A 72,089-nucleotide genomic window follows, 5' to 3' on the forward strand; every position below is an offset into this window, starting at 1 on the left:
CCACCTCATCAGATTCAAGTAGAACAAGTGCCGTAGACCCCATAGCATCTTCTGGAAGTGTTCTTTGAGTTATCTGATCTGGTTTGGTATGAACCCTAAAAAAACCAATCATTGAATTTGGAAGATGAATGTGCTCATAGCATCTTCTGGAAGTGTTCTTTGATTTATCTGATCTGGTTTGGTATGAACCACAAAAACAAATCATTGGATTTGAAAGATGAATGTGCTCATAGTAGAAATAAGAAGACCCAATAGCATCTTCTGGAAGTGTTCTTTGAGTTATCTGATCTGGTTTGGTAGGAACCACAGAACCAATCATTGGAATTAAAAGATGAACTGCATGATCGTCTTCATTAAGAAGCTTCTTTTCAAGCTTCTTCTACTTATTTTTTTTTCCAAAAAAATCATAGCCCAAGTTTCGCCTTTTCTTGTAATTGGGATCATTGCATAATGGCTTCCTATCTTATACTGGAAGAAGTGCGTCAGCAGCCTTAGCCATTTGAGCAGCACATATAAAATCTGTCAACTCTGCAATTGATGAATCAGGATTATATCTCTATGACTATTGAAGACATAGCATCTGAGAATCCCATTTCTTTTCAAGTATAACAGTTTACTCTCCTCATCAAAATTAGAATTCATGATTTTCTCGGTATTAAAAGAACTATCGATATCTGCGAAATCATCTTGAAAGATCACTTCATAATCAGATGAGTTGTTATCAGAATCAACATGTTGCATGAGTGCGAGCTTTTCAAGAGTCTATACTATTGAGTTTTATTCTCAAGAGATTTTTTGACAATTATATCTACATCTACATTTGTCAAAGATGATAGATTCTCTGATTTGAAGAAGAAAGATTTATTGGGTTTCTACAACTGAAGAAATATTCAGTTCACCAATATGAAATCAAATAACTTAACAATCATGCATCATATTTAGGCATTTGCAAAAATAGGTGCATTTTCATTCATTCTCATTCATGTTGAATTTTGACAGGAATTTCAAAGATTTTAGCAAAGATTCAAATCCATCATTTGATGGATCAGTATTTCCAGGTAGAGTTCATAATGAGAAGAACTCGTCATCTGAAGAAGGAAGAAGAAGTTCATAATGAGAAGAATTTGTTCAACCTTTTGTTTGAATTCATTATTTGATGGATTAACATTGCCAGGTAGAGTTCATAATGAGAAGAACTCGTCATCTAAAGAGAAGAAGAAATTCATAATGAGAAGAATTTGTTCAACTTTTTGCTTGAATTCATCACTTGATGGATCAGCTTTTCCAGAGAAAGTTCATAATGAGAAGAACTCATCTGAAGAATGAAGAAGAAGTTCATAATGAGAAGAATTTGTTTAACCTTTTGCTTGAATTCATCATTTGATGGATCAACTTTTCTAGAGAAAGTTCATAATGAGAAGAACTCATCTGAAGAAGGAAGAAGAAGTTCATAATGAGAAGAATTTGTTTAACCTTTTGTTTGAATTCATCATTTGATGAATTAAAATTTCCAGGTAGAGTTCATAATGAGAAGAACTCATCATCTGAAGAAGGAAGAGGAAATTCATAATGAGAAGAATTTGGTCAACCTTTTGCTCAAATCCATCACTTGATGGATCAGCTTTTCCAGAGAAAGTTCATAATGAGAAGAACTCATCTGAAGAAGAAAGAAGGAATTCATAATGAGAAGAATTTGTTCAAATTTTTGCTCAATTTCATCATTCGATGGATCAATATTGTTAGAAAGAGTTCATAATAAGAAGAACTCATCTAAAGAGGAGAAGAGCTTATTCAACCTTTTGAATGACTTTATCACAGAAGGAAATAGGTCAACATCATCCCCAGTGGAAAGTTCATAATAAGAAGAACTCATCTGAAGAAAGAAAAGAATTTATTCAATATTTCCATATTAATCAAGTGAAGCCAAATTGATAAAAAAAATTATTATCTTTTCGTCTTTGCCCTATTCTTGTTAACACAAGAATGAGCAAAGAGGGGCAGCTGAAGATACTAATTTTTTTATTACTATAATTATTATTATTATAATTATTATTATAATTATTATATATATTATTATATATATTATTATTATTATTAAAAAATAATTACAAATAATATTATAGGCCCAACAGACTGGCCCAAACAAAAAAAAAACCCTAAAACCCATTTAGGGTTTGTATCTCAGCCAGTCGCCGCCTTGCTTCTCAGCCGTTGGATCTAACTTAGATCCAATGGTCTAGATGGTTCCAGCAGGAAACCCTAGGGTTATGATACCCTAGGGTTATGATACCCTAGGGACTACGCCAGCTGCCGCCGCTCCACGTCGCTCCAGCCGCTGCCACGCCCCAACCGAAGGCTCCAGAAGTTCCAACGCCAGTCGTCCACGTTATGGCCCTAGGCTGAGTCACCACTGGGAGTCCGGTGACTCACCAGACTCCACTCTTTTACCCGGTCCGATGGTCACACCGGTGATGGCTATAAAGCCATCACCCAATCTGCAAAGCAAAAAACACCAACAGGCCACAGAGAGACAAACCGAGAGCAAAGATACAAAAACGGAGAGCAACAACACAACAACCAGCAAAAAATAAATAAAAAAAAGAAAGGAGAAAAGCTTACCGAGGAAGCCACGACCACCGGACCTCTTCAAACGTCACCAAAACCTTCGAAAATAGAAGGTACTTTCTTAGATTTGCTCCGATCGGGAGCTGTTTAAGAAAAAAGAGCATCGGAACCGTCATTAGGACGGTCCGATCTACATGGTGGGGTAAAAATAATTTTTTCCGGCCACCGGATACGGTGACCGGCGGTGAGAATCACGGCGGCAGACGGCTGCCGCCCGGTGACCGGCTTCCCTCCGATGAGGAAAGCTAGAGAGAGCCGAGAGAGCTTCTTCTTCTCTCGTTTGTGAGAGAGAAGAAAAGAAAGAATGAGCTACTGGCCATTCGGGCCAGCTATGAAGGGGCTTAAATAGCCCTCCCCAAACGACGCCGTTTTGGGGAGGGATCTGTTTGTAATTAACTAAAGGTTAAACCCTTTCCGCAGCCATCCTAACTTGTAAACTTTACATTTTAGTCACTAAATCAATTTATAATCCTTTTAATTCGGTTCTTTAATTTTAATTTTATTTATTTTAGTCATTTGTATTAAAATAATATTTAGGGTAAATAACAGATTTACCCGTTAATTTTAATAATTAATATTTTAATCTGAATAGTATGTTTAATTTATTTTAATCTAATATCCGAATTTTATAATTTTATTTTAGTCATTAAATTAATAAATAAGAAATAGCATGTTTAATCCCTATAATTTGATTAATTATAAATTAGGTTTTTAATTTAATTTTTTATAATTTAGTCACTAATTTTAAAATTTTCATTTATTTTACTGCTTTTAAATATATAGTTCTAATTGTATTTTATTGTTTTAATTTTACTTGTTTATATATTTAAATATTTTTTTATTATTATCTATAGTCATATAATATATATATATATAATAATAATATGTTTTTTTACATAAATTATTTTTTAATTTATTTATTTATTTATTTTTCAATATCGAAGAAAAGGGCAGTCTTAATACAACTGGATGTCCTATTCTGGTATTTTAAAATTAAATATTATAAAAAAATTATAATTTTATTATTATATTAAAATTTATTAATATAGAAGAAAAAGAGATGTCTTAAGGCACCTGAAGTCCTTTTCTGATATTTCTAATAAATAAATATTTTATTTATAAATATATATATAAATTATTTTTTCTTTTTTTCTCATAATTATAATTTTGAAATAATAGGATTATAAATTAAATATATTTTGAATTTTTAAATTTCTAATAATAGAGACAATTTATAATTAAAAAGTACCAATTTTGGGTGTTGTAGGGTGCTAATCTTCCCTAAACGTAACCGACCACAATCCTTTTTATTATTAAAAGGAAAGAATTTTTGTTATAAATGCAGATCAGTTCATCTTTTAACTGATGTTTTCTTAAAACTCTGTTAAATATAATTTTTTAGGTATTCGACCTACCTGACCCAAAAGGCCGATGGCGACTCCCAAATTATTTTCAAAATCATTTATTCACATCAATTTTCCCGTCAAGTAAAATTCGTGCCCGGACGAAAACCGGTTACGACAATAATATTTAAAAAAACAATTAATTAATGTGATTAGTCTATCTTAATTTTTATATATTTGTCTTATAATTTTGTTATATGTTCTTTTTATTTAATAATATTAATAATTAAAAATAATTAATTAAATTTAAAGGTAAAATATTATTTATTAAAAATGAACTTCAAAATATCAAAATTATAACTAACAAACAAAATTAATTTCTTCTTTTATCTGTAGTTAAAGACAGACATATGATTTTATTTTAAAGAACGGACTTATACAATTATATAAAAAATGAATTTAAAAAAAGAAAAAAGTTTTAATAAAAATATATAAAATAAATATAATTTTAATTTTTTAATAGGATAATAATTTCCATCATCTTTGTTTATAATCATAATAGGTAAGAGTCCATTAATATCTAAAGGGAAAAGCAATCAATGTATGTGTAAACACTTTTAAGACAGACAGGTAGGCGGGGGAGGCCAGATCAGCATAACCTCACAACCAAACAACCCATTTCACACCTTCCTAAGAAGTCAAGTAAGAATCGTAACCTCCCAAATTTTGTTTATTTATTTATGTTTTATTTACAAAAGCTGCAATTGCACGGTAACCTTAATAACTGATCTCTGCCCAATTCTCCTGCTTCTTCCTCTCTCTCAAAGGTGGTTCTTTTCTGGGATTAGAGAAAACCAAGAGTCGAAATTGAAAACCCCCCAAAACCCCTTTCTTTTCACATTAGGATGGTTGAGACTCGACGGAGCTCTTCCTCTTCCAAACGCTCGCCCTCTTCCAAACGTTCGCTTTCGTCTCCCCCGCCTACTTCTTGTAAAAGATCCAAGGTCCTCTCTCATTCTTTTTAATTATTTAGTTTCTTCTTATTCTTTCTGGTTTTTAGTTTGCATGTTTTTCGTGGTTTTCTCTCTCTCTCTCTCTCTCTCTCTCTCTCTTGATTTGAATCCGAGACTGTTTCTTTAGGCTTCTGAGTCGGCGTCATTTTCCACCGATGGAGCGGCGGTTTCCGGCACGCTTAACGAGTCCTTAGGTCCGCCCAAGGAATCCGGGTTGGAATCACGGGTCACGGAGCTCCGTTCTTCTGATCTCCGGGTATCTGATGCGGCTGCCGTTGCTGATGGGAAGAATGGTGCTTTGGTAAGAAGCCAGTAAAGCCTGTTAAATTAGGTTCTACAGTCCCTGGGGAAAGCTTCTTTCTCAGCACTCTCAAGTATGTATTTTGAACGACATTCTTTTTTCAAGTGACGAACTGGTTTTTGGTTCTTAATCCCTGTGATTCGCTTCTTTCTTAATCCTTGTTCTTTTAGCCAGTAAGTGCATTTAAAAGATGTTATTAATTTACACGAAGGAAGTTAATCAAAAGTGAAATAAACATGATATAAATCACATACAACATGAGATTTAACTAGTTCTATCTTGCCTAACTCCATAGATGAGAGAAACAATAATTCATTTTAAATATAGTGATGACAAAGAATACAAATATATGAAAATATTTATCTCATAATCCGGTATATGTCTCTCCAACCTGAATTACTTGGGAAATAATTTTGCAAGATAAGGGAAATTGGGATGTCTTAACCGCAATGCCATAACATAATGTCAGAAACTTTGAAGTAATAAAGGAAGTTGTAACAAACTGAGAAGTACAACTTGAGTGAACTTGTCTTTTAGGAGGAGGTTTCCCTTTGAGTAGGTAGAGTCTACCACAAAGCTCAACACTGCCAATCACCTTCCTGAAGTCAGGTGCTTAAAATTCACCAAGATTGAAATTAAATTTAGGGTAACAATTGAAATCTTTGAAAAGCTTGCTAATAGATAGAAGATTGCATGCTAAGGAACGTAAAAGACTAATGAAATATTAGGATTCTGTATCAGTTGAATGGTGCTAATCGCTTCAACTTTTGGAAAAGACCCATTTGCTGTCTTAACATTTGATGGAATTTTTTAGTTATCGAAAATCCTGAAATAAACTGAATATTTCATGTGAACTGATGCTCCAGAGTCTACTATCCATGCCGTAGATATTTTGTTATCTGTAGTATGTGCAAAAGAGATATGTGACGAATTGGGTACGTATTTCGTGATGAATGCTAGTTTGACTTGGAACTGATTTTCGAGGAAGATGGTGAGTCTGCCATAGCATTCTAGGGCTGGAACCTATGAAGCACGGGGACGGCCAAGGAGCCCGTTTCAAGTACCCGATACGTTTCCGGAACGGGGACGGCTGGGGTACGTACAGGGGATGTGCCACGGTGGAAGGTTACGACTGACCGAATTAAGGGGACAGTAAAATACCTGGGGATGTTTCGGGGACTATCGCGGTGTTGCGAACGGCGGCGACGCGGCGAGGAGTGAATGAACGACAGCTAGGTTTTGTGAAAAGAAAGAAAAGGAAGAAGGAACAGGCCATGCGTTGGGGTGGGGAAGAAGAAGGGATAATAGGATTTAAAGAATTTTTAGTCTACTTGTCAGTTGATCCTTGAGCATTCTAGGGCTTTCGAATATGGCAATAAGTTTTGCAGTATTTTCAAATTGGCCACCTAAATTAATTTAGGGATTTATGAAAAAAAATTCTCAAATGTTAGGATTTTTAATTAGATTTAAATTAGGGTGTTATACCAATTTTCTATGAAATATTGGCTTTATTTATGATTATTTACATCTATTTATAATTTAATTTTTTTATATGTCGTACCCTTGTTGTCCCCGTACCCTGCAATTTTAGAAATTGTCGTTTCCCGTCCTAATCCCCGTCCCCGTATCTGTTTCGGTGCAACATAGGCTGGAACAAACACTTACCTGATGCCATGTAGAAATGGGGAAGGTTTTTGGAACAGAGAAGAAATTGAATTCTCTGCATTTTCTCTGGTTCTCCCTATTAAAATGATATATAAGGTAGGCCTTATGTAAACAAATTTACAAGGAAGATATAATAGGAATATAATTCTAACTTAGTGTCCTACTAGGAGTTAACTTAATCTAATTAATATCCTATCTAATCTCTAAATTAGATAAGATGCAGAGTACAAAATAAATAGAAAATAAAACTCTAACAATTAAGTTGAACTAAAAGCTCTAACAACTAAGTTATGCTGCTACAATTTACAAGCACAATGTTATCTTCACCGGTCTTTTGTATTTCACTGAGAAATTAAACTCATTTAGATAGGAACTCCACTTAGCATGACGATCCTTGCCTCGTTCCTTTGAGCTCAAAAATTCCAACACTTCATGATCTGAGACTGAGTAAACCACAAATTCTCGATAAGCCAAGTAATGGTCAAACATCCCTTACCAAATCATAAAACTCTGGATTATAAGTTGAATAGAGTTGTTTAGCTTTTGATAGGTTCTCACTAGAAAATTCAACGGTTTTTCCTTCTTGTCTGAGAACTGCCCCAAATGCTACATGAGATGCATCATAGTCAATGAAAAATAACTTCTCAATGCCTGAAAGTGCAAGACAGGTACTTTGATCACTAAAATGTTAACCGCTTCGAAGTTCGAAGGCCCGAAAGGATTGATTTTGACCATTTGAAACTGTTCCTCTTTAAACATTCAGTTGTAGGACTCAAAACAGTGCTGATGTTCTTGATAAACCTACTATAAAATGAAGCCAACCCATGAAAGCTTCAAACATCTTTGAAATTCTGCAGTGGAGGGGAGGCCATTCTCTAGTGGAACAAACCTTCTGCAAATCGGGTTTGATTCCATCAGCAAAGGCAATAAAACCAAAAAAAGACACTTCTTGACACAAAAACTGTATTTCTTCAAATTCACAGAAAGCTCCCCTTTTATACACATCTCCAAAACTGGTCACAAGTGAGATAGGCTCAAAATGAATAGGAACGATGGAACACAAGAAAACTTAGGGTTATAGAAAACCGTTAGTTCTTCTTTATTAATTCAAAGAGAATTATAAGATAGATGTGGCTGTAGATCTATTACAACATATTTATAATAGACTTTCTTGCAAACAAAGTTACTAGACTTTCTTGCAAGCAAAGTTACTAGACTTTCTTGCAAGCAAAGTTACTAGACTTTCTTGCAAATAGAGTTTTTGTTCTTAACCTTAGACTTAACCCTCAAGAAAACTAATAATCTTATCTTTCCAAAACATATCAAATACTTGAACCAAATATTATAGAATAAAACTGACGTAATAAATAAAATAATATAAAATTAAGCTCCAGCGTCAATTTCCAAAAGTGAATCATTTCAGCTTAACTATTTAATCCATTTGCTCGGTTGTCAAAGGAAGGTAGTCTGTTGTCAAATTTTTTCAAGGAAGGATATGCCGCCAAATCACAAACTAATTAACCTCTTCATATTGGTTTTAATGCTTTGTGGTTGTTCTAATGCTAAACTGATGCGCTTCCACTTCTTGTTAATGTTCATTTTATCCCAGAATCCTCACCTAGTCATGTGTGGCACGCTATTCACTGTTGGACAAAGCCGTCAATGCAACTTATGTCTTAAGGATCAAAATATTGGCTCTGTTTTGTGCAAAGTGAAGCATATAGAGGTATGGATCTCCAAATACTTATTTTAAAACCTTTTCCTTGTTTTTTGTGTTTGTGAGTGTGCTGATTTTCTTTTCTCCAATGTAGAGAGATGGTACTTCCATTGCCTTGCTAGAAATTAGTGGAGGAAAAGGCTCGGTCCAGGTTAATGGTAGGACCTACCGTAAAAATACTAGTTTGATTCTAAATGCAGGCGATGAGTTGATTTTCACCAGTACCGGAAATCATGCTTATGTATCCTTTTCCTTTAACACGGCTTAATACATTGTTACAAATATGTTATTTCTCTCCTTCCCAAATGAAAGTCTATGTCATACCCCTTTCATGCATATTTCAGAAACATTGATGCTATATGATATGTCTTCTGTCCAATAACTGCTTTAATTCCTTAACGGCAACTTAGATTTTTCAGCAGCTTAGCAGTGATAACTTAGCAACCCCTGATGTTCCTTCTTCTCTAAACATTTTAGAAGCCCAGACTGCTCCTTTAAAAAGGATTATCGAGACTCAGCCACGGGAACCAGCAGCTGTTGCTGGGGCAGCAACAATATTGGCTTCTTTGTCAACTAAAGAGAATTCTGAGATGTCCACTCCACCTTCTGGTTGTGAGGTGTCAGATGATCGTGTTCCAGAAGTTGACATGAAGGACGGTGCTAGTAACACTGATCCAGTAGCTGCTTCTTCAAGGGAGAAAACTGTTGTTCCTGTTGCTACCAATGAAAGCCCTAATCTTGATAGACTTGGATTAGATGATACCATGGATGCTGACAATTCAAAGGTCCCTGGGGTTGGTTACCCTTTAAGGCCATTATTGCATATCCTCGCTGGTACCTCTTCACCAGACTTTGATTTTAGTGGCAGTATTGCCAAAATTCTTGATGAGCAAAGGGAAATTAGGGAGATGTTTAAGGAATTTGAACCTCCTGCGGTTTCGATATCAGCCAAGCGGCAAGCATTTAAAGATAATTTACAAGAAAGCATTCTCAATCCTAACGATATAGACATCTTTTTTGACAATTTTCCATATTATTTGAGGTAATCTGGTGCTGCTCTTAAGTTTGACTTGCATTTTTGTCTCATCTGGGGAATATGTTTTGATCATTCCTTGTTTGTCTTGTGAAACCGAATTTGAATTATTGATTTTACTTACTTTGCTTATCTTCTTTTCCCCTAATTTGCTAGTCCATATATTATTTATGTTCTGAAAGTTGATCAGTCAATATAGCATGTGGCGAGAATTCTGTTTGTTGCTGTCCAGTATTATCTTTGTGTTGTACCTACTTAACTGCCTATTTTACCGAATCTGAAGCATTGGTGAAGTTTGATTAATTTTATTTGAAAATTTCCGTTGTGACAGTGGTACAACAAAGAATGTGTTGATAGCCTCAACCTATGTGCATTTGAAGTGTGGTAAATTTGCGAAGTACACCTCAAGTCTTCCTACCATGAGTCCTCGCATATTGTTATGTGGTCCTGCAGGTGTGGTTGCTGTTTTCTGTTAATTTTCCATTTAAACAAAGTTGCTCTATCTAATTCCTGATGAGGGCATTTTGATATGTATAGGTTCAGAAATATATCAGGAGACTTTGGTTAAGGCACTTGCAAAACATTTTGGTGCTAGATTGCTAATTGTGGATTCCCTTCTGTTGCCTGGAGTATGCTTCTTTCACTCAACTTGTTTTGTTTTTCATTTTTGTTTTTGCTTTGCCAATTGCATGTTAAGGACCAGTTGAAATTGCAGTCTGTACTTTCTACTTAATTTTATGTATTTCACTCGTTTTGAAATTTTTGTGCATATGATTATTCTTAAATCTTCCATGGAAGGGATTTTGTTTGTTGATTGTTCTTGCATTAGGATGCATGTAAAACACTAAAGTTCCTTCTCAATTTGAATGCAAGTTGTGTCAAACAATTTTTGAAGTTCCTTAAGTTTTGATTATTTCTCAAGCTAGATATTCTGATTGATTTCTTGTTGCAAAATTTTCTTCATTTTTTACTTTCTCAGTTTCTAAATGACTGAATATTTTCGTGGCATCTTATCTTCTACTTTTCCTTCCCAATATAATCAGGGATCAACGTCAAAAGATGTTGATGCTGTGCAAGAGACTTCAAGAGATGAAAATGTAACTGTATATGCCAGAAGATCTGCGCAGGTTGCTGCTATGCAGCAGAAGAAACCAACTTCTAGTGTTGAGGCTGATATAACTGGTGGCTCTTCACTGAGCTCCCAAGCTTTGCCAAAGCAGGAGGTATCTACTGCAACATCTAAAAATTATACATTTAAGAAAGGTATGACATTTGTTTGGGATAATACTAGAGAGTTGGCTGTTAATTTGTTGATGGAACATCACCTGCTTCTAACTGAAATTATTAATTTGAAATTTTCAGGTGACAGGGTTAAGTTTGTAGGTGATGCATCACCATCTGGACCTTTTTCTCTACAACCAGCTTTAAGGTATATTTTTACTTTATCTTTTATATTCGACAGCTTTGTTAACCATGGTCAGTTTTCTCTTTAATAGCAAGTACAAATGTAATTTCTCAAGGGATATATTTTATCAATGCATTCATTATGATTTGCAAAAGGTTGAGTAGTTCTTTTGTGTAGGGGACCAACAATTGGGTTTCGGGGAAAAGTAGTCTTTGCTTTCGAAGAAAACGGTTCCTCAAAAATCGGGGTCAGATTTGACAGATCTATTCCAGAGGGCAATGATCTTGGTGGGCTTTGTGAAGAAGATCATGGTTTCTTCTGTGCCGGTGATCTCTTTTACCCCATTTTGCATTAGTTTAAGTATCTTTTATGACTCATTGTGGACTTGTATCTGTCTTACCATTGTTTTTTTCACTCTATAGGTAGCTCACTTCGCTTGGATAGTTCTGGAGGTGATGATGTTGACAAGATGGCTGTTAATGAACTTTTTGAGGTACATGCCATTGATTAATCAATGCAGAGCATTGGTTTACTGTGCTCATATTTTTAAGCATTTATCTTTGAATTGTCTTTCTTCAATAGGTTGCATTGAATGAAAGCAAAAACGGTCCATTGATATTGCTTGTGAAAGACATAGAGAAGTCTGTCGCTGGAAATACAGATGTGTATACTTCCTTGAAGAGTAAGGTTGAGAATTTTCCTGCTAATGTTGTAGTAATTGGTTCACTTGCCCATATGGATAATCGTAAGGAAAAAGTAAGCAACTTGCTATTTTTTTCATTTAGCTGTTTTTCGTTTGATGCTATATGAATATGAAGCATATCTTTCGAGTGTTCAATTTTGACAGTTTTTTGTTTTTGCAGTCTCATCCTGGTGGCCTTTTGTTCACAAAATTTGGAGTCAACCAGACAGCGTTACTTGATTTTGCATTTCCTGTATGTCAAGAACCAACTTATTTTCTCTTTTGGCTTATATTTCTTCTCCTTGAAAGATATTGAAGCATTTTGGCAGACTGCTCGTGCTTTTTTCTACCACTGTCTTTATTTAATTGTATACCTGTCTTAGGTATCTCTAACTCTACTCGTATTGACCTCCAGAAGTAGCATGTTTGATTATATGCTAACTTTTCAAGGTTTATATATACTTTGAATTTTGAATTCTCTGAATTTCTCTGGAATTGTGAAATGATTACAATCTAAAAACATATAGATATTTCTTGGCTTGTATTCCACATGCTGCAATGCACACCTAGTTATTATAGTGGATGGTTTTTTTTTGGTTCTATTACCCAAGTGACTCGGCTTCTGGAGAGTATCCTATGTGTTGAACCAACTTCCTTAGAGCATTGTAATCTTGCATTTGGCTACTTTCTAATTACAACATGGCTAATATGAGTATCATCCCTTATGCAGGATAATTTTGGTAGACTTCATGAGAGGAACAAAGAAACATCTAAGACCATGAAACAAGTTACTCGACTTTTTCCTAACAAAGTGACAATCCAGTTGCCTCAGGTATGTTTTGTCAGTTTCTTCTTCAGTTATCTTGTCATGACTATCGAAATATTTATATTAATATTCCTGAATCGTGTCAGGATGAAGCTTCACTTCTAGACTGGAAGCTGCAACTGGAGCGTGACATTGAGACTCTTAAAGCTCAGTCAAACATCGTTAGCATTCGAGCAGTGAGTATTGTTATAAAATTTGTTTTTTCCATTCACTTTTATTTTGCCTGTCAGGAGGAGCTTCTGTCATTGCCTGAAAGTGGCTTATGTTCTTCGCCTTTTGTAAAACCTTCTTGTAAGTGTAGATTATTAGCCTAGTGTGATGCAAAACTACAAGAAAGTTGAAGAATATAAAAATACACGTCATGATTCCCCCAACCTATTCTCCCTCTCCCAAACAGACAGAAGTTCCCTTGTGTCCTACTGTCGTTGTTATATTTTGAAGTTGATAAACAGTTTATTTGAAATTCTGAGGTTCAAGTCTGTTTTTGGAGATTCTTATAACCGTTCTCTGCTATCAGGTTCTCCATCAAAATGGTTTGGATTGCCCTGATCTTGAAACACTCTGCATTAAGGATCAAACACTTACAAATGAGAGTAAGTATTGTTGAGCTCCTAACTATTACTGTGTACCAAGTGTATGTTCATGTTTCTTATTTTATATGGAAGATTTTCAGATTTTTTTGAATTTTAATTGATCATTTCTTTTGAAGGTTTTAAATATGTAAAAACTTTTCCCTCTAAAACCAAAAGAACATGATTGTACCTTTAAAAGAAGTTGGAAGCAAAATATTGTAATCCCTTTTACTCCAATATAACTAATCTTTTTACCTTTCTAATACTGTAGATGTTGAGAGAGTTGTAGGCTGGGCCTTAAGTCACCACTTAATGCATTCTTCTGAAGTATTGTTGAAAGATGCTAAACTCGTTGTATCAACTGAAAGGTTATATGCTCTCTTCCTTTCTTGCAGTGTACATTTGTGAAATGTCAAAAGAGAAGCTAGGATTTTACAAATTAGCATTTCATTCTTGTGCTGACTTCTTCTTCATTTTTTTTGTGAATTTTCTATTTCAGCATCAGATATGGTCTGGACATTTTGCAAGGCATTCAAAGTGAAAGCAAAAGCTTGAAGAAATCACTGAAGGTAGGTTGTCTTCCTTCCATTGGGTTCTATGTGTAGTCGTTACTCTGATACAGTTATCCCTTATGTTTATCTGGTTAGAAAGTTTATACTGTATATTACATTTATTCTTCTGAATTGCAGGATGTGGTCACTGAGAATGAATTTGAAAAGAAACTTCTTGCTGATGTTATTCCACCAAGTGATATTGGGGTTAGTTTTGATGATATTGGAGCCCTTGAGAATGTCAAAGACACCTTGAAGGAATTGGTGATGCTTCCACTTCAAAGGCCTGAATTGTTTTGCAAGGGACAGTTGACAAAGGTACTTTCAGTATGTTGTTTTGCTTTATCATATGTTACATGGAATTCTTTTTTTCTAAGAAACTCCTGTTGTTTTATTATTTTGTAGCCCTGTAAAGGAATATTGCTTTTTGGGCCTCCTGGTACTGGAAAAACGATGCTTGCCAAGGCTGTTGCAACCGAAGCTGGCGCAAACTTTATTAACATATCAATGTCCAGCATTACTTCAAAGGTATTTTAAGCAAATAGGAACTTTGGCATGCACCTTATCTGTTGGATAGTTTCTGTTTGATACATGCATGACATATTTGCATGTTTTGCAGTGGTTTGGTGAAGGAGAGAAGTACGTTAAAGCCGTTTTCTCTCTGGCCAGTAAAATTGCACCAAGTGTTATCTTTGTTGATGAGGTTTGTTAAACTTGTGTAGGGTTTTTTAATATCATATTTTATCTGTTTTCTGTTCTCTGAAGGTTAGTTGTTATTTTATTGTATGTCTTGTATTTTTTTCCGTCTTCTTCCTGTTTATTTAATAGGATATGTAGTTTTATTGATTTGATTGGTTATTTTAGGTTGATAGCATGTTAGGAAGACGGGAAAATCCTGGTGAACATGAGGCTATGCGTAAAATGAAGAATGAATTTATGGTAAACTGGGATGGCCTTCGCACCAAGGATAAAGAACGGGTATTGGTTCTTGCAGCCACAAACCGGCCATATGACCTTGATGAGGCAGTCATCCGGAGGCTTCCTCGAAGGTAACTTGCATGTGTTGTGTTGAATTGCTGCATTCTGACCTTATGATAAGTACCATTGACCCAGTTGAATGATGTGCAGATTGATGGTTAATTTGCCAGATGCTCCAAACAGAGAAAAGATTTTAAGAGTTATATTAGCCAAGGAGCAATTGTCAGCCGATGTTGATTTGGAGGCTATTGCAAATATTACTGATGGATACTCCGGAAGTGACTTGAAGGTTGATCCTTCCACCTTTTCACTTGATTGTCTTTGAAAATGTAAAAGCGTGTTATGAACCATAGAATGAATAAAGTAGGGTCAATTGCAAATCACATGCTAATAATACATTGAACAAGCTAGCTCATTTTCTATTGCAGCTAAATAATGATTCTTAATGAGTTTTCATCTGTATTAGGTTGTTAATAGTTCACATTTTTAACTATTTTTGAACTCTTCTTTCCCTTTAATTTAACTCTTCATAGTTATTAGCAAGGCTTCTCCAATCCTGTCAACCGTGTTATCTTATGAATTTTATTCAGTGCCAAATTGAAGCTTTTAAATGGGTTTAGTGACCTTTAAAAAAATGAGTTTATTGGCTTTTCCTGTTTACCTATTTTTGTTTCCCTAATATAATTTTTGTATTGCAGAACCTTTGTGTGATTGCTGCACATTGTCCCATACGAGAAATTTTGGAAAAGGAAAAGAAGGTTAGTCTCTGATACTTTTCGTTTCTTACTGGTTCTACAAAATGTTTGTGGGTATCAGCATGTCGACTATGATGGTTTTACAAATGGTGCTAATAACTGATGGATCTGTCATTTACATGCTTAACAAGCACATTACATATCCTGATGCTATTTTATTAATGGTGTCTATTATTAGATACATATTTTGATTCCTGTTCTATGTGATTGTACGGAATTTTTGCTTGACTAACTTGTTCCCATAGGCCGAGAAGATAAAAAATATGCCTGGTTGGGTTTTGGAACGATAATTGTACCCTTTCTATGATCCATTGCATACTTTCTTACATGAAAGTGTACTATTTGAATGAATACAGACTGATATATCATGCAAATTTCAGGAGAGAGCTTTAGCTGTGACTGAGAATAGACCTGTGCCTTCCTTGTATAGCAGTGCTGACATTCGTTCCCTGAAAATGGATGATTTTAAACGTGCACATGATCAGGTACTATACTTGGTCACAAATCATTATAGCTGATATTTGTCAAATCCAATGATTGAGAATGCAAAATTTGTGCATGTGTAAAGGAATATTATATTATATTTGATTGGTTTGAATGGTCAGGTTTGTGCAAGTGTGTCATCGGAGTCTACAAATATGAATGAGCTTGTTCAATGGAACGAGTTATATGGAGAAGGTGGATCAAGAAAGAAAACACAACTAAGCTACTTCATGTAGAAGAGGCATCTTTATTTATAGCTTTTCCATTCATTATTGGCTAAAAGGGTGGCCAAGTTGAGATATAAGACCTGTTTAAGGAAATCCCATGTGCAGGTCCCAGCTTTCTTGTAACATATAATAGTACTATATAATATAGGTTTTTGAAAATTACCAGTCTTTATGTTGGCAATTTTACAGTATTTATGAAGCAGGTTAAGTTTATTAAAAGCATCTCCCATTCCCCTTGTTCCTATTATAGTTGGTACCGTATGCTCTCCCTACCTGCACAAATCAAGCAATGAAGCAATTCTTTGTAATTTTATAAATGCTATGACAGTTCTTGGAAATGAAATAAATGAAAATACATCCTCATCCTGATCCCCCAAAATTCCTTGGTATCTGTGTTTTTGCTCTGAGGTGGGTTTTCGTGTTGAGGTTTGCTAGAAGTTATAATTTGTGTTTATTTGCTAAAATAGCAATGTTTACTAATTGATGACATTGATGATGTGGTATGTGTCATGTTACCTAAGTTGATGATGTGTCATGTCACTTAAAATAAAGATGTGTTGTATACCATGTCATCCAAAATGAAGATGTGACGTGTGTCATGTCACCTACAATGATAGTGTGATGTGTGTCATTTCACCCACAATGATGATGTGGAGTGTGCCATGCCATTTAAAATGAAGATGTGGCGTGTATCATGTCACTTAAGGAGACAATGTGTAACGTGACACATCACTAAAATGATGTATCTAGGGATGTAAAAAGTTGAGTCGACCTGTAAAATTGATTGAAATTGACTCGAGTTCGAATTGGTGTTTCCATAACCTGAGTTGGACCTGAAAATTGTGGATATGAATTTGACATACACCTAATATGAGAATAACTTGAACTCGAATTGAATTGATAATATGATAATTGAACCTTACCAACGTTCAACTGAAATGAACTCGAGATTAACCTAGTAAATAACTGGTATTACTTTACTTGTTATTAACCTGATCTGTTATGAACCTGACTTGTAATTGACTCAACCCGTAGATAATCCGATTTGTTAATAAACTGATATGATATTTATGTAACTTGATATTTAAATGACTTATAAGTTACAATTGGTGAAGTTGTGAGATTTTGAATTTATAATAAACTATGATAACTAAAATGATTACATTTTAAAAGATAAAACAAATTGTTTGTTATGATAATTAAATTAATAAATTTACTTTCTATATTAATTATAATCCTTATGTTATAAATATTAATAATAATAAATTATTTAGTGAAATTAAAATAATTTATTTGTGAACATGATTTTATTAGATTATATAAAATTAATTTAAATATTTATAAGTTTAATTTATTTTTATGTAATAATTAATTAATAATTTAAATATAATTTAAATTTAAAATATATATAAAATATTATTTATTTGAGATTGAAAATTTAAAATCTTAAAAGAAAGATTATTTTTTTAGGAAAAATTAATTTTTTGTAAATTTAAAAGTGACATTTGGTAGGATTGATTAGGCACGCACTCCAACAATCAATGATTTTTATTTTTTTATTTGGTTTTTGATTTTTTTTCACTTCAATCATGGTTTAATTGTAAATCTCTTAGGTGGCGTTTGGTTAGATGGAATCCCTTGAAATTGATTGGAATTGGAATCAAATTCCACCACTTTCCCATGTTTGGTTCAAGTTTTTCAAGGGAATTGGAATCCCTGATGGAATTCAATTCCATCAAATGAGGGAAAGTGAATTTCATCCAAAAATGGATGGAATTCAATTCCCTTGTTGGAGGGAATTGAAATTTGATCATACTACCATCATCAATCCTTTGGTAACTTATTCATATATTGAATAAAAATATTTTTTTATTATTTCGGGTTGGGTCGGGTTTCTAATTCATATATTCGGGTCGGGTTCGGGTTTAGGGTGAAAAAAACTGGACCAACCCGAAAATATATATAATTCAGGTCGGGTCGGATTAAGTCACTGTTTTTATTAAATAAAAATATTTTTTATTATTTTGGGTCGGGTCGAGTTGGATTTCTAATTCATATATTCGGGTCGGGTCGGATGAAACTTTATTTTGTTCGGGTCGGGTCGGGTTTTTTAAGTGTGATATTCGGTTCGAGTCGGGTCAGGTTTTTTTAAGTGTGATATTCGGATTGGGTCGGGTCGGGTTCAGGTTTAGTGTGAAAAAAACCGGACCGACCCGAAAATATATATAATTCGGGTTGGGTCGGGTCGGATTAAGTCACTGTTTTTATTAAATAAAAATATTTTTTTATTTCGGGTCGGGTCGGATTTCTAATTCATATATTCGGGTCGGGTCGGATGAAACTTTATTTTGTTCAGGTCGGGTGGGTTTTTTTAAGTGTGATATTCGGGTCAGGTCGGGTCAAGTTCGGGTTTAGGGTGAAAAAAACCGGACTGACCCGAAAAAATATATAATTTTACCTTATATATTTAGGAATAATTATAATAATACCCCTCTATATAGTTTTTTTTTCAATTAAGTCAATGTTTTTATTGAATAAAAATATTTTTTTATTATTTTGAGTCGTGTCGGGTCGAGTTTCTAATTCATATATTGAATAAAAATAGTTTTTGGTATATTTTTTGGTAACTAATTAACATACTCCGATTGGAATGTATCGAAATATTGCTCTATCTTTTGGTAACTTATTAACATATTTTGATTGCGATGATTTTAACTTATAATATTTATTAGCATGATTTTTATAATTTATTGAAATGAATAATCAATCAATAAAATGAAAATTTAATATTTTTTAATTTTTTATAATATATTACTACATGTAAGTTATAAAATAAACTAAAATAAAGCAAAAAAACAAGAAGGGCAATTCTGTCATTTTACATTACTGAAATCAAATTCATCTGACATATCTGCGAACTAAACAGAATATGGAATTGGATTCCAATTTCATTTACTGCCAACCAAACAAAATATGGAATTAAATTCCAATTCCTACAGATTCCAATTCCTTAACATATTCCAATTCCCTCATAAACATTCCATCGAACCAAACGCCACCTTATTGAATTTTCAATTTAATGAACTTTAGTTATGTATACATTATAATTCTAGTTATTAAATGTGAATGTTAATTTTAGAATCTTTTATTTTAGTTACTTGTGTTTAATGATATATTTTAGTTACTTGTGTTTAATGATATATATATATATATATATATATATATATATATATATATAGAGTTTTCTCTCATTAGTGTGCCGCTCATCTCTTTTCTTTTTCATCTTCGTTGATCGACAGAGACAATAATTTTAATGTTGGTTGTTGACCGTCAGTAATCTTTATTATATTTTTCTTTTCTATAGCATATCTTTATTTTTTTATTTTCAATAAGTTTGTCTGTGTTGCACGTTTTCATCTGCCTTTATGACACGTTATCTTATGCTTTTGGTAAGTTTTTCGGTTCTTTGACCATTTTTATTTATCTTTTTTTTCTTTTAAGAGTTGATTTGACATCGCCACGACTGATCAAGATCTCACTTATTTGATATCTTGTGGTCTTCCCTTCTTTGAACTCTCATATTGGATTTAGATACCCAATTTGCGTTCGTGGATAGCTTTTCATGTTGCTCGAGTCTGATTTGCAGTTTGACGGTGGTCTTTCAATAACTTGATCATTTTTTGGTTCGTTTGTCGATGTGATCAGATCTATTCATTTATATCTTTTTTCGATTTTTTTTTGTTAGATTTAATCTTCCCTTGTAAAGTCCTTATGTGATCTTAAGTTACTAATTTTGTTTCAATGATAATAGGAAATTTTCCTAATTATGTGTTTAATTTACAATTGTAATTATAAATCTTTATTGTAATTTAGAATATTCTTATTTTGAATAAAATTAGTTGCTTCTATCAATATATGCATATATAAAGTATAAAGTATATAAAGTATAAAGTATATATATATATATTAAACTTATATTCATACTTATGTACTAAGGATGGCAAACGGGTGGGGTAGGTGCAGGTACCCCTTCCCACATCCACATACCCACATAATACCCACTACCCACGATGGGTAAAATTTTTAAATACACACCTGCCCACATGGATACATTCTCAAATTTACCCCATCCCCACTATCTAACTGGATATCCACCACTCATCTCATATTCGTCTGTACCCACCGTACCCGTCAATTTGAGATAGTAGAAACAACGATCTTCAATTCTAGAAATGTTTATATCCTAACATTAGGTTAAATTCAAGTCATATAATATAAAAGCTTAAGGTTTACATAATAGTCTCTAAAATTATATCTAAATTCATAATTGTCAAAAATTTATATGGTGAGTAGTTAGTGGCTGGGTGGAAGGGGGAGGCGGGAAGATGCGGGATAGATAAGGTCTTAAACCCATCACTTACTCACTACCCACGGTGAATATGACTTTTTACATCTACACCGGCCCACTACCCACTAAACTTATACCCATCTCCACCCTAATTGGAGTGGGTATGGTGCGAAACCCATGAAATTGTACCTGTCTACTATCTCTATTATGTACATATATCATATATATCTACATACATCAATGATTAATGATAAGTGTATATGTATGTATGTATGTATGTATGTATGTATGTATGTATGTATGTACGTATGTATGTATATACGTATGTATGTATGTACGTATGTATATATATACGTATGTATGTATGTATGTATGTATGTACGTATTTATGTATGTATGTATGTACGCATATATGTATGTACGTATGTATGTATGTACGTATGTATGTATGTATGTATGTATGTACGTATGTATGTATGTACGTATGTATGTATGTACGTATGTATGTATGTACGTAGGTAGGTATGTACGTAGGTAGATATGTACGTAGGTAGGTATGTACGTAGGTACGTATGTACGTAGGTACGTATATACATATGTACGTATGTACGTATGTATGTATGTACATATATACGTATGTACGTATGTACGTACGTATGTATATATGTATGTATATATGTATGTATGTACTTATATTAATAAAATGGACTTGTACTTATATATATACTGTTGAAAACATTTTGATGTTTTGATATAACAAATTAAGTTAAATGAATTTTAAGATTTTACAAATGATTTTCTAAGTATATTCGATTTAATTAACTCGAATATCAAAATATTACTCCAAGTCTTTCAAAGTTCAATTTCAATCCTTACTAATGTGTAAAGTTGTGTTTTATACTTCAAATATTTTTGAAACAATTTTTACAAAGTATTTCAAACAAAAAACGAGCCAAAAAATAAAATTTGTGAAGGGATGCACCGATGCACTCAGGTTTTATGAAAAACATCGAATGCATTTTACGCATTGATACACATACCATTCATCGATGCACTCAGGCTTGTTTGAAACATCGAATGCATTTTATGTATCGATGCACTCTTAGTGCACCGATGTACTAAGGGTCCAACGGTCGAAATATTTGAATTGTACACATAGTGTACCGATGCACTAGCCTTATGCATCGATGCACCAGACGCTTCCAACTATTTTATTAATTATTTTCACGCTTAAACGACTCTATTGACTCCACTAATCATCCCCAACGTTTAGAATCAATTGAAGGAGTATTTAAGCTAGCTTAGAAGCCATTGATCAACAACAAGAATCAATAATTAAGAGAGAATCAAAGAGAAAGCATCAAACCTCAAGTTTGAACATTTTCAAGCCTATTTCATTCAATATTCATTTTTGCTTTCAAGAACACTTATTGTGCTCAATTGTATTATTCTTGAGTGTTCTTTCTTTGTTCCAGAATTGTGCAAACATATTGCCTTGTGAGGATTTTCTTGCAAGATTGCAAAATTTGTATTGTTCTCTTTGAGAGAGAGTGTTCTCAAGAATTTGAGGTATAATTCTTGAGGGATTTGTAAGGTTACTCTTTGTCCTAAAAAGAAAGAAAAAATAGTGAATTTGTGGAAAATACTTAGTGTGGATAGCTAAGGTAGTGGACGTAGACTTTGGTTTAGAAAGTCGAACCACTCTAAATCGATGCGCAATTACTTTCAGTTTTCTGCAAAAGCTTCCACCGAAATTTTTAATTGTCAATTCACCCCCTCTTGACCATATTCGTCAATCGATTAACTCAACAATTAGTATCAGAGCCTAACTCATTTGAAGGTTTAATCACCTCTTGAGTCGATTCGGGAAGAGTTACATCGATAATTAAGTCATCAATGGCTTCTACTTCAAACTCTGACTTCAGTCTCGATTCATTGCTCGTCAATAAGCCTCCTTTCTTCAATGGAACTAATTATGCTTATTGGAAGAATAAGATGATGTATTTCATTCAAGTAAGTGACATGGGAGCATGGAATATTATAGAAGACGGATACATCAAACCCTCCACTCACCCAAGATTATGAAGTAAAGGAGAGACAAGAATGTTCCAGCTCAACTCAAAAGCTATCCATATCATCTTTTGTGCTCTTGGACCAGATGAATACGGGAGAGTTTCATCTTGCACAACCGCCAATGATATATTGGACAAACTACAAGTCACTCATGAAGGCACAAACGAGGTAAAAGAATCTAAATTTGTCTTCTAACTCATAGCTATGAAAATTTCAGGATGAAACCGGATGAAGATGTCAAAGCTATGACGGATAGATTCTCCACGATTGTCAATAGTCTCAAATCATATGGAGAAATCATTCCAAATGACAAGCTTGTAAGGAAGTTAGTTTACTCTCTTCCAAAAGCTTGGCAATCAAAGAAGACGACGATCATTGAGGCTAAGAACTTAAAATCCTTGGCCCTCGATGAGCTTATTGGCTCTCTCCTCACACATGAAATGATGCTTAAAGACGAGGAAGACCTCGAGAAAAGAGACGAGCCAAAGAAGGAGATGGGGAAGAATAAGAACGTGGGAGTTGCTCTCAAATCAACAAAAGATGAGAGTGATTCAGATGAAGATGATGATGACAAGAAAATGGCATTGTTTGCCAAACGGTTTAGAAAAATGATGAGGCCTAGCCGAGGAAGAAAATTCAAACGAAATGACGGCTTCAAAAATGAACCAAAAGAGAAGGACCCGATCATTTGCTATGAATGCAAAAAACCGGGGCATGTCAAATATGATTGCCCACAATTGAAGAAGAAGAGTCAATCAAAGATTAAGCACAAGGCTCACGTGGCTACATGGAGCGATGAAGAAGGTTCCGATGAAGAGGAAAAAGAAGTAGCAAACTTGTGCTTGATGGCATTCGAGGAAGATTCTAAGGTAACCTCTAACTCATTTGATTTAGATGATTTATCTTATGATGAGTTATTAGAGGAATATAATGGGTTGGCTTCGGATTATGAGAAATTATTTTTAAAATATAAATGATATTTCGAAATTGAAAAATGAAAATAATCTCATATCCAAGACCAACAATGATCTTGAAAGTAAAATAAAGAAGAGTTTGAAAAGAAAATTTCTGATTTGCATAATTTACTTTCAAAGGTCAATGATGATCATCAAAAGAAAATTGATGATCTTAAAGCTTCTTTTGATACAGTTGAAACAAAACGTTTTGAAATAGGAGAAAATTCAAAATTCAACTTTGTTAGAAAAAGTTTTTAAAACTACAATCATAGAGGTCACCGAAGAACCTCTAATGGAAAATCGTTAGAAGTATATGGGTTCTTAAAGAACTCATTACTACTAAAGATAAGAATATCTTACACAAATGGATACCTAAGGGGACTAGAATTTTGGAGACTAATGAGTATGGACCCAAAAGAATTTGGGTACCAAAAATTAGAAATTAATCTATGTTTGTAGGAAAAGGATCATTGCTACAAGGCAAGGGAAACAAATTCAAATTCATGGTACATTGATAGTGGATGCTCAAGACACATGACCGGAGATAAAAGCCGATTCATAGAGCTCAACGCCAAAAATGGAGGAGATGTGACTTTTGATGATAACTCAAAATGTCACATTGAAGGTATATACACTATAGGTAATACCTCTTCCATACAAATTAAGAATGTTTTATATGTGAATGAATTAAAGCATAATCTATTGAGTATTAGTCAATTTTGCGATAAAGGATTCAATGTCATGTTTGAAACTAATGGGAAGATTGCCAAACTTTTTAATTAAAAAAGGTTTTTCAAAAGGGAAGATTGACAGTACATTGTTTTTAAAGCATAAAGGTAAAGATTTATTAGTAGTTCAAATTTATGTTGATGATATAATATTTGGTTCAACTAATGATGTTCTTTGCCAAGAATTTTCTAAGCTAATGCAAAGTGAATTCGAGATGAGCATGATGGGGGAGCTCTCATTTTCCTTGGGACTCCAAATCAAACAAAGAAAAGATGGCATCTTCATCAATCAAGCTAAGTACGTCAAAGATATGCTCAAGAAGTTTGGACTGGAAAATGGGAAACCTCATGACACTCCAATGAGCTCATCAACAAAGCTTGACATAGATGAAGGAGGTAAATGTGTGGATGTTAAATTATATATGTCAATGATTGGTTCTTTGCTTTATTTATCCGCAAGTAGACCATACATTATTTTTAGTGTTTGCTTATGTGCTAGATTTCAATCATGTCCTAAGGAATCACATTTACTAGCTGTTAAAAGGATCTTTAGATACCTTAAGGACACTCCTAGTTTAGGACTTTGGTATCCTAGAGACTCTAGCTTTAGCTTGCATGCCTTCTCTGATACGGATTATGGAGATTGCAAACTAGATAGGAAAAGCACCTCTGGTACTTGCCAATTCCTTGGAAATATATTGATTTCTTGGTTTTCAAAGAAACAAAATTGTGTTGCATTATCTACCACTGAAGCGAAATACATTTCAGCCGATAGTTGTTGTGCACAAGTTTTATGGATAAAACAACAACTTTTTGATTATGGAATTGAAGTAAGTACCATTCCTATCAAGTGGGACAATACTAGTGCTATTTTTCTCACTAAAAATCCCATCCAACACTCTAGAACTAAACATATTGAGATTAGACATTACTTCATTAGAGACCATGTCGCTAAGGAAGATGTAGTTCTAGAATTTGTTGATACAATTAGCGGATATTTTTACAAAACCTCTAGACAAAGAAAGATTTTGGACACGTAGGAGAGAATTAGGTTTAACTGACATATCTTCACTTAGTGTTTAAAATAATTTTAGCACTTTTAATTAGAAATGAAAAATGCTTAACATAATAATTTTTATTGCATTCTTTGCTATTAGTTAGGGGAAGTTTATGTTCTTTAGGTGAAAATTAATTTTATGTTCAAATGTAGTTTAAGGATTAAATTGATTGATTGAACATGATTAATTTTCAATATATGAGTTGCCAATACCACTAGAGCTAATTAATTTAGCATAATGCATCGATACACTGAATAGTGCATCAATGCATCCCTTTGAATGTGCATCGATACATCATGAAGATGCACCGATGCACTCCTTGAATGTGCATCGATGTACAAGGCCATGCATCCATGCATCTGTTGGGTTTTTGAATAAAAACCTATTTCTCCTTCTTTTTCTCAAAACCCTTCAAACACACCCCTCACCGTCGTTCGTCCCTCTCTACCCCCATACTCTCTTTTTGCTCAAAATCAACGAAAAATAGTCAAAATCTTCGAGCTTTATATCTTCAAATCCTGCTAACATCATTAAATCATACAAAACATCAGCACATTCCACTCAATCTGAATTTTTCAAGGTAATATTTCAAAAACCTCTATTTTATTGATTTTTGATCTTAGGACTAGTTTTAATTAGTTCTAGGTTGAATATTACATCGGGCATTGATTGTTTAGTGTTTAGAAACTATATTTTACAATCAATTTCGTCAAAAACACTTAATTTTTCAAAAATATTCTTGAATTTTGAAATATAAAAACTATTTTCGAAATTCATTAATTTAATTTTAAATGTTAATGTTTTTAATTAAATTATATTGTTCTTATGAAAACTATACGTATTATAATCTTCAAACATCATTTTTTCAAAACTTTGCCCATTAGGATTTGGTTTAGAGAACCTTGACTATTGCGAACTCAATTGAGTTTTGGGATTGATTATATTGCATACATGTTTTTAAATTTGTAGGTTACCCATCAAATTCCGATTCTTAAACCATGTCCAACTCGAAATGCCCTAGGTCTTCTTTGAGTCGTTCTAACTGACCTCCTAATCCTATTCCTCCTTAACCTCAAAATCCAAATCCGAATGACCAAAATATGACCATTATAAATTCCTGTTTTAATATGCCTGAACATTGTAGAGAAGAACTGTACTATAGGTACATGAATTCTTTCCAATCATACAAAATTCAAGAAGAACGTATTCCCTCTGTTCAAGCCATGATAGATATCAACTTTGAATACTTTCAAACTCTCAAATCCTGGAAGCTTGATAAACTATTTCACCTTAAACCAATTGTTTATCATCATTTAGTCTGCATTTTCTATTCTAATGCGGTATGTATTCAAAACGTGAGTCAATGTGGGACTATAGGAATCAGATCCTACCTTTTAGGACAATATATTCATATTGACTCCGAAACTATAGCTAAACAGTTTGGGATAGATGAAAATGGTTTATATAATGAGAAAGAAACTGTGGCATATCCCTATATTCCTAATGCTAGTGTTAGTACCTTACGTACACATCACGATCATCTTTTATATTTAATGATCTCTTGGTGGTTTCGACCATCCGGAGGTAGGTACTCCACTCTTCGTGTCAGGGATTTATGGTGGATGCATTGTATCCAGCATAATAGAAAAATAAATTTGCCACATATTATTTTTAGTGAACTAGTAGATACCATAAATGTTGTCCCTTCTAAACATGTCGAAACTTTAGTTTATGGATGTCTACTTAGTAATCTTTTTATCAAACTTGGCCTTAGAGTCTCTCTCGACAATCCCATCCCTCTTCAAAACCAAATCAATCTCACCTCTTTGAAGAAAACTGATTAGAAACAGGATGAGGAAACTGGTCAATGGGTCTTTCGACCCAATAACCAAACTCCGGGAGACAGTTCTTCACGTTCTGCTCCTAACTTTTCTCGTACTTCTCTTCCTCCGGCACTGGCTGCTACCGACGATCCCGGGCTTCAACAGCTCATGCAAGATATTGATGAGGAAGTACCTGACGACACTCCTCCGGCACTGGAACCAGCACGACATGAGGAACAAATGCCTCCATATTTTCGAACATTTATAGAGTCATTTGATCTGAGATTTGCTTCCATTGAGTCTCAAATAACTGAGTTTCAACGGGAGATACGTGAACGTATGGACGCTCTCACTCTTGAAGTACGAGCTCATTATCCTCCTCCTCCCGACCCTCCGATGGAATAGCTCTTTATTTGTTACCATGCTTTCTTGGTATTAAAACTTGGATTGATAAACATTTTGCTATTTTTGGATTGTTTTATTTTGGTTGTTAAATGTTTGGATTTGTTTGGATTTATGGTTTGGATGCTTGGATTTATGAATTTAATATATATATTATTTGGCTTGGATTGAATTTTTTTTAATTTTTGCATCATTTACATATTAGTTGCATTATGACCAATTATGTCATTTCACATTTGATTATGAATATTGAATTATGATACTAATGGCTAACCTTTCTCTTGATCTTTGATCTTAGCAGCTTAAGCTATATTTATTTATAATCAATTGGTTATGCTTTTCAAAACCTTGTTCCAAACGTTTTTGAGTCTTTTTGATTTAACAAAAAGGGGGAGAAGTGTTAAAGTAAGGGGGAGTAATTTTTCAAACATGATTTCAAAATCTATTTTGAATTAGAAAATCTTAAAATTACTAAAATGTTTTGTTATATCAAAAAGGGGGAGATTGTTGAAAACATTTTGATGTTTCGGTATAACAAATTAAGTTAAATGAATTTTAAGATTTTACAAATGATTTTCTAAGTATATTCGATTTAATTAACTCGAATATCAAAATATTACTCCAAGTCTTTCAAAGTTTAATTTCAATCCTTACTAATGTGTAAAGTTGTGTTTTATACTTGAAATATTTTTGAAACATTTTTTACAAAGTATTTCGAACAAGAAACAAGCCAAAAAATCAAATTTGTGAAGGGATGCACTCATTGATGCATCGATGCACTCACCATATCGAATGCATTTCATGCATCAATGCATAGACCATGCATCGATGCACTCAGGCTTGTTTGAAACATCGAATGCATTTTATGCATCGATGCACTCTTAGTGCACCGATACACTAAGGGTCCAACAGTCGAAATATTTGAATTTTACACATAGTGTACCGATGCACTAGCCTTATGCATCGATGTACCAAACGCTCCCAACTGTTTTATTAATTGTTTTCACACTTAAACGACTCTATTGACTCCACTAATCATCCTCAACGTTCAGAATCAATTGAAGGAGTATTTAAGCTAGCTTAGAAGCCATTGATCAACAACAAGAATCAAGAATTAAGAGATAATCAAAGAGAAAACATCAAACCTCAAGTTTGAGCATTTTCAACCCTATTTCATTCAATATACATTTTTTCTTTCAAGAACACTTATTGTGCTCAATTGTATTATTCTTGAGTGTTCTTTCTTTGTTCTAGAATTGTGCAAACATCTTGCATTGTGAGGATTTTCTTGTAAGTTTGCAAAATTTGTATTGTTCTCTTTGGGAGAGAGTGTTCTCAAGAATTTGGGGTATAATTCTTGAGGGATTTGTAAGGTTACTCTTTGTCCTCAAAAGAAAGACAAATTAGTGAATTTGTGGAAAATCCTTAGTGTGGATAGCTAAGGTAGTGGACATAGACTTTGGTTGAGAAAGTCAAACCACTCTAAATCGCTGCGCAATTACTTTCAATTTTCTGCAAAAGCTTCCACCGAAATTTTTAATTGCCAATTCACCCCCCTCTTGACCATATTCGTCGATCGATTAACTCAACATATACTTATATATATATACTTATGTACATACATCATACATATATACACGTGCATCATTATCATATATACTTTATAGTTTATATATTTTACACACACTTGCACACACACATATATATATTATAGTTTATAGTTTATATACTATAGTTTATATATTTATACTATATAATTTATATAATTATACTTTATATTATATATATATATATATATATATATATATATATATAAGTAGACTGGGTTATGTATTTTGTAAAACAAATAAATTTATATTAATAAAATGGACTGGTATTTATTTCAAAAAGTGTATATATATAGTATAACAGATGTATTAGTGTAATGTACATTCTACATACATGTATGATAATATATATATATATATATATTCTTTTAGTTTGTTACTTAAATGTTGTTTAATTTATTTAAATTATAGTTTGTAACTTCATGTTTAATCAATTTAGTCCTTAAAATTATATTATAAAATCCAAAACATTATAAACTTTTGTTTCTCAACTTTTGAAATGAATGCAATTCAATACATTTTTATATTTAATTTGAGCTTCACATGATACAATTATTTTGATTTGATCCATATATGTTGTTTAATTTATTTAGATCTTAACTTGTAAATTCATATTTATTCAACTTAGTCCTTAAAATTATATTTGTATCTAAAATTTCCCATACTTATTTATATTTTTATAATTTACTTCAAACACAACAACTCAAATAATAAACTTCATTTCAAAGTCTCTAAATTATATCATAATCTCCAAATCATTTAAACTTTTTTTCACCATCTTTTTAAATGGATTCAATTTTGTCCATTTTTATATTAATTTCAATTTAACATTTTATAATTTTGATTTAATCCCTCATCCTTGCATTGTTTAATTTCTTTAAATTATTATTTGTAATTTCATGTTTAATCAATTTAGTCCTTAAATTTTTTTTATTAAAATTAACCAATAATTATTTATATTTTTGTAATTTACTGCAAATCTAATTATTGTTCATGAAAGACAAAAAATAATTAACCCAAAAAATAACCCGACCTAAGCGCAATCCGTACCTGGTAAGATCCGACCTAAATTTTTCTGTCAATAATGTTACCCGATCTGAAGGAGATCCGACTGAAGTTCATCCGAACCTGAATTAACCTCGTATTTAACTGCTTCAGACCTGAATCGTTTTGACTTGAACTGACATCGATCCGAACTGAAATTACACTGATCCGAACTCGAACTTAATCTGATGTCAAATCAACCTGAAAATGAACTAAACTGATTTGACCTGAACCCAACCTGGTTCGAGTCAAACCATCAAATTAACCTAACACAACCTGTATTCGATTTGACCTGACAGGATCCGACTGAAACCTGAACGATTACTTGATTTCACATCCCTAGATGTATCTTGTGTCTTGTCATACAAGGTAATGAAGCATCTTATGCCACATCACTCAAGGTGATGTCATGACATGTCACATCACCCAAGGTGATTATGTGTCTTGTGTAATGTCATCCAAGGTGATAATGTGTCTTATGTTATGTCAGTTAAAGTGATGATGTGACGTGCAATATTACCCAAGATGATGATGTGCCATATGTTCCATGTCATTCAAGTTGATTATATGTCATATGTCATGTCACTTAAATTGATGATGTAGCATATGTCACATCACCTAAGGTGATAATGTGTCATGTCATGTCATCCAAGGTGATGATGTGTAATGTGGCATGTCATTCACATGCCATGTAATTCAAGATGATGATGTGTCACGTGTCGTGTCACCCAAGGTTATATGTCACATGTCGTGTCACTCAAAGCCATTACATGTCACGTGCTATGTCACCCAAGGTGATCACGTGTCACGTGTCATGTCATCCAAGATGATAATGTATCATGTCACCTAAAGTGATGATGCGTTATAAGGGGTATGCAAAAATATTCGATCTAAATAATTTGATATGTTAATGGTTTGATGCAAATATTCAAATATTGATCTAATTTTTTCCATTTAATTCGGATCAATTATAAGATAAAAAATTGAATAATAGGATCAGATGCATATAAAGACTTAATTTTAAATTTTGAATTATTCAAATATGCAAAAAATCAATGTGCATTTAATAGTAGACTTGCATGATTAAAGATACGGCTAAGAATAAACGTACCTTCGTCCAAAATATAATTGAGTGGGTGCTGTGCCCGCTGTATCTTTCTACCCCGATTTACTTTTAAATATAGTATATAAGTAAGTTTTAGGACCCATTGGTTTTAGAAAATATTTTTGGTTTATGTTTTCTGTTTTTATTTTCAAAAATAATTTTAATTTTAATTTTTTTGAAAATTAAGAAAAAACATATTTTTTATTAATACAAATGAAAACTTGAATTCAAATATAAAAATAATTAAAATATATTTAGTACCTATTTGTTAAAAGAGAGACTAAAAATAGTTATTAAATGAAAATTTGAATTTAATATGTGAGTTATGCAAATATATAATAATAAAGTTAAGAAATTTTATAACATAATTTTAGTTTATAATAAGAATATAATATTAAATTAAAAATACACAAAAATAAAGCAGGGGTGTTTACATTTTATAGACTAATAAAATAAAAATAAAAATATTTATAATTAAATTTAAATAAAAAATTATAATTAAATAAAAATAATTGTTGGTTAATATATAGAGATTTAGATTGGGTTGATAAAAAAGATATTTCAGCCTTATTCAAACTAGATTGGATAGAATAAGATAAAATTATTTAATGCTAAAAATATTCATCGATAGGATTATATCAACCCTATGATATTAATATATTTCATATTATACTAAGTTCAATTGTAAAAATAGGAACTTTAAATTTTATTCAAAGAAAAATAAAGAATATATTTGTAAAAAGAAGAAATTTAGATATCAAATTGATTCAAACACATTAAACAAAAATAAAAAAATACATATATCAATAAATATATTAAAGGGTAAACTACACGTTTTGTACTCCAATTATCACTTTTTTTTTATTTTGGTCAGTCAATTATTTTTGTTCCAAAATCAAACCCAACATTACATTTTAGTTTTATTTTGGTCACCTACCGTTAAAAATTAACGATGATACTGACATGTCAATATAAGATAATTTCACATCATCAGTTTTGTTTATTTATTTAATGGTGTATGACCAAAATGAAACCAAAACGTAGCAGTAGGTGTGATTTAAAAAATAATTAGATGACCAAAACAGAATAAAAGTGATAATTAAAGTACTAAATATGTAGTTTACCCTATTTTAAACCCTAAAAGAACATCTATTTTCTCAACTACAAGCATAAGCCCAAACTAAGAAGCCCACTAGTGTAATCTCTCAGCCCTAAACGGCGTCGTTTAAGAGCCCTCTCAATACATCTCAGAATAGAAAGAAAACCCCTGCAAAAAACACTAGCCAGCAATTAATTCTGACAGACGAAGATTCCAATGGGAGGTCGAGAAGGAAATACAAACAATCTCGAGCCAAGGTTAAAGTGGGTCTCCCGAGGAAAAACCCTCACGTATTCGAGTCATGCTTCTCTCTTCCTCCCAAGCTCAGCGCCCTCGCCGAGGTCGACGACGACCTCTCCTAGTGGGACGACAAAGCCACCGTCATCCAAAACTACAAGTCCTTCGGCGTGGTTTCTAACCCTAACTTTCTCGGCGTCCGTTCTCGTACTTCTCACATCGTGGAAAGCGTTTCCCTCCAAGTCCCTCGTACCCCGCCATCCGATGAGCCGGCTGATGAATTCGATCCCATTGATTCAGGAAGCGATCTCGAAGAAGACGGTCAGTCCTCCCCTCACTTCTCTGTTGTTTATGCGGTTCAATTTTGGGGTTTAATTAGCTCAAGTTGAATTCATTACGATTCCTTCTGATGAAAAAGAAGCTATCCAATGAATTTGTTCTTTTTTTGAAACTGTAATCCTTTTCAATTGCTCCATAGAACCAATGGATTCGATTCTATTATGAAATTTTAAGTCTTTATTCATTGCTTAATAGAAATGTACCGGTGAATTTAGGTCTTTCTTTATATCTGGTCTAATTATGGTTTTAGTCCCTTTAGTATGCTAAAGTTTGGTATTTAATCCCTACTTTACTTTGCTATAATTTGGTCGTTCTACTTTATAATGTTATTATTAGGTTCAAATTGATAACAAGTGGTGATGCAGAAATTGTATTTTACCCTTTTTTGTTTCCAAATGACTATTTTAGCATCATCTATCCTTTTGCATTTGCAGACTTAAAAACTGCACTAGGGAAGAAGCGAAGAGATGGAAGAAGCATGCATTTGCAGCTTCTGACCACCATGCAACGACATCATATTGGCCGTCTTGTTGAGAGATACGGCGATGACTACCAGGTTAGATGGTGTTAAGTTTTCATATGTTTGTATTTCCAGTAGTTGGTAGTTTTGGTGATTAATGCTGTGATTTTCACAGGCAATGTTCATGGATGTAAAACTAAACAAGATGCAGCATTCAGTTGCGACTCTGGAGAAACTATGCAAGAGATATCATATGTTTGGAGATAAAATTCCATTGATATCATCCACTTGAGAATGTTTCGAGTTTCTGCATGGCAATCTCTCATGGATCTGGAGTTTGTCAAAGTTCTAAAGAAGATTATAATATGATCTATTATGTACTCGTAGTAGCCTTGAAAATGTTTTGATTTGGATTATTGTACTTTCATCTTTTTAGTAAAAAGTATCAATTTTCAGTTCCATTAAAATTCTTTGGTTAACTTTCTTCTCTTTTTTAAGTCATTTCTGAGTTATATAGGTATATTGAGATGAAGTTGTTGAACCCATGCAAATAGGAAGCTCACTTTTACTCTGGCTTGGTTGGTTCATTGTTTTTCTGTTTGAGAATAATTGAAGTGCCTTACGGATTGGTGATCACATACTACCCTCGATTGGATTACCGTCCTCTTGTTCTCAACGGGGTGTAGCTGGGAATCCCCTCTGTCTGTTTCCTGTTGCTGTTTGAGAAGGTTTGAATTGATTTAGGGCAGTTCCATTGAAATTCCTTGGTTAACTTTCTTCTCTTTTTTAAGTCATTTCTGAGTTATATAGGTGTATTGAGATGAAGTTGTTGAACCCATGCAAATAGGAAGCTTGCTTTTACTCTGGCTTGGTTGGTTCATTGTTTTGCTGTTTGAGAAGAATTGAAGCGCCATACGGATTGGTGATCACATACTACCCTCGATTGGATTACCTTCCTCTTGTTCTCATCAGGGTGTAGCTGGGAATCCCCTATGTCTGTTTCCTGTTGCTGTTTGAGAAGGTTTGAATTTATTTATGGTTCATTTTTTTTATTTTAATTGAATTAACGGGTCGAACTTAATTAGTTTGGTTTAGGGATGGCAAAAAAATCCGAACCCGACGGGGAAAACCGAAAACCGAATTAAACGGGTCGGGTTCGGGGATGATAAACGGGGACGGGGACGGGGACGGGGACGGGTTTGGTAATCCCCGCCCCGATTACCCGATTACCCGCCCCGATTACCCGCCCCGATACCGACCCGATAAATATTAAAAATAATTATTTATATATATATATATAATATTAATAAATTTAATTTAAATAAAAAATATATATTTAATTTAAATATATATATATATATACCCGGCCCAATACCGACCCAATACCCGACCCAATACCCGTTTAAATAACCGTTTATGTTAAACGGGGATACCCGTTTCCCTGCGGTTTTCCCCGATTACCCGACGGGGATCCCCGTTTAAATCCCCGTGGTTTTTTAAACGGGGACGGGTATCGGTTTTTTAAACGGGGATGGGGACGGGGACGGGGGATCAATACCCGGCCCAAACCCGGCCCGTTGCCATCCCTAGTTTGGTTAAAATGGTCAACTACTTGAATTGGTTTGGTCTGTTAATAATTTGTTTTTCAATATTTAGTTACGGTTATTCGGTTCAAAATCGGTTAATTAACCAAATTAGTTGAAAATATTAAATATACATTAAATACATATTTTGAGTTCAACTTCATTAAGAATTAAGATAAATATTTTTTAACCACACTAGATCTAATTAGATTTTAATCCAAATAAAGAACTACCTCTATTAAATTCAAATTAATATAATTAGAAAAATTATAAAAAAAATTAGTTAATTTGGTCGATGATCGAATTAATCAATTTGTTTGGTTCAATTAATATTTTTAAAAAATTTGAGTAAATTATACAAATAATCCCCTTTGTTTCAGGTCTAATCGATTTTGGTCATCGGTTCAAAAATTTAGTGTGTTTTGTCATCTATGTTATCAATCTGTTTGATTTTAGTTCCTCGACCTCATTAACGGAAACTAGAGTTGTCAATTAAAAATTAAAAGGTAGTTAACTGTTTTTTTCCCCCTTCTTTTTCTATTTCTGGGAAGGGATTTGTTTGATTATGCTATCATATTTTTGTTTGGTGCTATCTGATTTCTGCGATTGCAGTTTTCAAGAAGAAAAGATCTCCTTGTACAACTTGATCTCTATATTTTTCATGCTTTTTAATGGCCATGCAAGTGAAAATGGAGGATGTCGACGGGCTTAGTGATTTACCTAATTTGATTTTAAGTCACATTCTGTCGTTCCTTCCTACAAAAGCAGCTGTTGGAATTTGGAACCTCAATTTTATCTTCTAGGTGGAGCAGTGGTGGATGCACTAAGTCTCCATATGGGTTAAGAGCATCCCGTTATTTTAAAAAAGTGATTAAATTTAGCTTAATGAGTTAAAGAAAAGAGGAAAAATAAAATAAAATTTTTGTATTCCCATTATTTTTAATAAAAGAAAATTAAAATTTTGAATTCTATTCTTGAATTTATGAATCTGCCATTGAGGTGGAGGCATCTTTTTACTTTAGTTCTTAATCTCGACTTTTATTTGGAGTGCGAGGAGCATAAAAGTTACAACGTTGACCTTGATGGCTTTATATCCTTTGTCGACAAACTGTTGTTTTTACACAATATGGGAACCATCGATAAACTTCGCCTCAAAAGTAAGATAAAAGATTAATTCTAACTGTGTTTACCGGTGGATATCTGCTGCAGCCGGCCATGGTGTTAAACATGTTGATTTAAACTTCTGGCATGACGAGTCTACTACATTTCCATGTGTTGTGTTTACTTGCAGGACATTGGTAACTTTGAAACTGGATATTATTTAAAGAGTGTTCATCTTGCGAAGACTTTTCAACTCTCAAAAATTTATTTTCCGAATGATGATTCATTTGAAAGTGTCTTGTTTATTCCAAGTTTAAGCTTTGATTGAAGTTGCAAACTCTTCACTGATTCCCTTTGTATGTTTTGATTATAGGAATTTCTTTGTTCTCTACCAGAGGAAATGCCTCCTTGTTTGTTGTTTAAACTCAGGGTAATAGGAGTTTCGGGGTTTATAGATGATAAAAATTGTACTGGGAAGGCAAAGTATATCCTAAAGAAAGGTGGAGCTCCAGAGAAGTTGACAATACGAACATCACCAGACCCTTGTGAAGCGGAAAGATTGAATATACCCCAAGTGTTGTTGGGCTCTCCACGACCATTATTACTGCCATGTATCCACGACCACCATTGCTGTAAGAAACTAACTATAACAATAAAGGAACATGACTGTTGTGCAGAAGCCCCCATCATCGCCTTTGCAACCATTTTGTCAACCTATATTCTTTATCACTAATGGAGGAGGCATGTTTTATTTATTAATTGCCAAGTAATTTTCCCAAAGGGGTTAATAAGAGCTAACGGTGGAGGGATTTAAATCGAACGGATCGATAATGTAAGAGATCAAATACACTTATTTTTTTTAAATGGTAACCAAAGTCAATCAAAACGAAAATAAAGGGGACTATTTGTATAGTTTACTCAAAAAATTTCAATTCTGTAACACCCAAATCCTATTAAAAATAAACCTAGTGGGTTTGCCGAAGTGGCTAACCCATTTCCCCCCTTAAAACATTAATTCATCGCATTTAAAACAAAATAAGATAGTGGTTAAATTTACAAACTGGGGAGCTCCCAAAATAATTTATTAAATACAATAATCGAAAAGTTATGACTCAATTACAAAAGGGTCTATGATAATACATGTCCACTATAATAATCAAGACATACTCTGCTGTTGTTGATATATGGAATCTGACAGTTCGACGATAAGCTCCTGAATCCGACACTTACTAACATGCGAACAGAAACAAATTCGAACGTTAGGCTACGGGCTCAATGCCACGTAAATGACTCCACTATACTACATGCATCCATTAGCTACGAATGCTTAGCAAGTTAAGTCATTGTAAAACGGTATGCAATAGGTATAATTCATAACATGAGGACATGCAACACAGAATCAAAAGGATCACAATGTGGTTTGCCATTAAATAACGGAAGTGCCTTCGCACTAACACTAAAGTGCATTTGCACTGATATAAAAGTGCTATAGCACTGGGGAAGAGAAACCATATACCTCTACATGCATCTTCGAATAGTACGTGCAATCATTCAAGTAACTCGGGTGTCCTCGTCGTTACTCGAGTGGCAAACAAAGGCTAGTCTTATGCCATGGAATTTGTGTTGTCGTTCATAAGGGTTTCGAAAAATATTCGCACTTGTAGTCTTATTTAAGAGCCCTTGATGTTCCCATAACTGTAACACCCCAAATTAGGGGTCAGATTATGAGTTTCTGAAACTTATGGACAGTTTTAAAAAGTGCAGGAACTTCAGGGATCTAGTCCTAAATTTGCCCATTTTCTGTTATTGGTGAAAAGTAAACCCAATTTCCCCCGATTGTTAAGAATAAAAAATCCCCAAATTATCAAATCCCTAATTCCTCTCACCTCATCTCATCGCCCTTTGTTGTTATTTCTCCATCGTCCGGTCGTCGCTAGTTTGCATCGTCACCACCAAACGAACCAGTGTCCTACCTCGACCAAACCTCGACTGTCATCGACCTCGTATCAACCACCATTCGTCGGGATCGAACGTTTACAAGCTACATTGAAACCTAAAATCGTCGCCCCGATTTTCGTCGTTTCCAGTCGCCTCCGTCGTCGGCTCGTCTCAGCGCCCTTCCCATCGAGCTCCCCATTCTGTCACGGTCAGGACCCAGTCAGCGGTGTCCCCTGTCGTCGTGATTTTCTCCGATCGCCATTGGTAATGAACTCTAATCGCTCCTTTACTTATTTTTAATTGGTTTTAGTTGATTATTGATGTTGATTTGGAGCGATTATGGCTAGTGTTGAAACAAGGAGTGCTCGACCGTCCAACCGGACCTCCATCGCCACCGCACGCGTCGCCACGAGTCGGCTCTCGCGTGTGAGGCTTGTTCTGGTCCAAGGAGTTTTCCAGAACCGGGTCGACCCTACCCGCATGGTCCAGTCCAGTCAGTGAGTTAACTCGGCTGAGTCAACTCGTTGACTTTGACCGAGTCAACCCGTTGACCAATCTGACTGTTGACTTTGACCGCTCAGACCGTTGACTTTGACCGAAAAAGTTAAATTTTCCAAAAACCCCTATTTTATGTTTTTTGACAAATGGAATCCGAATCCGAAGTCTGTTTTGTCAAATTCGCACCCGGTAAACCGTTTTTCAGTGATTTATCTTCGGATTCAAGTTGGTTTTTCGATTAAGTTTAGTTTCTAACGTAAAATTGCTTGTTATGTATCCGAGGAACTATTGGACATTGAATTAAAGTTCGAAGGCAATCAAATGGAATTTAAATGGTCGATCGATATGACATGAAAATTGAGATAATACTCTACTACCTTTTGTATGCTTCTCGGAACTCATTGGTAGATGGTAATTGCATGAATGATAAAGCTTGGTTTATTAGATGTATTTAACTATCATCGAACTCATACGAAAATTGGAATAAAGACAAAACATTATATAAGACTCAAACGGCTTGAAAAAGATAAATTGGTAGACCGATCGGAAACAAATTTAAGTTCAATGATTTAATCAATCAATCAATCTCAGGACTCGTAAACTATGATTAATCTAGTTGAAGTTTAAATGTCGGGAATTATGTGGATAAGAAATTATCTAAATAGCCTAATGGGTAAAATTACAAAAAATGCCCTTGTACTATAAAAGATCAAGGCTTCTCCGGAAGGTAAAAAACTGCATAGGATTGATTATCAGAAAAACTGCATAGGATTGAATTGAAAGGAATTACTGAAATGTCCTCGAGCTTCGTAATAACTATAGTAACCTCCAATGATCAAAAGAACAAAATACCATTAGCGTTAAAGGAACTATAATTCATTCAAGCCTAATTTATCGAAAGTATGCCACTGACAAATTTGAGTGAAATGACGATGATATGCTTAAGTGTTAAGCACAATAGATGACTACGATAATGGAAACGACCTGAAAACTCATATCTTGATCCACTTGAACCTTGGAATCATCAATTTAAATTTTCGGATCTATATTGGAATGCCCTAAAATGTAAAATGACCCAAAGAAAGTCTAAACACTAAAATAACTAAATACCCTCAAGCTCAGAAATAATTAAATCAACCTCGAATAACAAAATAACTTTATTATATGACCAAGTTAAACTGAATGGAAGTACCATTTGAATCAGAATTTCGAAAAACGATTGAATTACTCTTGAAACTCCGAAGTGGTCGATATAGATTTGACTACTAAATGACCTAAATACCCTTATGACCTAGAAATAAGTGATTTTATTGGATAAATTTTGGAAACACCGAAAAAACCTGAGTATTGTATTACCCATAAATGTTGGGGAGTACGACTCAAGTACGTTGGTCATCTTGAAGACTGTTACAATTCATAAATTAAGCTAATACCATCAGAATAAATAGAGTTTCTTCAAGAACTGATCAATGATGATTCTGATATCGATCAGAACAATTGGTACAATCAATAATAGGAAGTGAATAATAATGAAGTACCACAGTCCGAATGATTTACAAGTATTGCATTGTTTGGATCATTGGTTCAGTTGGACTTAAAATCCAGATAATTCAATTCATAATTCTGAATACCCCTGATTGTTTGAGTAATGGAATCACTCTCCGTAAATCTAAATCTAGAATTATTCTGGTATAAAATTCCTCAACACCTTCCCAAATACACCTAAATAAAAAAGGGGTCCTAAGGTATAAATTTAATGGTCTGATAGATCCGTTAGTAATTGATCCCTTTGTATATGACCTCGATCTTGGAATCTTATCAAATTTCATAAATTTCATGTTTTTCATTCCTGATAACTATCAAGTGCCTTTGAAGAATACTTGTATCCTTTAGTGTATTCCCCATGTATTACATGACTGTTTTATATGTTTTGAAATATGTTTTACCGAAATTATTGATTTACTGCTTATGAACCATGGTAACATGGTATGTATTATCCGATTATGGTTTTCACTGAAAAATATGATTGTTCCTGGTTTATGGAATCATGGAATTTATTAGTTTATGAACTATAATTTTCTGATTTCACTGGCCACTACTTGAACTGTTTTATTGAGACATTATCTGGGTAGGCTAAAGGTTCAGTTGTGACCAAGTTAGTAAATCCTTACGGACCTAAGGTGACCCTTGAGTAGGCTTTGAGGCCCCGAGAAACTTTCTTGGGTAGATTCTCAGGCCCCAAGGCACTCCCTTGGGTTAATAATGAGACTAAATATAGTGTACGGGTTGAGAGCAATTATATGGTTTACTTCATTGTCACGTTTACGAGATTTTACTGGATCACGATCCAGATATTATGGTTTACTGTTAAAATTGATTTCTACTAGATATTATTTGAGTAAAATTCTGGAATATAGAGATTCAGCCCTGATCCTGATAAATCTTTACAACCTAAGGTGAACCTTCTTGGGTAGGCTCTCGGACCCCAAGGTATTCTCTTATGTTGGTTCCCTTTGCTATGTATTTAGTGTAGACACCTTTTTTTTTGGATTTTTATCGTTGTTATTTTTATTAAATAGTAAATATTAATTTAATTTATTATTGTCTTATTTTGTAGGCTATTACAAATAGCCAATATTGGGTCCAGGCAAACCCAAGATCATTACAAAACCCGAATGATCCTAAGCCCAACTGGTTGGAGTATCTGTAGCCTAAATGAGGGTTCAGGGAAACCCTATTATCTTTTGGTTCTTATCAAGCATCGCTTGGCCGACAGCTACACCAAGAGTCCAGAAGCCTAGGCGTTACCCGCCAGCTGCTTCAACAAGGTCCCACCAGCAACTGACCTCAAAACGGCCATGTATTCATTTGCCACGCGGAGATTCCAGTGATGCATGCAAAATAGAAAAAGAAACATAAAAGTAAACAAAAAATGGTTATGGAGGAAGTGGAGGAGTTACTATTTTACTGATTGTAATTTCGGGATAAAAATAAGGCAGAAGGAATTGTAACCGGGGGTCTTTTTAGTCTTCATTTTTTCTCTGTAAAAAACAATTGAAAAAAATTATCCTTAGATTCAAAACGAAAAATGAAAGAGATTTGAGCATTATTTTTCTTGGAAATTCACCACGAAGCAGTAAACAAAAAGCAAATAAAAGGGTTCCATTTTCTATTCTCCCTCTCATACAACAACATCAAAGAGGTATGCTATTCTTTTATTGTTTCGAAATCAAAATAAATAGGAATGAGGAGAGGGTCTAGGTGAAGGTTCGTTTACCTGTGTGGGTCGAGTTTCTTTAGAACTTTGTCGCTTGAGTCTACATCGGGGAAGGCTCTTGGCAGCGTCGATCGAGAGGAGAGAACCCACAGAACAGGGGAGGAACCAACAAAAAATACATACAAAATATCGAAGAACCGAAACCAAATACAAAAAAAAACACACACACAAAAAAACCATTCGAAAACAAAAACCTTACCTTGGTTTTGGGAGAGCTCTTGACCTTCTGAACCGGATATAGAAGTTTCTTCTGAGAATAGAAGGTAGTCTTTGACAACCCATTTGTTTTCTTTGTCTTTTTAGGGGTTCACGGAGATAAGTTCGAGGTTTGGTGGTTATTTTGGTTCGAGTTGAGGGTCTTAGTGGTGAGGAGATTTTTGTTTCGAGGCTTAAAGAAACTGTTTAGAGGATTCTTTCGAAAGGTTAAAGGTGGTCATGGAGGTTCTTGGTTCCTTTGTTTGTTCTCTAAAATAAAAGAAAAAGGGAGAATGTTGAGATGAGAAAGATGCTGCTAAAGATGGGTACAAGTGAGGCTAGGTTAAAGTGATTAGGGTTTTGTTTTCTTTTTTAGTTTTAATCATGGTTATTAAAATCGGATCGGATTGGTTGGTTTAATCGGTTGAACCGTGAACCGGTGATCTGTCCGGTCCGGATACCTCACAAAACCAACTGGTAATGAACCGACTGAAAACCGGTAGAATCGGCTGAAAATCGGTAAAATCGTGGTGAACCGGTTGAAAACCGATAAAACCGGTTTGAACCGTCGATTCACTTTTTTTCTTTTAAAAAAAATTAAACCAAACGACCTCGTTTTTTCATCGAGCCGAGTCAAATTCGAGTATTACTGAGCTCGACTCGAACTCGAAAACTTTAAAAGTAAGCTCAACTCGACTCAAAAACTCATGAGCTAAAAATTATCAAGTTCAATCCGAACTCGAAATATAATATTAAAACTTAAACTTAAAAAGGCTTGAACTCAAAAAAAAAAATTAAAAGTTCGATTGAAGCCTAAAATTTGAGCTTAACTGAAGCGAAAGAATAGTTCGCTCTGTGCTCATCAAAAGACTCCATGATTTTGAATGTCAAATTACCTCTATTATTTATAGAATTAAGTTGGGATGTTCTTTTATATTTTTTAGTCATGTGAGATTATTTTGTTCTCATATTTTTACTCTTTAAACTTTTGGGATGTTCTTCTATGTTTCTTAGCCATGTGGGATTGTTTTTTTTTAAAAAATTAAACCAAATGACATCATTTGTTATGATTTTTTTAAGCCTCAATTTTATTTTTTTTATTATACTTATATAATTATATTTATTATTTAATATGTTTTTCCTTAAATATTATGTTATAATTGATTTGAATCATTTTGTTTTACTTGATTTTATGATTTTTAATTTATATATGTTATGACTTGTGATATTTTTATACCTTTTAATATTGTAAACTTAAAAAAAGTGTTATATATATATTAATATTGTTTTGAATATTATGTAAAATTTAAAAAAATTATATTATATAAAATCCGATTCAACCGCGGTTAAACTCGGTTGAACCAGTAAACTAATGAACCAGTACCTTCATCGGTTCAATGTTCGATCCGATTTTAAAAACATTGATTTTAATGATTTTTAGTTACAATAAAAAAAACAACCGTTGGGGAGGCTTGGAAGAGATTAGGGCCCACATGTTTAAGGCCTTTGGTTTATACCTCGTAATAGTGCTGTCTACTTTGAAATATATGCAATTTGATCCTCGATTTGGGGCTCTTAACTTTGTTGTTGTTTCGTTGTTGTCCCCATGGTTAGTTTAAATTTGTATTTTATAGTTTTATGACCACTGTTTGGTTCATTTTAAATTCATTATATTATGCCCACTTCTTATGTAATGCATACATGTGTTACCATATGCCCTATGCTTGGGGCTCTTAACTTTGTTGTTGTTTCGTTGTTGTCCCCATGGTTAGTTTAAATTTGTATTTTATAGTTTTATGACCACTGTTTGGTTCATTTTAAATTCATTATATTATGCCCACTTCTTATGTAATGCATACATGTGTTACCATATGCCCTATGCTTCGTATTGCGTGTAATATATTAATTATATGTGTGCTAAAGGGGCTTTGCATCTAATATTATATATATACAATCTTATTATATATATGTTTTGTATGGAATCATTAAATCTGATACATGTGTTACTCCATGATTAGGGTTGTTTTTTTTAATAATTTGTTTATATTTATTTTGCATGGTGATATGTTTACGTATGTATGGGTATGTGAATAATTCATTAGTAAATTGCATGACATTTTATATAAGAATTGTCTGTTATCCTCATGTTCATAACTTGATAAAATTACATAATTGGATTAAGGGTAATACCTTTTTAATTTAAATTTGTTCTGAGTGGCTTGTCTTAACTCATTAGAGAGCCGCTTTCAACGATTTTGAATTAAAAGTGTATCCCATCAGTGACACCTAAAAAATTGATTCGTCATTTAAAATTTGGGAACGAAAGAAAAAGAAATGTTCGGTTACTTAAATATTTTGAGAAAAGATTATTAGAACTTATCTAAGATATGGTCTCGATATATTTAAATAATCGAATATTCTTCATCTTTCTAAAAGGCTTGGTAATCTTAATTTAATATATTTTGGTGCTTTTGAATATTATAAAATTCACATCTTTGTTGTGTTATGGGACATAAATCAAATTAAAGTCGAATTTGTAAATTTCATTGCAAAGACGTTAATTAATCGACTAGGTATCGATTTATTGTTTTGATTAAAATTAATTTTTATTTAAAATAACAAAACATTTTTGGGTGCCCAATCACACCCTAATCAAAGATTGGTGGCGACTCCTCGAACCGTACATTTTATTTTAAAAGGAATCACAAATTTTTCTAAACGAGAGATTTTTTAAATCGTATTTTTTTAATTAAAAGTTCATCATGAAAGAGATAAATTAAAAATGTTGTGGTTTTTTAAAATCTCACTTTTTAAGGAAAAATCGTTTCGACACTTAGGGTAATCCCTTATGGATGCAGTTCTAGGGAACTACATAACAGTGTTTGGTTGGAGGGTTCCACTATGGTTTTTAAAATATATTTTAAACAATTATTGTTTTAAAAGATTTACATATTTTCACTAGTTTTGGTTGCAACACACTAGACACACTATTTTGATTTCCTGAACCTAGATCTCTAAATGCTTCCTCAGAACTGTAATGTTCATACCTGTTACTCGAAGAAATATCAGTGGTACTAAAGATCATTTTGAAAACGTGTATAAGTCTAAGTCAATAAAGAAATTTTATGGCTTTCCATTTATCTGCATGTCCTATAGAACTGGCATCCCACCCCGACAAAACCCGAACTGTCATCGATCCTGTATCAACCGCCGTTCGTCGGGATCAAACGTTTGCAAGCTGTGTTGAAACCTAAAATCATCGCCATAGTTTTCATCATTTTCGACCACCTCCGTTGTCGGCTCATCTCACCGCCCTTCCCATCGAGCTCCCCATTCCGTCGTGGTCAGGACCCAATCAGCGGTGTCCCTTGTCGTCATGTTTTTTTTTCCGATCACCGTTTGTAATGAAACCCGATCGCTCATTTACTTATTTTTAATTGGTTTTAGTTGATTATTGATGTTGATTTGGAGTGATTATGGCTAGTGTTGAAACAAGGAGTGCTTAGCCGTCCAACCGGACCTCTATCGCCGGTCCACGCGCTGCCTCTCGTGCGTGGGCCTTGTTTTGGTCTAAGGAGTTTTCTAAAACCGGGTCCACCCAACCAGCCTGATCCGACCTGACCCAACCCGCCTGGTCCGGTCCAGTTACTGAGTCAACTCGGTTGAGTCAACTTTTTGAGTCAACTCATTGACTTTGACAGAGTAAACCAGTTGACTTTGATCGGCCAGACCCTTGACCGTTAACTTTGATAGAAAAAGTTAAATTTTTCGAAAAGCCTTATGTTATGTTTTTTGACGTCATGAGTCTGAATCCAAAGTTTGTTTTGTCAAATTCGCACCCGATAAGTCATTTTTCAGTGATTTATCTTCATATTCAAGTTGGTTTTTCGATTACGTTCAGTTTATGACGTCAAATTGTTTGCTATGTATTAGAGGAATTATTTGAAATTGAATTAAAGTTCGATTGCAGCCGAATGGAATTTAACTGGTCAATCGATATGACATAAAAATTGAGGTAATACTCTACTACATTTTGTATGATACTCGAAACTCTTTAGTAGATGGTAATTGCATGAATTGTAATGCTTAGTCCATTAGATGTATTTAACTATCATCAGACAAAATATTATATAAGAATCAGGCGACTCGAAAAAGAGATATTGGTAGACCGATCAGAGGCAAATCTAAGTTCAATGATTTAATCAATCAATCAATAAATCTCAAGACTCGTAAACTATGATTAATCTAGTTAAAGGTTAAATGTCAGGAATTATGTGGATAAGAAATTATCTAAAATAGCCCTAATGGGTAAAATTACGAAAATACACTTGTACTGTAGAAGACCAAGACTTCATCGGAAGGTAAAAAAAAAGACATTTGGATTAATCAGAAAAACTGCATAGGATTGAATTGAAAGAAATTACTGAAATCTCCTCGAGGTTCATAATAACTGTAATAACCTCCGATGATAAAAAACAAAATACCATAAGCGCTAAAGGAACTAGAATTCATTCAAGCTTAATTTATCGAAAGTATGCCACTGACAAATTTGAGTGAAATGACGATGATATGCTTAAGTGTTAAGCACAACGGATGGCTATGATAATGGAAACGACCTGAAAACTCATATCTTGATCCACTTGAACCTTGGAATCATCTATTTAAATTTCTAGATCTATATTGGAATGCCCTAAAGTGTAAAATGACCCTAAAAAATCTAAACAGTGAAATAACTAAATACCCTTAAGCTCAGAAATGATTAAATCAACCACAAATAACAAAATAACTTTATTATATAACCAAGTTGAACTAAATAGAAGTACCATTTGCATCAGAATTTCGGAAAACGTCTGAATTACTCTGGAAACTCCGAAGTAGCCTATATAGATTTAACTACTAAATGAACTAAATACCCTCATGACCTAGAAATAAGTGATTGTTATTGGATAAATTCTGGAAACATCGAGAAAACCTGAGTATTGTATTGCCCATAAAAGTTGGGGAGTATGACTCAAGTATGTTGGTAATCTTGAAGACTATTACAATTCATAAATTAAGCTAATACCATTGGAATAAGTAGAGTTTCCTCAAGAACTGATCAATGATGATTCTAATATCGATCAGAACAATTGGTCAGTCAGTACTAGGAAGTGAATAATAATGAAGTACCACAGTCCAAATGATTTACAAGTATTGCATTGTTGGGATCATTGGTTCAGTTGGACTTAAAATCCAGATAATTCAATTCATAATTCTGAATACCCTGATTTGAGTAATGGAATCACTCTCCGTAAATCAAAATCTAGAATTATTTTGATATAAAATTCCTAAACACCTTCCCGAATGCACCTGAATAAAAAGGGGTCCTAAGGTATAAATTTAATGGTCTGATAGATCCGTTAGTAATCGGTCCCTTTGTATAGGACCTCGATCCTGGAATCCGATCAAATTTCATAAATTTCATGTTTTTCATTCCTAATAACTACCAAGTGCCTCTGAAGAATACTTGGATCCTTTAGTGTGTTCACCATGTATTACATGACTGTTTTATATGTTTTGAAATGCGTTTTACCGAAATTATTGATTTACTACTTATGAACCATGGCAACATGGTATGTGTTATCCGATTACGGTTTTCACTGAAAAATATTATTGTTCCTGATTTATGGAATCATAGAATTTATTAGTTTATGAACTATGGTTTTCTGATTTCACTGGTCACTACTTGAACTGTTTTATTGAGACATTATCTGGGTAGGCTAAAGGTTCAGCTCTGACCAAGTTAGTAAATCCTTACGGACCTAAGGTGACCCTTGGGTAGGCTCTAAAGCCCGAACAACTTTCTTGGGTAGGTTCTCAAGCCCCAAGGCACTCCCTTGGGTTAATAATGGGACTACATATAGTGTATAGGTGGAGAGTAGTCTTATGGTTTATTTCATTGTTACATTTACGAGATTTTACTGTATCATGATCCATATATCACGGTTTACTGTTAAAACTGATTTCTACTGAATTTTATATGGGTAGAATTTTGGAGTATGGTGGTTCAGCCTTGATCTAGCTGGTAAATCCTTGCGAACCTAAGGTGAACCTTGGGTAGGCTCTTGGACCCCAAGGTATTCCCTTAGGTTGGCTCCCTTTGTTGTGTGCTTAGGGTAAGCCCTTATGGATGCAGTTCTGGGGAACTACATAACAGTGTTTGGTTGGAGGGTTCCACTATGGTTTTGAAAATATATTTTAAACAATTCCAATTTTAAAAGATTTACATCTTTTCATTGGTTTTGGTTGGAACACACTAGATACACTATTCTGATTTCCTGAACCTGAATCTCTGAATGCTTCCTCTGAATTGTAATCTTCATGTCTGTTACTCGAAGAAATATTAATGGTACTGCAAATCATTCTGAAAACCTGAATAAGTCTGAGTTAATAATGAAATTTTATGGCTTTATATTTATCTACATGTCCTGTAATATCAATTGGTAGTATTGTATTACCGAGTTTCCCAAAGCTCACTCTTTGACTCACTATTTCAGGTTGAATGAATCAAACCAGTGTAGCTTTCGACATCAGTAAAGGAGTTCCTCTGGCGTTGCTTGCGGAGTACGATACATGTGATTAGGGCCATGTGTGTTGTAATTTGTTTTACATATGAGTCTGAAATTTGTTTTATTTTTGAACATTGGGGAATTTTATTTTTGTATTTATAAATTATTTTATGATTTTATATATTTTAACAAAAATGTTAATTTTTTTTCCGGGATTTTTACGGTGGGTCACTTTGGTGGCCTTAATGTGACACCTTGGATTGGATCGGTCCATCCGCATCGATGCCAATTTTAGCTTCGATGTTTGAATTTTAATCCCAATATCAATACCCAAATGGAGAGTATTGATACTCTCTCTATGGTATCAATACGCCTATGTGTATAGGTATCGAATTTGTCTACTAGAATCCTCAATTTGTCACTAGTATTGATACCATCCTATAAGTATCGATAATCCTTGAAGGGGTATTGATACTGACCCTCAAATTTACCTCAATGGTACTACAGATCATTATGAAAACCTATAAAAGTCTGAGTCAATAAGGAAATTGTATGGCTTTCCATTTATTTGCATGTCTTGTAGCATCAATTGGTAGTATTGTATTACTGAGATTCCCGAAGTTCACTCTTTGACTCACTATTTCAGGTTGAAAAAATAAAACCAGTGTAGCTTTCGACATCAGTAAAGAAGTTCCCCCGACGTTCCTTGTGGAGTACGATGCATGTGATTAGGGGGTATGTAGGTTTTAATTTGTTTTACATATGAGTATCAAATTTGTTTAATTTCTAAACATTGGAAAATTTTAATTTTGCATTTATAAATTATTTTATGATTTTATATATTTTAACAAAAAACTTTAATTTTTTTAGGATTTTAACGGTAGGTCGTACCAGTGACCCTAATATTACACTTCGGATCATATTGGCCCATCCACAATAGTCTGAGGGGGTTACATTTAGTGGTATCAGAGCCTAGGTTGAGTCAAATTTTTCTAGATAGACAGGTCGGTCGACAGTCAAAAGATGTCTGGTATGTACATGCCCTTAGATTATGACTGTACTCTCTAAGTCGGAACTCTAATGCTAAGAAATCATTATGTAATAAGTATACCAAAGTATTCTATCTGCTATGATTCAATCTGTACAAAAAGAGAATAACGTTAGCATATGTCCCAATCTTGGAAGTTACCCTATGAGTAACGTGAGAGGTTGTTTGTTCTTGGATTTTGACTTGACTCCTGACTTGAATTTGAGTTTTGATTATCTCTAAATATTTTGTGCTGATAGGCTCATAACCAAATGTTATAAGTAAAATGATGAGATCAAGATCTGCTACCCAAGTATATTGGAGAACGAAGTATATTTAGTTATATGAGGAGACTTCTGTTTAAATTCTGGAATTTTGTTAAGAAAGTGTTTGTCGAGAACGTTTATTCAACCGGTTAAGGTCTAGTAGAGGAATCATATACCTGTAAAGGATACCTGAGAGAATGAAAACTGGATGGAAGCTCAGCTTCTACAGTTATATGCATTGAGTAAATTTTGAGGATGAAATTTCTTTTACGGATGGGATAATTGTAACACCCCAATTAGGGGTCAAATTATGAGTTTCTGAAACTTGTGGACAGTTTTAGAAAGTGTAGGAAATATAGGGACCTAGTCCTAAATTTGCCCATTTTATGTTATTGGTGAAAAATAAACCCGATTTTCCTCGATTGGTAAGAGCCAAATATCCCCAAATTATCAAATCCCTAATTTCCCCCACTTCGTCTCACCGCCATTTGTCACAGATTCTCCATCGTCCGGCCGTCGCCAGTGTACATCGCCACCACCAATCGAACCGGCATCTCACCCCACCAAACCCCGACCGTCATCGACCCCGTATCAACCATCGTTCGTCAGGATCAAACGTTTGCAAGTTGCGTTGACACCCAAAATCGTCGCCTTGATTTTCGTCATTTCCGGTCGCCTCCGTCGTCAGATCGTCTCACCGCCCTTCCCATCGAGCTCCCCATTTCGTCGCGATCAGGGCCCAATCGGCGGTGTCCCCTGTTGTCATGTTTTTCTCCAGTCGCCGTTGGTAATGAACTTCGATCGCTCATTTACTTATTTTTAATTGGTTTTAGTTTATTATTGGTGTTGATTTGGAGCGATTATGGCTAGTGTTGAAAGAGGGAGTGTTTGGCCATCTAACTGGACCTCCATTGCCGTTGCACATGCCACTCCTCACACGTGGGCCTTGTTCTGGTCCAAGGAGTTTTCCATAACCAAGTCGACCCGCCTGGTCCAGTCAAGTCACTAAGCCAACTCGGCTTAGTCAATTCACTAAGTCAACTCATTGAATTTGACTGAGTCAACTCGTTGACCGTTGACTGTTGACCGATCTGACCGTTGACCGTTAACTTTGACCAAAAAAATTAAAAAAAATTCAGTGATTTATCTTTGAATTCAAGTTGGTTTTTCGATTAAGTTCAGTTTCTGACGTAAAATTGTTTGCTATGTATCCGAGGAATTATTGAACATTGAATTAAAGTTCGAGGGCGATCGAATGGAGTTTAAATGGTCGATCGATATGACATAAAAACCGAGGTAATACTCTACTACCTTTTGTATGCTTATCAGAACTCATTAGTAGATACTAATTGCATGAATGATAATGCTTGGTCCATTAGATGTATTTAACTATCATCGAACTCAAACGAAAATTGGAATAAAGACAGAACATTATATGAGACTTAGATGGCTCGAAAAAAAAAAGAAATTGGTAGACCGATCGGAAACAAATCTAAGTTCAATGATTTAATCAATCAATAAATCTCAAGACTCGTAAACTATGATTAATCTAGTTAAAGGTTAAATGTCAGGAATTATGTGGATAAGAAATTATCCAAAATAGCCCTATGGGGTAAAATTATGAAAATGCCCTTGTATTGTAGAAGACCAAGACTTCCCGGGAAGGTAAAAAAATAACTTCGAAAAGGACATATTGGATTAATTATAAAAAAACTGCATATAATTGAATTGAAAAGAATTACTAAAATGTCCTCGAGCTTCGTAATAACTGTAATAACCTCCAATGATCAAAGGAACAAAATACCATGAGCTCTAAAGGAACTAGAATTCATTCAAGCCTAATTTATCGAAAGTATGCCACTGACATATTTGAATGAAATGACGATGATATGCTTAAGTGTTAAACACAATGGATGGCTATGATAATGGAGATGATATGAAAACTCATATCTTGATCCACTTGAACCTTGGAATCATCGATTTAAAATTTCTGAATCTATATTGGAATAGCTTGAAGTGTAAAATGACCCAATGAAAGTCTAAACACTGAAATAACTAAATAACCTCAAGCTCAGAAATGATTAAATCAACATCGAATAACAAAATGACTTTATTATATGACCAAGTTGAACTGAATGGAAGTATCATTCGTATCAGAATTTTGAAAAACATCTGAATTACTTTGGAAACTATGAAGTGGACGATATAGATTTAATTACTAAATGAACTAAATACCCTCATAACTTAGAAATAAGTGATTATTATTGGATAAATTCTTGAAACACCGAGAAAACCTGAGTATTGTATTTCCCATAAAGGTTGGGGAGTACAACTCAAGTACGTTGGTCATCTTGAAGACTGTTACAATTCATAAATTAAGCTAATAACATCGGAATAAGTAGAGTTTCCTCAAGAACTGATCAAGGATGATTCTTATATCAATCAAAACAATGGGTGCAGTCAGTAATAGGAAGTGAATAATAATGAAGTATCACAATCCGAATGATTAACAAGTATTACAGTGTTGGGATCATTGGTTCATATGGACTTAAAATCCAGATAATTCAATTCATAATTTTGAATACCCCTGATTGTTTGAATAATGGAATCACTCTCCGTAAATCTGAATATATAACTATTATGATATAAAATTCCTGAACACCTTCTCGAATGCACCTGAATAAAAAAGGGGTCTTAAGGTATAAATTTTAATGGTATGATATATATGTTAGTAATTGATCCCTTTTTATAGGACCTTGATCCTGGAATCCGATCAAATTTCATAAGTTCCAAGTTTTCCATTCCTGATAACTACCAAGTACCTCTGAAGAATACTTGGATCCTTTAGTGTGTTCTCAATGTATTACATGATTGTTTTATATGTTTTAAAATGTGTTTTACCGAAATTATTGATTTACTAGCTTATTAACTATGACAATATGGTATGTATTATCCGATTACGATTTTCACTGAAAAATATGAATGTTCCTGATTTATGGAATCATGGAATTTATTATTTTATGAACTATGGTTTATGTTTTCACTGGTTACTACTTGAACTGTTTTATTGGGACATTATCTAGGTAGGATAAAGGTTCAACTCTGATCAAGCTAGTATATCCTTATGGATCTAAGGTGGCCCTTGGGTAGGCCCTGAGGCCCCGAGGAACTTTCTTGGGTAGGCTTTCAGGCCCAAAGCACTCCCTTGCATTAATAATAGGACTATATATGGTGTACAGGTGGAGAGCAGTTATATGGTTTATTTCATTATCACGTTTACGAGATTTTATTAGATCATGATCCATATATTATGGTTTATTATTAAAACTGATTTCTACTGGATATGATATGGGTAGAATTCTAGAGTATGAAGGTTCAACCCTGATCCAGCTGGTAAATCCTTACGGACCTAAGGTGAACCTTGAATGCAGTTATGGGGAACTGCATAACGATGTTTGGTTGGAAGGTTCCACTTTGGTTTTGAAAATATGTTTTAAACAATTATTGTTTTAAAAGATTTACATCTTTTCACTAGTTTTGGTTGGAACACACTAGACATACTATTCTGATTTCCTAGACCTGGATCTCTGAATGCTTCCTCTGAACTGTAATCCTCATGCCTGTTACTCGAATAAATATCAGTGGTACTGCAAATCATTCTGAAAACCTGTATAAGTCTGAGTCAAAAAGGAAATTTTATGGCTTTCTATTTATTTGCATGTCCTGTAGCATCAATTTGTAGTATTTTATTATTGAGCATCACGAAGCTCACTCTTTGACTCACTATATTAAGTTGAAAGAATCAAACCAGTGTAGCTTTTAACATCAGTAAAGGAGTTCCACTAACGTTGCTTGCGGAGTATGGTGCATGTCATTAGGGGGCATGTGGGTTGTAATTTGTTTTATTTCTGAACATTGGGAAATTTTACTTTTGTATTTATAAATTATTATATGATTTTATATGTTTTAACAAAAAATGTAATTTTTTCAGGGATTTTTACGGTGGGTCGCTTCGGTGGCCCTAATGTGACACCTCGGATCGGATTGGGCCACCTGCATCGATACCAATTTTAGCTTCGATTTTGAATTTTAATCCCAATATTGATACCTGGATGGAGAGTATTGATACTCTCTTTATGGTATCAATACTCACATGGGTACCGGTATCGAATTTGGATACTGGAATCCTCAATTTGTCACTAGAATTGATATCATCCTATAAGTATCGAAATGGTACCCGAGTCACCCTCAAATTTTCCTCATTTTTTCCCTATATGAAGAATATAATCGGTATTGTTCTTACAGTACCAATACTGACGGGCTAGAGTGCCCTATTTGGGCATGAAAATGGCTTCCTAAACCTCTCATAAGCCCGCAAAGGCTTGTTATATTTTATGGGGTTTATTAGCAATAAAAGTCTTTTTTAACTAAACAAATGTATCAAATAAGTCTGCGACCATTAACACCAACTTATCACCAAATGAAAACACAAGCAAAAAAAACATAGTTCATGTGTTTCATGTGGTAGAAGGGGAGTTTCTTATGTTTACCTTAGCTCTAGTTGAAGAAAGAAGGCTTCAAGAGTCACCCAAGCACAAACTTATCTTTGTTCTTGGCTTTAGGACGCTCACCAAGCTCATTCACTAGCTAAAGTAAACATGAATGTTACAAACTGATTTTAATGCTCTATGTGTTCATAAACATATTTCTGAACACATAGAAATGACTTAGAAACACTCTCTTGTTAAGAAATCAAGACATCTCTAAAACCCATATTTTGGCCACCATGGCCAAACAATAAAATTCTTAGCTAGAAATAAAGCTCTAAGGGTGTACATTTCATTTATTACCTTTAGAAATTTTGATAAGCCTTACTACACAATAAAGTTCTCACATTTTTTCAACTTTGAGGATGAAGAAGAAATGAGAGAAGAGAGGAAGAAGATGACAAGGGTGGAGAAAAAGAGAAGATATATGTTCAGATTTGCCCTCATTTACATCATCCTCTTTAATTACTATTCAACCTTAGTTTTAAATAAGGGGTTAATTATTCCCTTGGTCCATCTTCTTTTATGCCCACAACAAAAATACCCTTTTTAACACTTAGTTGGCTTCCTACAAGCCCAGACCCTTCAATATTGACCTAATTAATTTAAATTGATCTTATTTAGCACGCTAAGCCCAACGTTTAATACCTGAAACTATTAAACCAGTTTTTGGGGTGGTACAACTCTCCCCACCTAATAAGAATTTCTTCCACGAAATTACCTGGTCCAAATAGGTGCAGATACTGTAGTCATATATCATCCTCCACTTCGTGATTCATCGCTTCCTCCACTTTTTGATTCCTCCATAGGACTTTAAATAGTGGTATTAACTTATTTCTCAGCTCTTTAAGTAGTTGGGCCAATCTATCTATTGGTTCCTCGACATAGGACATATCCGGGGTCACTTCAATCCGTTCCATTGGAATCATATGTGACGGGTCTGATTGGTACCTCTGAAGCATGGACACATGAAACACGTTATTAATGTGCTTCATCACAGATGGTAAGGCTAATCACTAAGCTATGAGGCTTACTCTTTTTCAAAATCTCATAAGGTCCAATTATGTGCGGGGTTAATTTTCCTTTTTGGCCAAACCGAATAACCTTCTTCTAAGGCGACACTTTAAGGAACACCTTGTCGCTAATACAAAACTCGATGTCTTTCCATTTTAGATCCGCATAAGAACTCTGTCCATCAAAAGGTTCCTTAAGTCGAAAATGAATCATTCATACCTTGTCTTATGCTTTTCGGATCAATTCAGGACCAACTAGCTTCTTTACACTAAGTTCGGTCCAACATAAGGGAGTCTTACACTTTCGCCCATACAACGCTTTGTATGAAGCCATCTGAATACTAGTTTGGTAACTGTTGTTATAGGAGAACTTGACCAATGGAAGGTGATCCTCCCGACTATCCGTAAGGTCAATAATACAACATTTCAACATGTCCTCAAGGATTTGAATAATCCTCTCATATTGTCCATCTGTTTGCGGGTGAAAAGTGGTACTGATATGTAACTTCGTACCCAAAGTCTTATGCAATGCATTCTAAAACCTCAAAGTGAACCTCAGTTCTCTGTCTGAAATGATTTGTAATACCTTAATCCAGTTAGACCCAAATATCCATGGATTACAGTGTCATACGGGACTACCGAAATAGTGACAAAAACTTTTCTTTTAAAACTACTTGCAAATCTCTGAAATTTAGATATTCATAATGTAATATAAAGACATAATAATAAACTAAGTTTACAAATAATGGGGAGCTCCCAAATACATCTATAAAATAATACATAATACAGAGTTTCAAAAGAGTTACTACACATAACAAGGTTCATAACAGTACATGCTTAGAATATATGATGACGATAATTTCCCACAATATGCTTCCTAAGAACCTACGCACGGAAATTCATTCTGAACACTGAGCTTAAGAGCTCAGTGCCTCACTAAAAACTATAATATACTATATGCATTCACTAATGAAATGACAAGTGGCAAAAATCTAAGTGTACAACTACTGGACTGCTAATATTTGGCTGACATCATGGTACGGTTGAGGGATTCTGCATCTCAAAGCCCACACACCCCTCTAGCACTGCTGAAGCACCATCGAGTACTCTTGGGTGAGATCCAAAATTTTGCATCGGAATACACACCCATTGACTTACTCCATCGAGTCTTGGGGCATCTGGTGCCTAGTCGATTGTTTTAGTGTCTTAGCACTAACTTAGATCCACTAACGTCGTATTTCTGCTAAAAGGAACTCGAGTGTCCTAATTGTTTCCAGAGCATCAAACAAGGCTAGTTTTATGTAAACCTAGCTATATTTTGTTTATAATGTTCTAATATTAATTATTGTTCTCTCTTGAAGTCTTATTTGAGGATATACTGAAGTGTTTGGGGTACCTCGAGTCTAATTTCCTTAAAACTGACATTTTTGTCCAAAACAGACTGAAAGTGTCTATACTAGCCCAAGAGTATTGATATTCTTGCAAAAATTTCGATTTTTCTATAAGTTTCGATACTTTTAAACATTCTTGATTGCCTACTTTCGATACTTTCTAGAAGTTTCGAAACTATGACCCAAAGCATCAATACTCTTGAAAATGTATCGATATTCTTGCGTAGAAACTCACGATTTTGCCCAAAAAGAAGAACTAGTTTTAATATTATCCCTATATTATCAAAAATCAACCTGCAGAGAGCATAAAATAGGTGTAAAAAGTCATATTATACTATCCCAAAGACCTTAATGAGGTCTCCAAACATTATTAATGTTTTATGAAGATACAAAGGAGCATAAATAGAGCTTTAAACATGTTTATAACTCTAAAACATGAAATCTACCATGGGAATGCTTCAAGTTTATGCAACCTACTACATTTCATCTAAATGAATTACATATGGTATAGTTGAGTCAAGAGTGAGTTACCTTTGATGCGAAACTACTGAAAACATCGAATGCTCAACCAAGGGTGAGTTTCTTCTTCCTTTTAGCTTTGGAGTTTTCTCCAATCCCTTTCACCAGAAAAACATCAAGGGATAGATTACTACCTAAAAGAAATGGTTAATAAGGTAATAAGAACACTTCCTAAACCTATGGATTATTGAAAACGAGCTGAAATCTTGAAAAACTCTTAAACCCCGCAAAACCCGTTCTTGGTTCCCATGGTGAAATGGTAAAGTTGAGGGTTCAAAAGAAAGCTCTAAAGATGTTGAATTCACTCATTACCTTGGTTTAAAGAAATAAACTAAAACTAAAACAAAACTTCCACATTTGCTGAAGAGAATGATGAAGAATATAAAGATAACTTGGGTAAAGAAGACAAGGGAAATAAAGAAAAAGAGAATCTGAAAATCAGACGTGAGATAACCAATCTTAATTGAGTTTCAACCTTTACTTTGAATAATGGTATATTTACTTCATTGGTCCTTTTGATTTTAGTTATAAGTTAAAAATACCTTTTTTTTATCCATATTGGGCTCAATCCAAGCCCAATTCCACTTATTCTTAGGCCAAGGCTTCCTAAAAGCTAGAGATTTAATCCAAGGCATATCTCGGGTTAGCCCAAAACTCCTAACCTAGGATCTGGGGTGATACATGATTGATATAGGTGTCTCACGTAGCCTCACAATCTATTTGATGTAGAGCAGTGTCAACCTTTCTAAGTTGAAGTTCATTCGAACTGGTAGAAAGTGGGTGGAATTGGTCAATCAGTCCACTACTACCCAAATGACAATGTGCTTTTGTCGAGTCCTTGGTATCCAGTGGTGAAGTCCATGGTCACCCTATCCCATTTCCATTGAGGTATTTAAATTAGTTGAAGCAGACCGGAGGAAACTTGGTGTTCAACCTTAACTCATTGACAAACCAAATATTTGGATACAAATTCATATACCTCTTTTTTCCATACTTGGCCACCAATATAGTTGTCGAAGTTCTCGGTATATCTTGTCACTTCTGAGGTGCACAACAAGTGGACTGTAATGGGCTTCACCAAGTATCCTAGCTCTCAACTCTATATTAGCCAGTACATAGAGTCAGACTCAAAAGTATAATACGTCCATCTTTCAACTTAAACTCGGGAAACTTATCTCGACGGACTCGTTCTTCCCTAACCATTAACCACTCATCAAACTCTTGGGGTTCCTTTACTTCTTTAACAAGTTCCAACTCCACTCGAAATTACACCACTCAGTCATCCTAGCTAACAATGCTCAGAGGTCGGTCATTAAGTTGCGGCTTAAAGTATTGGCCACCACATTTGTCTTTCCCATATGATAGTTTATAACACAATCATAATCCTTAAGTAGCTCAATCTAATGATGTTGTCTCAGATTTAACTCCTTCTGAGTAAGCATATACTTGAGGCTCTTGTGGTTGGTGAAAATATAGCACTTCTCCCTGAAAAGATAGTGCCCCCAAATTTTTGAGGTAAAACCACTACGGCCAACTCCAAATCATGTGTAAGATAGTTACGTTCATGTGATTTAAGCTGTCGTAAAGCATACACCACTACTTTCCTTTCTTGAATAAGGATGCACCCTAAACCATTCAATGAAACGTTACTGAACATGGTGTACTCCTTTTTGAGCTTGGTTTATGTTAGGACCTGTGCCTGAGTAAGGATCTCCTTTAACTTGTTGAAACTTTGCTAGCTCTTTTCATTCCAAACGAAAGGCTCATCTTTCTAAAGAATTCTAGAAATAGGTGCGACAATCATAGAGAATTCCTTTACGAAGTGACAATAATATCTGAAAAGCCCAAGAAAATTGCGTACCTCAGATATGTTCATCGACATCTCCTACTATAACAGAACTTGAATCTTTTTGGGATCCACTCGAATACCCTCGACAGTTATCACATGACCCAAAAATGACAGTTCGAACAACCAAAACTCACAATTGTTGAACTTTGCATACAATTATTGCTCATTGAGTGTTTAGAGTATGTTGCAGCCATGAAAAACGAAAAGATGATGTAGCAAAGAGAAGTTGGAAGGATGTTGCAACTATGAATAACAAGAAAGATGAGTCACCTACGTTGTATTGATTAGGGGCATGTTGTTATTGATGAGCAGTTAGTATTAATGAGTTGTCATGGTGAGCTGTCATTATTCTAGAATTTTGTAGAGACACATAAATAGTGTGGTGTAGTATTATTGTAATGCAGAGAATGAAATACATTTTTGTTTTTACTGTGTTATTAAGTTTGGTAACATGGTATCATACGCTTGTTCCCGGGAATCTGTGGGAGTTTAGTTTTTTTTCTCTGATGGCCACTCATTCCTCTGACTCCACCGGCGGCTCCTCTGAGTCTCATAGTGGTAAGTTATTTACCAATAAAAATATCAACATAATCCTTGATGATTTCAACTTTTTACTCTGGAAGCAGCATGTCCTCTTAGCAGTAAGGAGTCACAAGCTTGAGAACCTTCTCACCGGTGCTCTCTAGCCTCCACCTGCTACGGTTCTTGGGGATGATGGACTGGAAGTTGAGAATGAAGAATATGATGTGTTTATAGCTCAAGACAGTGTCATGGCGTCTTGGTTGCTTTCCACCATCAGCCCTTCCTTACTTCTTCAGCTTGTTGGAGCTGAGATCGCCGCTGATGTTTTACAAACTATGAATTGATTCTTTTCCAACAAGTCTATCACAACGCTTATGAATCTCCATTACAAGCTTAAGACAATCAAGAAAGGTGACCTGGGGATGTGAGCTTACATTTCTCAAGTTAAAGAAATCACTAATGCTTTGGATATTTGTGGAAGCCCTATTTCTGAGTTTGAGAAGATTGCCACTCTCCTTAATGGTCTTTCACCAGAATATTACCCATTTATTACAGTTATCATTGCAAGTCGAGAGCCGTTTACACTTGAAGGAGTCATTTCTGTTTTGATCGATGTTGAAAGTCAACAAATTTTTTTATCATTATGATAATGTTCATATGAGTGCTAATCTTGGTCGTGTTTCCCTTCAGTCCACAGATGATAATCAACTAGATAATCATTCTACTCCCAGAAGCTAGGGTCGAACTCAAAATTTTAATAGTGGTTGTGGTTGAGGTCGCACTAAAATTCAGTGCCAGCTATATGGAAAAATTGGTCATCTGGTTGACCGTTGCTGGTATAGGTTTGATAAAACCTTCAATGGTATCTCTTCTCAAAGCCATAAAGGTCGTTCGAATGACCAGTCTCCATCATCCAATATATGTCACTACAAGGACACTCATGAATGTGGATATGAAAATCAGGTTGTTGTGTAGTTTCCTGGATCTGATGGACAGGGTCGTGGAGCTCTTAGTACTGACACAAGTACTTGGTTTGTTGACTCAGGTGTACTCACCATGTTACTACTGATGAGACTGTTGTTGCTGATGCAACATATTATGTTGGTCATGGTAAGTTAATGATTGGGGATAGTAAATTTCTTCAAATTTCAAAAACTGATTATTCTTCATTACCCACCTCCTCTCATTCTTTGACATTATTTGACGTGCTTCATGTTCCATCTATAACTAAAAATCTTGTATCGGTGTCAAAGCTTGCTAGATACAATCATGTCTTCCAGGAATTTCATGCTCAAGATTGTGTGGTGCGTGATGAAGATTATGGTGATGTTTTATTGCGAGGGAAGGATGTTAATCGTTTATATGAATTTCAGTCTAGTGCTCCATTGCTTGAAGGTTCTAGTCCTAAAGTGTTTGTTTCAAAATGAGTTGGTGTTAATTACAGTATATGGCATGATTATCTTGGTCATCCTTCTCATGTTGTTTTGTTAGACTTGATCAATACATATACTGATGTTAATATCCTTAGTTTAAATAAAACTCCTCCTTCCTTATGTGTTGCTTGTCAAATGGGAAAAGGGCATGCTCTATCATTTCCTAAATCTATAACAGTTTATGATCGTCCATTCCAATTGGTTTTTACTGATCTATGGGGTCTTGTACCCACTCCATCCAATGGATTTAAGTATGACATTGCATTTGTTTATGCCTATTCCAGACATACTTGGTTGTATTTACTTCGAGATAAGGGTCAAGCACTATACTGCTTTCAGTTATTCAAACAACTTGTTCATATACAATTTGGGCCTAATATACTTTATGTTCAGAGTGATGGGGCGGGGAGTATCGCCCATTCATTAATCTTATTTCCCAAGAGGGCAGTCAACATCGGCTTACTTTTCCTCAAACTTCCCAATAAAATGGTGTTGTCAAAAGAAAACACCATCATGTCATTGAAATGACACTTATCTTGTTAGCTCGCGCTTCTTTTCCAATGAAGTTTTGGTCCTATGCTACTGTCACTACTGTTCACTTGATCAATCGACTTCCAACTAAAGTCCTTAATGGTGTATCTCCATTTGAACGTTTGTTTGGGAAGAAGACTGAATATGCTCACTTAAGAGTATTTGGCTATCATTGTTTTCCACATACTCGACCATTTCACTCTACTAAACTTGCTTTCAGATCTGAACCAAGCATTTTTTTGGGACTATAGTCCTCAGCATTGAGGCTATCAATGTTTGGTAAAATATGGTAGGGTGTATATTTCTCGACATGTAAATTTTGATGAATGTGTGTTTTCATATGCGTATGTTGAAATGAGAAGTTATGCATCTCAGAATTCTTCGAGTTCGAACAGGTCATTGTTTGTTCTTCCAGGCGCTGATTGTTTTGGCAAAACACATATTTCATCTTCCTCTATGCATCAATCTCAAAATAACTCTACTACATCTAGTCAAAGTAACATGACCCCTATACCTGATGCATCTTGTCCTGTTGAAATGAGAATAATAACTCTCACATTTTTTGGCTTCTAATCCATTTAATTCCCAACATATTCAAAATTGTCACCCGATGATAACACGCAACAAGGCGAGAATTTTTAAACCAAAGGTGTTTTTCTCTACATCTGACCATATTAATCCTACCAATGAACCAATCCCAGTTTATCAAGCTTTACAGTCAGATAAATGGAAGCAAATTGTACTTGATGAGTATAATGCATTGGTTCGAAACAACACTTGGATGCTTGAACCACTACCTTCTGGTCGATATACTGTAGGTTGTAAGTGGTTATTTAAAACTACGCGATATGCGGATGGAACAATAGCTCAACACAAAGCTCGATTAGTAGCTAAAGGTTTTTCTTAAAGACCTGGTTGTGATTTTGATAACACCTTCAACCCAGTGGTAAAAACTTCTACAATTAATGTAGTTTTTTCTATTTCTACTGCTCATGAATGGTCTCTGCAACATGTGGATATCAACAAGGCATTTTAAATGGCGATCTTGGTAATGAGGTGTTTATGACTTAACCCCCTGGATTTGAACAGCAGGGTGTTAACGGAGAAGTATTAGTTTGTCGTTTACTAAAGGCCTTATATGGTCTAAAGCAAGTTCCTCGTATGTGGTATAGAACACTGCTTCAGGTTCTTCTTGATCTACACTTTCAGGAGTCAACTGCTGATGCTTCATTATTTGTACCGTGTATGAATGAAAGTCGAGTGTTCATGTTTATTTATAGAGATTCATCTATTGTTATTGAAACAATTGTTCAGCAACTAGGTAATAAATTCTCACTTAAAGATATTGGTTCTCTAAGTTATTTTCTGGGCATTGAAGTTACAAGATATAGTAACAAACTTGTTTTAAAATAAAAAAAGTTTATCAAGGAGCTTCTTGAAAGATCAAACATGACAGGAGCTAAGGTTGTTCCTACTCTAATGATTTTGTCATCGAAACTTAAGAAGGATGCATACGAACCTCTCAGTGATGGTCAGAAGTTTTAGAGTATTGTTGGTGGTTTAATGTACCTCACTCACACCAAGCCAGACATTGCATTCAGTGTACATCGTGTAGCACAGTATATGCATAATCCATGTGAAGAACACTAGATAGATGTCAAACGAATACTTTTGTATTTGGCTGGTATAACTCACTATGGTATTGTATTCTATGCTAATAGTTCAACAAGTGACATTTTTGCTTTTGCTGATGCAGATTGGGAAAGTAATCCAGATGACTACAGATCGATATCAGGCCTGTATGTATTTCTTGGTAAAAATATAGTTTCATAGAGCTCAAAGAAATAGAAAACTGTGGCTCCTTCTACCACAGAAGCATAATATTGAAGTTGTTGAGTTAATCGATTGACTGAATTGGTCAAGAGGGGGGGTGAATTGGCAATAAAAATTTTGGTGGAAGCTTTTGTAGAAAATTGAAAGAAATTGCACAGCGATTTAGAGTGGTTCGACTTTATCAACCAAAGTCTACGTCCACTACCTTAGCTATCCACACTAAGGATTTTCCAACAAATTCACTAATTTGTTCTTTCTTTTGAGGCCAAAGAGATAACCTTACAACTCCCTCAAGAATATACCCCAATTCTTGAGAACACTCTTTTCTCAAAGAGAAATACAAATTTGCAAACTTATAAGAAAAACCTCACAAGGAAAATATGTTTGCACAATTCTAGAACAAAGAAAGAACACTCAAGAATAAATACAATTGAGCACAATAAGTGTTCTTGAAAGCAAAATGAATATTGAATGAAAAATAGGCTTGAAATGCTCAAACTTGAGGTTTGATGCTTTCTCTTTGATTCTCTCTTTATTCTAATTGCTTGATGTTTCTTGTTATTGATCAATGGCTTCTAAACTTGTTTAAATACTCCTTGAATCAATTCTGAACATTGGTGATAATTAGTGGAGTCAATAGAGCCGTTCTTGTGTGAAAAAAATTAATTTTCTGGGTGGGAGCGTCTCATGCATCGATGCATGACCATTATGCATCAGTGCATCAGTGTAAAATTTCAAATATTTTAACCGTTGGACTCCTAGTGCATCGGTGCACTAAGAGTGCATCGATGCATGAAGTGCATTCGATGTTTGAAAAATAGCCTGGTGCATCGATGCATGGATTGTGCATCGATGCATCAAATGCATTCGATGTTTTAAATAAATCAGAGTGCATCGATGCATGGAGAGTGCATCGGTGCATGGAATGCATTCGATGTTTTAATTTATTCATTGATGCATCGATGCATGGTATTGATGCATCGGTGCATACCTTTGAAAAATTGATTTAAGGCTTGATTTTGGTTTAAAATACTTTGAAAAATTGTTTCAAAAATAGTTTAAGTACAAATCACAATTTTACACATTTAGTAAGGATTAAAATTGATCTTTAAAGACTTGGAGTAATAATTTGATATTCGATAAATTGAATCGAATATAAATTGTAAAATCATTTATAAAAATCTTAAAATTCATTTAACTTAATTTGTTATATCGAAATATCAAAAATGTTTTTAACAATCTCTTCCTTTTTGATATAACAAAACACTTGGGAAATTTTAAGATTTAGAAAATTATTTTTAAAATCAGCTTTTGAAAAATTACTCCCCCTTACTATGACACACATCTTCTCCCCCTTTTTGTTAAATCAAAAAGACTCTATAAAAAGTTTTAAACAAGAATGTTTTGAAAAACTTAAGCCAATTGATTTATTAATTATAAACTGCTAAGATCACAATCAAAAGAGAGGTTAGCCATTAGTTTCATAAATCAATATTCATATAACATGCAATGGATAATTGGTCATATATGTCTAATGATGCAAAAATAAGAAAATTTAACCAAACCAAATATATATATTAAGTTCAAGCATCCATAAATATAAAATAAGTCCAGTCAAAGTATCAAAAACAAAGAAACCAGAAATATCAAAATCAATCCAAGTTTTAATTTTAAGAAAGCATGACAAGAAATACAAATCTACTCCATCGGAGAAATCGGGAGGAGAAGGATAATGAGCTCGAACTTCAAGAGTCAGATCATCCATACGATCACGCATCTCCCTCTGAAACTCAGTAATCTGAGACTCCATGGAAGCAAATCGTAGATCAAATGCCTCTAAAAAAGATCGGAAATAAGGTGGTGTTTGATCTTCTTGCCGAGCGGGTTCCGGTGCATTAGCTGGATCGTCAATATCTTGAAATATCCCTTGAAGCTCGGGATCAACATTCGTAGCCGGAGGAGGAGGAGGAGCACGGGAAGAACTAGCTCCCGGAGTTTGTTTATTTGGTCGGAAGACCCAAAAACCGGTGCGTTCATCTTGAACCCAATTTCGCTTTCTTTAAAGAAGTGAGATTGATTTGATTTTGGAGAGGAATGGGAGTGTCGAGATAAACGTCTAGACCAAATTTGATAAACATGTTACTAAGTAGACATCCGTAGGCTAATGTTTCAACATGTTTAGAAGGAACAATGTTTACGATGTCTACTAGTTGACTAAAAATGACCTGTGGAAGATTTATTTGATTTTATTTTTAATACAATATATCCACCATAAATCCCTAGCACGTAGAGTGGAGTACCTACCAGCAGAAGAACGAAACCACCAAGAAATAATAAAATGAAGGAAACAGTCGTGATGGGTTCGAAGGGTACTGACACTAGCATTAGGAGTATAGGGATAAGCCACAAATTCTTTTTCGTCAAACACACCATCATCATCTAACCCGAAATGAGAAGCAATAGTTGCGGAATCAACAACAATGTACTGTCCTAGAAGATAGGATCTAATTCCGATGGTTCCACATTGGGTTTGATTTTGAATACAGACCGCATTGGAATAGAAAATGCGAACCAGTTGTTGATAGACGATAGGTTTAAGCTTAAACAATTTATCAAACTTCCAAGCTTTAAGAATCGGAAGGTATTCAAAATTGATGTCAACCATAGCTTGAAGCGAAGAAATACGCTCTTCACGAATTCTATAAGTTTGGAAAGAATTTCTGTACCTAGAGTACAGTTCGTCTCTACGACGCTCAGGCATGTTAAAACAAGAACCTAATAGACTAGTGGGTGGTGGAAGAACGGGATTTGGCGGTTGGTTTGAACGAGAATGACTAGATGAAGTTCTAGGACGTTTTGGATTAGACATGATTAAAGGAAACGGAATAAGGAATATTACCTGCAATTTGAAAACATATGTATGCACAATCAATCCCAAAACTCAATTGAGTCCTCAATATTTCAAGGTTCTCTAAATCAATCCTAATGGGCATGTTTTGAAAACTATTAAAAAATTGATAATCATAATAATATAGTTTTCATGAAAACAAAAACAATTAAATCAAAATTCTTACTATTTTTTTTTAATTTTCGAAATCCAATAATTTTTTTGAAAAATTGTTTGTTTTGGAAGAAATTGGCAGTAAAATCTTGTTTAGAACCAACAAACAATCAATGCCCGATATAATGTACATCATAGAACTAATTAAAACTAGTTCTAAAATCATAAATTTGTAAAATAGAGATTTTTAGAAAAATACCTTGAAAATTCAGATTGAGAGAGATGAGGAGTTGTTTGCACGATTTAATGATTGAAGCAGGTTTGGGAGTTGAAAAGCTTGAAAATCCGTCGAAAATCGTTGATTTTGAGCAAGAATGGAGATTTTAGAGAGAGAGAGACGAACGGCTTTGAGAGAGGGGTTTTTAGGTTTTGAGAAAATAAAGAAAATGAGGCATTTTAACCCAAAACCCGACCGATGCATCGATGCATGATCTTGTGCATTGATGCACATTCAAGGCATGCATCGGTGCATCATGCGGATGCATCGATGCACATTCAAAGGGATGCATCGATGCATTGTTAAGTGCATCGGTGCATTAAGCACAAAAATGTCAAAAATCCATTTTAAACACTTAAAATGCTAAATTATTTAGCTTTAGTGGTTTTGGCAACTCATATATTGAAAATTAACCATGTTCAATCAATCAAGTTAATCTCTTAAAAAAATTGAACATAAAATTAATTTTCACCAAATAACATAAACTCCCCCTAACTAATGGCAATGAATGCAATCAAAAATTACTATTATAAGCATTTTTCATTTATTCTTAAAAGTGCTAAAAATTATTTTAAACACTAAGTGAAGATAGGTTGGCTAAACCTAATTCTCTCCTAAGTGTCCAAAATCTTTCTTTGTCTAAAGGTTTTGTAAAGATATCCCCTAATTGGTGCAAAGTATCAACAAATTCTAGAACTACATCTTCCTTAGTGACATGGTCTCTAATGAAGTGATGTCTTATTTCAATGTGCTTAGTTCTAGAGTGTTGGATGGATTTTAGTGAGACAAATAGCACTAGTATTGTCACACTTGATAGGAATGGTACCAACTTCAATTCCATAATCAAAAAGTTGTTGTTTCATCCATAAAACTTGTGCACAACAACTACCAGCTGAAATGTATTCGGCTTCAGTAGTAGATAATGCAACACAATTTTGTTTCTTTGAAAACCAAGAAATCAGCATATTTCCAAGGAATTGGCAAGTACCGGAGGTGCTTTTCCTATCTAATTTGCATCCTCCATAATCCGCATCAGAAAAAGCATGCAAGCTAAAGCTAGAGTCTCTAGGATACCAAAGTCCTAAACTAGGAGTGTCTTTAAGGTATCTAAGATTCTCTTAACAGCTATTAAATGTGATTCCTTAGGGCATGATTGAAATCTAGCACATAAGCAAACACTAAACATAATGTCCGGTCTACTTGCAGTTAGATAAAGTATAGATCCAATCATTGACCTATATAATTTAACATCTATACATTTACCTCCTTCATCTAAGTCAAGCTTTGTTGAAGAGCTCATTGGTGTGTCATGAGGTTTCCCATTTTCCAGTACAAACTTCTTGAGCATATCTTTGACGTACTTAGCTTGATTGATGAAGATGCCATCTTTTCTTTGCTTGATTTGGAGTCCCAATAAAAATGAGAGCTCCCCCATCATGCTTATTTCAAACTCACTTTGCATTAGCTTAGAAAATTCTTGGCAAAGAACATCATTAGTAGAACCAAATATTATATCATCAACATAAATTTGAACTACTAATAAATCTTTACCTTTATGCTTCAAAAACAATGTAGTGTCAACCTTCCCTTTTGAAAAACCTTTTTCAATTAAAAAAGTTGACAATCTTTCATACCAAGCTCTAGGAGCTTGCTTTAAACCATAAAGAGCTTTTGTCAATTTTAAAACATGATCCGGAAAATTTGAATCTTCAAAACCTGGAGGTTGTTCCACATACACTTCTTCTTTTATAAAACCATTTAAAAATGCACTTTTAACATCCATTTGATATAATTTAAATTCATTGAAACATGCAAATGCTAATAACATTCTAATTGCTTTCATCCTAGCTACGGGAGCATATGTTTCATCATAGTCTATGCCCTCTTCTTGAGTATACCCTTGAGCAACAAGTCTAGCCTTGTTTCTCACTATATTACCACTCTCATCAAGCTTATTCCTAAATACCCATCTAGTACCTACAGTAGATTTATTACTAGGCCTTTCAACTAATGTCCATACTTTACTTCTCTCAAATTGATTTAACTCTTCTTGCATAGTCATAATCCAATGTTCATCATTTAATGCTTCTTTAATATTCTTAGGCTCTATGAATGAGATAAATGCAACATAATTAAAAATATTTGTAAGAGAAGATTGAGTTGTTACCCCTTTTGATGGATCACCTATAATTTCACCATCCTTGACATAGTTGTACTCTCTTGGATAAGATACTTTCCTTTCTTCAATGGTTGGATTCTCAAGAGGATCATGAGTTTCCTCATTTTTCATTTTTTCCTTTGATGATGGTTCTCCAACGTCATGTCTAACGTCATTTGTATTTATAACACCTACATCATCATTCACACAAGAATCCTTCCTCGGTAGGGGATTATCATCGAAAACAATATGTATAGACTCTTCTACAACTAAAGTTCTTTTATTAAATACACGATAGGCTTTAGAATTTAAGGAATAACCCAGAAAAATTCCTTCATCACTTTTAGCATCAAATTTGCCAAGGTTTTCTTTACCGTTGTTTAAAACAAAACATTTACATCCAAAAGGATGAAAATAACTAATGTTAGGCTTTTTTTTTTTGAAAATTTCATATGGAGTTTTCTTTAAAATTGGCCTAATCATTACTCGATTTACAACATAACAAGCGGTATTTGTGGCTTCCGCCCAAAAATATTTTGGCAAATTATTTTCACAAAGCATGGTTCTAGCCATTTCTTCTAAAGTTCAATTTTTCCTCTCAACAACTCCATTTTGTTGAGGGGTTCTAGGTGCTGAAAAATTATGGCTAATACCGTTAGAGTTACAAAATTCAATAAATCCAAGATTTTCAAATTCAGTTCCATGATCACTCCTAACACTAGTTATAGAGTAACCTTTTTCATTTTGGATTACTTTTGAAAACGTGATGAATTGTTCTAATGCTTCATATTTAGTATTTAAAAATAGAACCCAAGTATATCTAGAATAGTCATCTACCAAGACAAATGCATATTGTTTTCCACCCAAGCTAGTAGTTCTAGTTGGCCCAAAAAGATCTAAATGGATCAATTGTAAAACTCTACTAGTTGATACATCATTAATTGATTTAAAAGAAACTTGCTTTCGTTTTCCTTTAGCACAAGCATCACAGATTTTATCATTATCAAATTTAAGCTTAGGCAACCCTATTACTAGGTCTCCTTGAATTAACCGTTGCAAAACACTCATACTAGCATGTCCTAGTCTCCTATGCCATAACCAACTATCGTGTTCATCCTTAGCAACTAGGCATAAATTAGTCATATCAAAAGAATCTAAATGCACCATGTATATGTTTCCTATTCTATGACCAACAAGCATAATCCGATTAGATGCAATGTCAATGACTTTACAACCATTAATATCAAATAAGACATTGAATCCTTTATCGCATAATTGATTAATACTCAATAGATTATGCTTTAATCCATTCACATATAAAACATTTTTTAATTTGTATGGAAGAGGTATTACCTATTGTACCAATACCTTCAATGTGACCTTTTGAATTGTCTCCAAAAGTCACTTCTCCTCCATTTTTGGCGTTAAGCTCAATGAACCGGCATTTGTCTCCGGTCATGTGTCTTGAGCATCCACTATCAAGGTACCATGAATTTGAATTTGTTTCCCGTGCCTTGTAGCAATGCTCCTTTCCCTACAAACATAGATTAATTTTGATTTTTGGTACCCAAATTCTTTTGGGTCCATATCCATTAGTTTCCAAAATCCTAGTACCCTTAGGTATCCATTTGTGTAGGATATTTTTATCTTTAGTAGTAATGAGTTCTTTAGGAACCCACATACTTTTAACGATTTTTCCATTAGAGGTTCTTTGGGGACCTCTATGATTGTAGTTTCTAAAACTTTTTCTAATAAAGTTGGATTTTGAATTTCCACCTTTTTCAAAATGTTTTGTTCCAACTTTATCAAAAGAAGTTTTAAGATCATCAATTTTCTTTTGATGATCATCATTGATCTTTGAAAGTAAATTTTGCAAATCTAAATTTTTCTTTTCAAACTCTTCTAGTTTGATTTGCAAATCTTTGATTTTACTTTCAAGATCGTTGTTGGTTTTGGATATGAGTTTGTTTTCATTTTTCAATTTTAAAACATCATTTTTATATTTTAAAAATAATTTCTCATAATCCGAAGCCAACCCATTATATTCCTCTAATAACTCATCATAGGATAAATCATCAAAATTGGATGAGTTAGAGGTTACCTTAGAATCTTCCCCAAATGCCATCAAGCACAAGTTAGCTACTTCTTATTCCTCTTCATCGGAACTTTCTTCATCGCTCCATGTAGCCACATGAGCCTTGTGCTTATTCTTTGATTGACCCTTTTTCTTCAATTATGGGCAATCATATTTGACATGCCCTGGCTTTTTGCATTCGTAGCAAATGATTGGGTCCTTCTCTTTCGGTTCATTTTTGAGGCCTTCATTTTGTTTGAATTTTCTTCCTCGATAAGGTCTCATCATTTTTCTGAACCGTTTGGCAAACAATGCCATTTCCTCGCCATCGTCATCGTTATTCGAATCACTCTCATCTTTTGTGGATTTGAGAGCAACTCCAATGTTTTTCTTCTTCTCCTTCTCCTTTGGTGTCTCGTCAATCTTGTCGAGGTCCACCTCATCTTCGAGCATCATTTCATGAGTGAGGAGTGACCCAATTAGCTCTTCAAGAGTTAAGGACGTTAAGTCCTTAGACTCGATGATTGTCGTCTTCTTTGATTGCCACGATTTTGGGAGGGAGTAGACTAACTTCCTCACAAGCTTTTCATTTGAAATGATCTCTCCATATGATTTGAGACCATTGATAATCGTTGAAAATCTATCCGTCATAGCTTTGATATATTCATTTGGTTTCATCCTGAAATTTTCATAGCTATGCGTTAGAATACTAATTTTAGATTTCTTTACCTCATCGGTACCTTTATGAGTGACTTGAAGTTTGTCCCATATTTCTTTGGCGGTTGTACACGATGAAACTCTTTCGTATTCATCTGGTCCAAGAGCACAAAAAATGATATGGATGGCTTTGGAGTTGAGCTGGAACATTCTTGTCTCTCCTTCACTCCACAACCTTGGATGAGTGAGAGGTTTGATGTATCCTTCTTCTACAGCATTCAATTCTCCCATGTCACTTGCTTGAATGAAGTACATCATTCTATTCTTCCAATAGGCATAGTTAGCTCCATTGAAGAAAGGAGGCTTATTGACGGGCATCGAGTCGAGACCGGAGTC

General features: G+C 34.3%; 1 protein-coding gene and 1 pseudogene across 2 annotated transcripts; both read left to right on the forward strand.

The window, feature by feature from the left end:
- Positions 1-5,283: 5,283 nt before the first annotated feature.
- On the forward strand, positions 5,284-16,453 carry LOC120136917. Of its 2 annotated transcripts, XM_039152848.1 has the most exons (25): positions 5,285-5,354; positions 8,556-8,673; positions 8,759-8,905; positions 9,075-9,706; positions 10,029-10,150; positions 10,235-10,326; positions 10,741-10,960; positions 11,060-11,126; positions 11,280-11,428; positions 11,525-11,595; positions 11,685-11,858; positions 11,966-12,037; positions 12,515-12,616; positions 12,697-12,786; positions 13,128-13,203; positions 13,454-13,550; positions 13,682-13,751; positions 13,872-14,051; positions 14,139-14,261; positions 14,353-14,436; positions 14,598-14,782; positions 14,862-15,000; positions 15,410-15,469; positions 15,847-15,951; positions 16,072-16,453. In XM_039152848.1, the coding sequence occupies exons 2-25, from the start codon at positions 8,572-8,574 to the stop codon at positions 16,183-16,185; spliced, it is 3,273 nt and encodes a 1,090-aa protein (XP_039008779.1). In that variant the 5' UTR covers positions 5,285-5,354; positions 8,556-8,571; the 3' UTR covers positions 16,186-16,453. The 2 variants fall into 2 exon arrangements, with proteins under 2 accessions (XP_039008780.1, XP_039008779.1); XM_039152849.1 differs by lacking the exon at positions 12,697-12,786 and having other exon boundaries at positions 5,284-5,355; positions 8,557-8,673; positions 16,072-16,451.
- Positions 16,454-26,788: 10,335 nt separating this feature from the next.
- LOC120136878 lies at positions 26,789-33,790 on the forward strand (annotated as a pseudogene).
- Positions 33,791-72,089: the final 38,299 nt, after the last annotated feature.

Source organism: Hibiscus syriacus, unplaced genomic scaffold, assembly GCF_006381635.1.
Source record: "Hibiscus syriacus cultivar Baekdansim isolate YM2019G1 unplaced genomic scaffold, ASM638163v2 tig00110637_pilon, whole genome shotgun sequence".
NCBI classification, from domain to species: Eukaryota; Viridiplantae; Streptophyta; class Magnoliopsida; order Malvales; family Malvaceae; genus Hibiscus; species Hibiscus syriacus.

Bases quoted from the DNA above. Each gene is read 5' to 3' on its own strand.
- LOC120136917 (XM_039152848.1), top strand. From the start codon at position 8,572: ATGTGTGGCACGCTATTCACTGTTGGACAAAGCCGTCAATGCAACTTA. The intron at 8,906-9,074 runs GTATCCTTTTCC...ACGGCAACTTAG, and splicing joins GTACCGGAAATCATGCTTAT to ATTTTTCAGCAGCTTAGCAG. The intron at 13,752-13,871 runs GTAGGTTGTCTT...TCTGAATTGCAG, and splicing joins GCTTGAAGAAATCACTGAAG to GATGTGGTCACTGAGAATGA.